Source organism: Staurois parvus, unplaced genomic scaffold (assembly GCF_062004578.1).
Source record: "Staurois parvus isolate SC_StPar_1 unplaced genomic scaffold, SC_StPar_1.0 ptg003372l, whole genome shotgun sequence".
Classification (NCBI taxonomy): Eukaryota; Metazoa; Chordata; class Amphibia; order Anura; family Ranidae; genus Staurois; species Staurois parvus.
The window spans coordinates 37803-109730 of NW_028321168.1; the positions used below are offsets into that span (position 1 = coordinate 37803).

General features: G+C 46.4%; 1 protein-coding gene across 1 annotated transcript; it reads right to left on the bottom strand.

Moving 5' to 3' along the window:
* Positions 1 to 4583: 4583 nt before the first annotated feature.
* On the bottom strand, positions 4584 to 55576 carry LOC149428243 (IQ domain-containing protein H-like). The gene is made up of 7 exons (XM_089667563.1): positions 55268 to 55576; positions 51757 to 52043; positions 39406 to 39567; positions 23902 to 24027; positions 21122 to 21183; positions 13315 to 13423; positions 4584 to 7647 (listed from the first exon to the last, which is right to left on the bottom strand). Exons 2-7 carry the CDS (start codon positions 51955 to 51957, stop codon positions 7579 to 7581), a joined length of 729 nt encoding a protein of 242 aa, XP_089523689.1. The 5' UTR covers positions 51958 to 52043; positions 55268 to 55576; the 3' UTR covers positions 4584 to 7578.
* Between the last annotated feature and the right edge of the window lie 16352 nt (positions 55577 to 71928).

Here is a 71928-nt window from a genome sequence, read left to right on the forward strand (position 1 = left end):
AAATATGGGTGTTATCCCAATTTGGCTGCATGAGTGGAAACACACATTAAGGCTAGGTTCACATCTGTGCAGATCCACATGAAAATCCGTGCAGCCGCACCACCCGCACAGAGGAATGCGGACCCACATTAGATCTAATGGCACGCCGCCCCCACTGGAAAACACAACTGTACTGGGAACCCCGGCTGCGTTTTCAGAAGAAGTGCAGGGACTTCTTCCCTGCGTGTCCCGGGGCAGGGAGTCCATTCAAATGAATGGGCTCTCGTGCCCGCACAAAACGCGGACCGCAGGAACGCGGAGATGTGAACTGGGGGTAAGCCTAACAGCTTTAACCACCTCCCATCAGGCCATTGTATATAAACGGCCGGACGGTGGCAGTGCAGGGTTGGGTGGCCGTTTATAAACGGCCTCCCCACCCCCTGCTTGTGCGTGCTCCCTGGGAGCGCGCAGCACCGCGATCCGGTGCCCGCTGTGTCCTCCGGACACAGTGGAACACCGATCATCGGACGGGACCTCTGTGTGAGGTCCCGATAATGTGATCACTGATTGGCCAATCAGTGATCACATGCAGAGTAGTAAGCAATGATGTCACTTCTGACATCATTGCTTACTACGTGTGAAATCTGTGAATGATCACAGAGGTCACATGGTACAGGGCTATTCATAACAGCCTTGTGCATGTGACAAGCTGTGACCAATCACAGCTCACTCAGTAGTTCTCAATGGCTGCAAGAATGCAGACAGAGAGAAAGCGAAATGATTGCTTTTACATCCTATATGGGTGTAAAAGCAATCAGTGTAAAAAAAAAAGAAAAAAGAAAAAACAAAATCTTCATCACCCCCCACAAGTAGTACAGTGTCACCATGGTGATACTGTACTGCTAGGGTGACAGTATGTAAAAAAAACCAAAAAACAATAATATAAAAAAAATATATTAAAAAAATGCTTAAAAATTATAATGTTTGGCAATAAACTAATTTGGGTTATTTTTTTTTTTTTACTAAAAAGATAACGGAATACATTTTGGCCGAGATTTATGATGAAATATTATTTATTTGCAAAATTTTGTAAGAAAAACACTTTTTTTTTAAATTTTGGGACATTTTCATTTACATAGCAAAAAAATAAAAATCCCAGCGCTGAATAAATACCACCAAAATAAAGCTTTATCTGTCTCAAAAACATGCTAAAAAATTCATATGGGTACAGAGTCGCATGGCCGCGCAATTGTCATTCAAAGTGTGATAGTGCTGAAAGCTGAAAATTGGCCTGGACAGGAAGGGGGGGAAAGTGTCTGGACAGGAAGGGGGGTGAAAGTGTCCGGACTGGAAGGGGGTGAAAGTGTGCGGACTGGAAGGGGGTGAAAGTGTCCAGACTGGAAGGGGGGGAAAGTGTCCGGACTGGAAGGGGGTGAAAGTGTCCGGACTGGAAGGGGGGGAAAGTGTCCGGACTGGAAGGGGGGGAAAGTGTCCGGACTGGAAGGGGGTGAAAGTGTCCGGACTGGAAGAGGGTGAAAGTGTCCGGACTGGAAGGGGGTGAAAGTGTCCGGACTGGAAGAGGGTGAAAGTGTCCGGACTGGAAGGGGGGGAAAGTGTCCGGACTGGAATGGGGGGAAAGTGTCCGGACTGGAAGGGGGTGAAAGTGTCCAGATTGGAAGGGGGGGAAAGTGTCCGGACTGGAAAGGGGGGGGGGAAAGTGTCCGGACTGGAAGGGGGGGGGGAAAGTGTCCGGACTGGAAGGGGGGGAAAGTGTCCGGACTCGAAGGGGGGGGGGAAAGTGTCCGGACTGGAAGGTGGGGAAAGTGTCCGGACTGGAAGGGGGGGGAAAGTGTCCGGACTGGAAGGGGGTGAAAGTGTCCGGACTGGAAGGGGGGGAAAGTGTCCGGACTGGAAGGGGGGGAAAGTGTCCGGACTGGAAGGGGGTGAAAGTGTCCGGACTGGAAGGGGGGAAAGTGTCCGGACTGGAAGGGGGGGAAAGTGTCCGGACTGGAAGGGGAGGAAAGTGTCCGGACTGGAAGGGGGTGAAAGTGTCCGGACTGGAAGGGGGGGAAAGTGTCCGGACTGGAAGGGGGGGAAGTGTCCGGACTGGAAGGGGGGGAAAGTGTCCGGACTGGAAGTGGTTAAATACTGCTAAAGTATTCAGTAATGTTTGATTAAAGTTTTAAGTAGAAGGAATTTTCCCTGCAGGAGCAAATTGGATCGCGCTTTCCTGGTTTTTTTTTTTTGCCTTCCTCTGGATCAACTGTGGGTGTAGGATTATAACTTTTTTTTTTCCTATGGTTGAAATGAATGGACTTTTGTCTTTTTTCAGCCGGACTAACTATGTAACTATGTAAACGGTCAGGCATGGTGCTTCGAGCACCCGAGTGACCTTGTCCTTGCCCAGGACCGTACGGCACAGTTTCATGTGTAGTTACTAGTAAGCTGACATTGCTGTACTTTATACAACTTGATTACCAAGTCCTCGTTTCGCCTAAAAATACATCTCCCTTTAGCTGGGATTATCTTGAGAATTCCTTCTGTAAGCAATACAAGGCAAATAATCTAGTAGAGCTTTTACAGGTAATCCCCCGCTTGCCTCGGATTACGGAAGGGATAATTACATGTTAATTGTAGATGGGCTCTGGATGGTGGTTAGAATGATGTGTGTACAATTCCCTGTCTGTTCTTCAAGTACGTGAAGTCAAGTCTTGTCTGGTTGCTTTCTTAAATATTTAAACGTCTCAATGACAATATATACAAGGTTGTCTCCAGACGTTCTCGGTTCCAGTGTATGAGGAAGCCTTTCCCAACCTTTTTAACGTGGAGGAACCCTTGAAATAACTTTGAGGTTTCCAGTGACACCTGCTAATAATTACTATATTTACAGCTCATGGTACATTAGCACAACTTGTGAGTTAGGATATCTATCTATCTATCTATCTATCTATCTACAGTCAGGTCCATAAATTTTGGGACATCGACACAATTCTAACATTTTTGGCTCTATACACCACAATGGATTTGAAATGAAACGAACAAGATGTGCTTTAACTGCAGACTGTCAGCTTTAATTTGAGGGTATTTACATCCAAATCAGGTGAACGGTGTAGGAATTACAACAGTTTGCATATGTGCCTCCCACTTGTTAAGGGACCAAAAGTAATGGGACAATTGGCTTCTCAGCTGTTCCATGGCCAGGTGTGTGTTATTCCCTCATTATCCCAATTACAATGAGCAGATAAAAGGTCCAGAGTTCATTTCAAGTGTGCTATTTGCATTTGGAATCTGTTGCTGTCAACTCTCAAGATGAGATCCAAAGAGCTGTCACTATCAGTGAAGCCATCATTAGGCTGAAAAAACAAAACAAACCCATCAGAGAGATAACAAAAACATTAGGCGTGGCCAAAACAACTGGAACATTCTTAAAAAGAAGGAACGCACCGGTGAGCTCAGCAACACCGAAAGACCCGGAAGACCACGGAAAACAACTGTGGTGGATGACCGAAGAAATGTTAGAATTGTGTTGATGTCCCAATATTTATGGACCTGACTGTATCTATCTATTATCTATCTATCTATCTATCTATCTATCTATCTTTCTATCTATCCATCCATCTATCTATTATCTATCTATCTATCTATCTATCCATCCAGTCGTATCCGACCCTTGGCGATTGCATGGACCATCACTTGTAAGCGACTTTTTCCATGAATTCTCTTAGCAATTATTTTTGCAGGATAGGTTGCCAGGTCTTTCCCCAACCCCCACCATGCAGGAGATCCCATATGGAGTTAAGATATAAGAATGAATAAATTAACCCCTTCCCGTCTGGCCCATGTACATAAACGGGAGCAGTGCCGGAGTGGGTGGGCGTTTTTAAACGTTCTCCCACATTTACTGCCTGTGCGCACTCCCTGGGAGTGCACGGCACCCCGATCCGGACGGGAACGCTGCCGATGCGGGGGGACATTTCTAAACGTCTCTTCGCATCCATCGCCTGTGCTTGCTCCCTGGGAGTGCACAGCACTGCAATCCGATGCCCGCAGTATCTGGGGGACACAGCAGAACACCAATAGCTGTACGAGATCTCTGTGCGAGGTCCCGCTTCATGTGATCACTCAGTGGCCAATCAGTGATCACAAGAATAGTAGTAAGCAAGATATCACTTCCTGACATCATCGCTTACTACGTGTGAAATCTGTGAATGATCACCGAGGTCACATGGTACGGGGCTATTCACAACAGCCTTGTACCATGTGACAAGCTGTGACCAATCACAGCTCTCATAGTATTTCTCAATGGCTGCAGAGAGAAGGAGAAATTATTGCTTTTACAGTCTTTATGGGTGTAAAAGCAATCAGTGTAAAAAAAAAAGTAATAATCTTCATCACCCCCCACAAGTAGTAGTGTCACTATGGTGACACTGTACTGCTAGGGTGACAGTATGTTAAAAAAAAAACATAAATAATAATATAAAAAAAAATAAAATTAAAATGTAAAAAAAAAAATGTAGAAAAATTATAATTTTTGGTATAAACTAATTTGGGTTATTATTTTTTTTTTTTTACTAAACAGATAACTAAATAAATGTGCGCCAAGATTTATGAAGAATGATTATTTATTTGCAAATTTTTATAATAAAAATATGTTTTTCCAAATGTTTTGACTTTTTCATTTATATGGCAAAAAAAAAATCCCAGCGGTGAATAAATACCACCATAATAAAGTCTTATCTGTCTCAAAAAAATGCTAAACAATCCATATGGGTACAGTGTTGCATGACCGCGCAATTGTCATTCAAAGTGTGATAGCGCTGTAAGCTGAAAATTGGCCTGGACAGGAAGGGGGTGAAAGTGTCCGGACTGGAAGGGGGGGAAAGTGTCCGGACTGGAAGGGGGGGGAAAGTGTCCGGACTGGAAGGGGGGGAAAGTGTCCGGACTGGAAGGGGGTGAAAGTGTCCGGACTGGAAGTGGTTAATTAAAAAATGGGGCACACTTGTTATTTTGGACACCCAGGGCTGCTCTATTCAACAAAATGATTTTAAATAATGAAAATAAATATTTATAGTAATGGTCAAGAAAGAAACACAATCATTGAACATGTTCCCTCACATTGGTTGGAGAAATGTCCTGTTATATTGATAGTCAGTAAAGTGCCACCACACATTGGTTGTCAGTGAAAGTCTATCTTGCATTGGTGGTGAGTGAAAGCCTATCCTAGATTGGAGGTCAGTAAAAGCCGACCCTACAGTGGTGGTCAGTGAAAGCTTACCAGACATTGGGGATCAGTGGAAAAGCTGACTTAGATTGGTGGTTAATAGAAGAAGGAACATTATTTCTGTTCATTGGAGAAGGGCCCCATTACACTGGTGATCTAGTGGGAAGAAAGTCTCTTACATTGGCACGCATAAGAAAGAATACCTTACAGATAGCTAAAAAGACCATTGGTCTCTGTAGTTCACGGAACTGCTAGCAAATTCTGGGAGGAACCCTAGCTGAGATGTGTCTTCTTATATTGGTGGTCAGTAGAAGCCTACCCTACATTGTTGGTCAGAGAAAGCCCACCCTACATTGTTGGTCAGAGAAAGCCCACCCTACATTGTTGGTCAGTGAACCTACACTACATTGATGGTCATTGAAAGTCTACCCTACAATGAGGGTCAGTGAAATTGTACCCTACATTGGGGGTCAGTGAAATTGTACCCTACATTGGGGGTCAGTGAAATTGTACCCTACATTGGGGATCAGTGAAAGCCTACCCTACATTGGGGGTCAGTGAAAGCCTACCCTACATTGGGGATCAGTGAAAGCCTACCCTACATTGAGGGTCAGTGAAATTGTACCCTACATTGGGGGTCAGTGAACGTCAACTCTACATTAGTAGTCAGTGAAAACCTATCCAACACTGGGCGTCAGTCAATGCCTACCCTAAACTGGCCATCAGTGAAAGCCCATCCTACTTTGGGGGTCAGTGAATGTCTACCCTACATTGGTGATGAGTGAAAGCCCACCCTACATTGGAGGGCAGGGAATGTCTACCCTACATTGGTGGACAGTGAAATCCTACCCTACATTGTGATTCAGTGGAAGAAGGTCTCATATATTGCTGGTCAATGGAGAAGGGCCCATTACACTGGTGATCAGTGGGAAGAATGTCTTTTATATTTGAAGTCATAATGAAGATCCCCCTGACAGAAAGCTAAAAAGATCATTGGGCTCTTCAGTTATTGACTTGAGAGGCAGAAATCATCCATTGTTCAGGGAATCGCTATCATATTTTGGAGGAACCGTAGTTGAGAACTCCCTCTTTACATTGGTGCTCAGTAAAAGCCCGCCTTACATTAGGGGTCAGTGAAAGCCCACCCTACATTAGGGGTCAGTGAAAGCCCATCCTACATTGGGGGTCAGTGAAAGCCCATCCTACATTGGGGGTCAGTGAAAGCCTACCCTACATTGGCATTCAGTGAAAGCCCACCCTATATTGGGGGTCAGTGAATGTCTATCCTACGTTGGTGCTCAGTGAAAGCCCACCCTGCATTGTTGGTCAGTGAATCTTGACATTGGGCATCAGTGAACGCCTACCCTACATTGGCAGTCAGTGAAAGCCCACCCTACATTGGGGTCAGTGAATGTGTACCCAACATTGGTGCTCAGTGAAAGCCCACCCTGCATTGTTGGTCAGTGAACCTACCCTACAATGGTGGTCAGTGGAAGCCTACCCTACAGTGAGGGTCAGTGAAGCCTACCCTACATTGGTGGTCAGTGAAAACCTACCCTACACTGGGTGTCAGTGAACACCTACCCTACATTGGGGGTCAAAGAAAATCTACCTTACATTGGGGGTCAGTAAAAGCCAACCCTACATTGGGGCAAGTAAAAGCCTATCCTACATTGGGGGCCAGTGAAAACCTACCCCACATTGGGGGTCAGTGAATGTCTACCCTACATTGGGGATCAGTTATAACCTACCCTACATTGGGAGTCAGTAAATGTCCACCCTACATTGGGGATCAGTTATAACCTACCCTACATTGGGGATCAGTTATAACCTACCCTACATTGGGGGTCAGTAAATGTCCACCCTACATTGGGGATCAGTTATAACCTACCCTACATTGGGGGTCAGTAAATGTCAACCCTACACTGGGGGTCAGTTATAAACTACTCTACATTGGGGGGTCAGTGGGGAAGCTGCCTTAGATTGGTGGTCATTAGAAGTAGGACCCTTATACATTGCTGGTCATTGGAGAAGGGCCCCATTACACTGTTGATCAGTGGGAACATTGTCCCTTACATTGGCACCCATTAGGAACAATTGCCCCCTTAACAGATAGTAACAGATATGGCGTCTGTAGTTATTGACTTGAGATGCAGAAATTGACCATTCCTCAAAGAACCCCCCAGCAACATCTGGAGGCACCCTAGGGTCGCAGAACACCCTGGTTGGGAATAAAGGATGACATTCACATCAGATGTATAGTCCCAGCTATTGGAGGAACGATATGGAGAAGGTCTTGCCATGTAGTAGATACGGAAACAGAAGGCATGCCGTCCATTGTTCTTTATCTCCGCTGTAACACCAGGTATGCTGGGATTTTATTGTTCAAACACCAGCTTGTTTTCTTCTGCAACACCCAGAATCGTCTCTATTTCTTGCACGCAGTCCTGCACAGAAGAAAATCAATAACCAGTAAACTCTAAAATGAGCTGCTCTCTGGATTTATAAAGACAAGACACTCATTCAAAATATAACCAGCAGACAGTACTGGGGAGGAGGGGCAGTTTATTTACAGTGATTCCCGTACCAATTCTCACTTCTTCTCAATAGGAAATCTCAGGTTGACCACGAAATGTAAAGCTTGTACCAGGGGCGGACTGACCATTCGAGCACTCGGGCACTGCCCTAGGGCCCGGGGTCAGTAGGGGGCCCCATGAAATGCCCCTGGTAGCTTTTTCATAGGCTTTTTTGAGTGTGGGTAAGGACACAGGGGCCCCATGATCCCCTATTGCCCAGGGGGCCCCATGAATTGTCAGTCCGCCCCTGGTTTGTACGCATTATGGAACTGTTGCAAAGTCTTTACAAATCTCCTTTTTAAAATGCAAAAAAAGAGAAAGTATCTTTGTGTACCGTGTAGCAACCAATCAACGGCTGTATAAAATACAATGTGTAGCAATATTTGAACTCGGTGTATTTATTCCCCCTGAGGTCATCACAGAGGACAAGGGGGCGCTCTTTACGTCTGGAGGAAAAGAAATGTAATCTCCAAACATGGAAAGGTTTCTTCACAGTAAGAGCTGTGAGAATGTGGAATAGACTCCCTCCAGAGTTGGTTGTGGCCAGCTCAGTGGATTCCTGTAGGAAAGTCCTGGATTCTTTCTTGGATACACAGAATATAACTGGATATAACATTTATAGGTGACGTTGATCCAGGGAATATCCGATTGCCTCTCGGGGGATCAGGAAGGAATTCTCTCCCCTGCAGGAGCAAATTGGATCGTGCTTTGCTGGGTTTTTTTTGCCTTCCTCTGGATCAGCTGTGGGTGTAGGATTATAACTTTTTATTTTTTTTTTCTATAGTTGAACTAGATGGACTTTTGTATTTTTTTCAGCCAGACTAACTATGTAATTTAGCAGTCACTGGCCCATCATCCAATCAAACTACAACTGTGGGGTTGATTTACTAAAGCCAAATAGGCTGTTCGCTTTGCAAAAGAATTTTCCCTTCACTTAGTACTGTATTTGGTATCAAAATGCCCGCTAACATCTAATGTTTGTGTAGTATTATGTTCAGCAGACTGTGTTCTTCTATTGTTGTGACTTAGATGACGTTCAGAGCACATTTTATGCCCAATTCATGCAAAACTCCACGTAATCCCAAGGGGTTCACATACTTTTTCTTGCAACTGTAGGTTTTCCACCAGGCTCCTTCAGTATTTCAGTTAGAAACACAGGAAGAGACCGCGTGGTCCATCAAGTCTGCACGTTTTGGGTTTCTTTTTTGCCAGGATGTTGGCCAAGAGGTACCAGTCGAAATTTGAACAGTGTATGGCCAACTTTATACTGTGGCAGACCTGAGCTCCCAAAATTTGGTCGTATTAGGAAGATTCCAACTTTCTATGCTACCATAGATTCCCCTAGAATCATTGACCGCACTTCCTAACCCTAACGTCTGCCTTGCAGCACTATGGTCATCGGTTCACATCCCAACCATGATGCTATCTGCATTGAGTTTGCATGTTTGTTCTGTGCATGTGTGGACTTCCTCTGGCTACTCTGGTTTTCTCCCACACTCCAAAGACATGCAGGTAGGTTTCATGGCTCCGTTCTAAATTGGCCCTAGTATGCGCATGTGACTGATGTGAATGTACAGTATGTAAAGTGCTGTGTGAATTGTCTGTGCTGTATAAATAGCTGGAAGATTTAACTAGCTCCCCTAAAGGGACCACCAGTATATTCATCAAAACATGGTTCTGTTGGTTGAATCTCTACTCATTAGTAACCCCCAGCTCTGCTGATTCCCCACTTAGTAGTAACCCCCAGCTCTGCTGATTCCCCACTTAGTAGTAACGCCCAGCTCTGCTGATCCCCCACTCAGTAGTAACCCCCAGCTCTGCTGATTCCCCACTTAGTAGTAACCCCCAGCTCTGCTGATCCCCCACTCAGTAGTAACCCCCAGCTCTGCTAATCCCCCACTCAGTAGTAACCCCCAGCTCTGCTAATCCCCCACTCAGTAGAAACCCCCAGCTCTGCTAATCCCCCACTCAGTAGAAACCCCCAGCTCTGCTAATCCCCCACTCAGTAGTAACCCCCAGCTCTGCTGATCCCCCACTCAGTAGAAACCCCCAGCTCTGCTAATCCCCCACTCAGTAGTAACCCCCAGCTCTGCTAATCCCCCACTCAGTAGAAACCCCCAGCTCTGCTAATCCCCCACTCAGTAGAAACCCCCAGCTCTGCTAATCCCCCACTCAGTAGTAACCCCCAGCTCTGCTGATCCCCCACTCAGTAGAAACCCCCAGCTCTGCTAATCCCCCACTCAGTAGCAACCCCCAGCTCTGCTAATCCCCCACTCAGTTGTAACTCCCAGCTCTGCTAATCCCCCACTCAGTAGAAACCCCCAGCTCTGCTGATCCCCCACTCAGTAGTAACTCCCAGCTCTGCTGATCCCCCACTCAGTAGTAAGCCTCAGCTCTGCTGATCCCCCACTCAGTAGTAAGCATCAGCTCTGCTGATCCCCCACTCAGTAGTAACCCCAGCTCTGCTGATCCCGAACTCAGTAGTAACCCCCAGCTCTGCTGATCCCCCACTTAGTAGTAACTCCCAGCTCTGCTGATCCCCCACTCAGTAGTAACTCCCAGCTCTGCTGATCCCCCACTCAGTAATAACTCCCAGCTCTGCTGATCCCCCACTCAGTAGTAAACCCCAGCTCTGCTGATCCCCCACTTAGTAGTAATCCCCAGCTCTGCTGATCCCCCACTCAGTAGTAACCCCCAGCTTTGCTGATCCCCCACTCAGTAGTAAGCCCCAGCTCTGCTGATCGCCCACTCAGTAGTAACCCCCAGCTCTACTGATCCCCCACTCAGTAGTAAACCACTGCTCTGCTGATCCCCCACTCAATAGTAAACCCCAGCTCTGCTGATTCCCCCACTCAGTAGTAACCTCCAGCTCTGCTGATCCCCCACTCAGTAGTAACCTCCAGCTCTGCTGATCCCCCACTCAGTAGTAACGCCCAGCTCTGCTGATCCCCCACTCAGTAGTAACTCACAGCTCTGCTGATCCCCCACTCAGTAGTAACTCCCAGCTCTGCTGATCCCCCACTCAGTAGTAAACCACTGCTCTGCTGATCCCCCACTCAATAGTAAACCCCAGCTCTGCTGATTCCCCCACTCAGTAGTAACCTCCAGCTCTGCTGATCCCCCACTCAGTAGTAACCTCCAGCTCTGCTGATCCCCCACTCAGTAGTAACTCCCAGCTCTGCTGATCCCCCACTCAGTAGTAACCCCCAGCTCTGCTGATCCCCCACTCAGTAGTAACTCCCAGCTCTGCTGATCCCCCACTCAGTAGTAACGCCCAGCTCTGCTGATCCCCCATTCAGTAGTAACCCACAGCTCTGCTGATCCCCCACTCAGTAGTAACCCACAGCTCTGCTGATCCCCCACTCAGTAGTAACCCCCAGCTCTGCTGATCCCCCACTCAGTAGTAACTCCCAGCTCTGCTGATCCCTCACTTAGTAGTAACGCCAAGCTCTGCTGATCCCCCACTCAGTAGTAACCCCCAGCTCTGCTGATCCCCCACTCAGTAGTAACTGCCAGCTCTGCTGATCCCCCACTCAGTAATAACCCCCAGCTCTGCTGATCCCCCACTCAGTAGTAACCCCCAGCTCTGCTGATCCCCCATTCAATAGTAACCCACAGCTCTGCTGATCCCCCACTCAGTAGTAACCCACAGCTCTGCTGATCCCCCACTCAGTAGTAACCCTCAGCTCTGCTGATCCCCCACTCAGTAGTAAGTCCCAGCTCTGCTGATCCCCCACTCAATAGTAACCCCCAGCTCTGCTGATCCCCCACTCAATAGTAACCCCCAGCTCTGCTGATCCCCCACTCAATAGTAACCCCCAGCTCTGCTGATCCCTCACTCAATAGTAACCCCCAGCTCTGCTGATCCCCTCCTCAGTAGTAACGCCCAGCTCTGCTAATCCTCTGGTTTGCTGATCCTCCTCTCTCTCTGGTTCCCGCTCACCTCCCTCTATATTGCTCCCACACTACATACCAGGTGTGACATTGTTAGTTTCTCCTGCTCTGGTCCCCCAGCTCTGCTGATCCTCTGCCACTCAGTCCTCTCTCTCCAGTCCCCCTCAGCTTCCATTATAGCGTTTTCATGTTGCACACAATGTGTGGCATCAACTAGTTGTTCTGGACCCCGCTCATCTTCCTACCACTCCTTGCTGCACACCAGATGTGACGTCTACACCAGACACTCCCAGAACATATACGTATGAACCAGAAGTGACTGCTGATGACATTTTCTGGCTAGTAAGTCCCAGCTCGGCTGATTCCCCACTCTGTAGTAACCTCCAACTCTGCTGATCCCCCGCTCAGTAGTAACCCCCAGCTCTGCTGATCCCCCACTCAGTAGTAACCACCAGCTCTGCTGATCCCCCACTCAGTAGTAACCACCAGCTCTGCTGATCCCCCACTCAGTAGTAACCCCCAGCTCTGCTGATCCCCCACTCAGTAGTAACCCCCAGCTCTGCTGATACCCACTCAGTAGTAACTCCCAGCTCTGCTGATTCCACACTCTGTAGTATCCTCCAGCTCTGCTGATCCCCCACTCAGTAATAACCCCCAGCTCTGCTGATCCACCACTCAGTAGTAACTCCCAGCTCTGCTGATCCCCCACTCAGTAGTAACCGCCAGCTCTACTGATCACCCACTCAGTAGTAACCCCCAGCTCTGCTGATCACCCACTCAGTAGTAAAAACACTCTAATGCTGAAAAATGCGGCAAACACGGTAAAATGCCACAAGTCAGTGTTTTTGGACTTTTTCTGATAAAAAAAAATATTTTTTTGGTCAAAAAAACCTAAATAATGCTAAAAAACGCAAACGCGAAAAAGCGCCGCTAAACACTAATGCAAAAACGCTAAAAAAAGCTGAAAAACACATTTTTAACATGACTTTACACAGCTAACGTTACCAGCGTTATCAAAACACCCCATGTGCATGGAGACTAAATGTGCAGGGCGCACACAGGGCGCGCACTCTCGGCACGTTTGCTTACACTTGGTTCGCAAATATGTGGCCTCCTGGCAGCTGGGCCTTGACGCCGGGAGGCCGCATATTTGCGTAGCCAATATAAACCAACATGTGCCGAGAACGCACCCTGTGCGCCCCCTGCACATTTACACATTTTGCGCACCGTCGGCGCGCCAGGGAATTAAACGCAAATCAGCTCTGACAGCACAAGGGTTCAGGCTATTTTTTAATTCTGTTTTTCCCCATTTGTTCCTGGATAATGAGAGTACATTTGGAGCATTTTGTCGTGTTTCCAGTGCAGATTGTTTTGTGCATACCATGTAATGTTCTATGTACATGTCATCCATTAGCAGCTCCCTATTGATGCAGGTGACCTCCCTGTATAAATCATCTGATTGTTCCATGGAATCCTCCCAGTGATAGGAACTTCGTGCCGATCATTAACTGCCCGTTTCTCTTGTAGGACAGTAATTACCAGAACCGGAGAGATGCTTCCATAATGAATGGAGCTCTCCTGTCCACTTCCCTTACCACTGACTTGTGAAACAGAGCTGAAATCGTTAGTTAATTAACAGCTCACCTTGAAATTAGTTTCTCCCTGCATTTTGGGCGCTGATATTTCTTGATGGATGATGAACAGATTGCGAGCAAAGGTCATCAGTGCTCCCTGGAGGTCCTCGCCGATGCTCCTTGTAATGAGATTCAGAGAGAAGCAGGTCAGGGTTGGAACACGCGCTCATCTACCTCTCGTTCTCAAACATGTTTATGTCTGCCGTGCCATTAATAGACCCGCGTTGGAATATCCGTCCCAATCAAGTTATGATATGTTATTTAATCTCCTTTATGTTATCTACATTTGGATCATTAAGCTCCATAGTAAGCACAGTTCCTAGTGTTCATTTATATGTTACTGACCACTGAATCAACCTGCATAGTAGGATAGTAGATTCATTTTTACATTGTAACATTGTTTCAGCTTGGACAAACGTAACTATGTGTATACTGTACCATACCTGTGGGATCTCTGTAGAAGCTGGAAATCACTGGAGGAAAAGAGATCTAATCTCCAAACACGGCAAGGTTTCTTCACAGTAAGAGCTGTGAGAATGTGGAATAGACTCCCTCAAGAGTTGGTTGTGGCCGGCTCAGTGGATTGCTGTAGGAAAGTCCTGGATTCTTTCTTGGATACACAGAATATAACTGGATATAACATTTATAGGGAAAGTTGATCCAGGGAATATCCGATTGCCTCTCAGGGGATCAGGAAGGAATTTTTTCCCCTGCAGGAGCAAATTGGATTGTGCTTTGCTGTATAATTGCCTTTGAGACACTTACCTGCTACAAGCTTGTGCATATCACAGAAAACACATGGTCTGCACTTGTTCCAGGTAAGTGACCCAAGTAGAGATCTGAGCAACAACCCTGTAGTATCAAGTCAGCTCCCATAATGACAGCTCCCAGACTTCTGTCCTGATGGGTAAGGTTCCCTTGATAGAGAAACGTTTGTGGCCCTCTCAACTACATATGGAGGAAAAACAACCCACCCCACAACAGCCAAACCCCCATCCTACGGCTGTTGTGGATCTTGGTGGATTGAAGGGTTGCTCCAAGACTGTCATCCTGATCCTTCCTTTCCCAATTATCGGTAACTTTCATGTGGATATGGGGTGTCCCGGCACTCTACTGGTCGCAAGTTTGTTCCAGGTCAGTGTCTACATACCTCCTGAGAATGGTAGCTTTCAGAATCCTTCTGGCTTCCTACTCATCACCCAATATTTAGCATTGACGGGGGATCAGGAAGGAATTTTTCCCCCTGCAGGATGCAAATTGGATCGCGCTTTGCTGGGTTTTTTTGCCTTCCTCTGGATCAACTGTGGGTGTAGGATTATAACTTTTTTTATGGTTGAACTGGATTGACTTTTGTCTTTTTTCAGCCAGACTAACTATGTAACTATGATACACGTTACATATCACCACATGCATCAGAGTGAGATCAATCATTCTAGGCCTCTTATTCACGGTTAGTTCTAAATGGATGACCTGAAGGGGCTTTTAAAATGTTGCCAATGGAAAATATAAGGTACCAAAGTTTGTTGTAGACACAGCTATTACAAAGGGTGTATTTACCACAAGGCAAACAAGGCATTTGCCTAGGGCGGCACTTTTCAGGGTGGGGGCAGCACTGCCCCTTGGAAGAAGGGATTGAAGAAGGGACACACGCGGCATGGGGACCTGGTGGGTTCCGAGACATGCTGTGGGTTTCATGACGGTGTATGCACAGCCCGACTCTCGTTCCTGGGGATGTCCGGAGCTTCGAAGGTGAGTGTCTTTCTCTCTCAAGCCATGGGGGATGGTGGCTGGTGTATGGGGGGCAGTGGTACTGGAAGGCTCGGGTGGAGGGCACGGGTGTTCTTGGTCAATGTCGAGCTGTTTCTGTGGAGGGGGGGGGGGGCAATATTTGTGTTGCCTAGGGCAGCACAAACCCTAAATAAACCACTGGCTACTACACTGATTTCCAAAAGTTCCCAAGACTTGTGTCGAACGGCTGCCCTGCTGAATTGTGAACACAGGAGGTCGGCCGCTGTGCTTGGGTGCCATTCAGAGGATACATTTTCTCAATGAATGCAAAGTATTCTTTGATTGGATGAGGTAAGGAATGTGACATCACCTCCCTGCCTCTCCACCTCATCCGATCAGAAAACAGTTTGCAATCAATGAGAAAATGCAAAGCATCATCTGAATGGCACCCATGCCCAGCGGCCGAACTCCTGTGTTCACAATACAGCAGGGCAGCCGCTCAGCACGGGACCTGGAAGCTATTGGAGATCACTGGAGTAGCAGTGTAGTAGCGGTGTGTACTTGATTTCCAGCTTCGAAAGGGATTCTACAGACAGTGGTGTATTTACTCATTGTGCTGCCCTAGGCAACACTAAAATTGGGCACCCCCCCCCCCCCCCAAGAGCCGCACGGTCACTTTTTGCAGCCTTCAGTGGTTCCTAGGTTCCTCTGAGGAGCCCATTACCTTGGTAAACTGTTCAGGATGGCGAGTGGGAGGAGCTTGGGGAACATCAGTATATGTAACAATTATACCACAAGTCAAGTATCAACGTTGGAGTGATATCAATAATTCTAGAGCCATCATTTATGGTTATCTCTAAACTGATAGCCTGTAAAGAATTTTAAAACGTCACTTATGGACTATTTTGGGTGCTGAAGTTTCTTACCCTCTCATGGGCAAACACAATTTTAAAACTTGACATGTTTGGTATCTATTTACTTGATGTAACCTCATCTTTTTTTTATTTACCAAAGAAAAAAAAATCTGTTATTATATTGTGTTTGCTTGCACTAATTTTAGAGTATTTTTCCTAAAAATATAAATTGGATAAATAGCTGCACAAATATTACGCAGAGTAAAAAATTGCAAATGACACCATTTTATTCTCCAAGGCGTCTTCTTTTAGAAAATATACACTAACCGGCCTCTTTATTAGGTCTACCTGTTCAATTGCTTGCTAACACAAATGGCTAATCAGCCAATCACATGGCAGCAACTCAATGCATTTAGGCATTTAGACGTGGTGAAGATGACTTGCTGAAGTTCGAACCGAGCATTAGAATGGGGAGGAAAGGGGATTTAAGTGACTTTGAATGTGGCATGGTTGTTGGTTCCAGATGGGCTGGTCTGAGTATTTCAAAAACTGCTGATCTACTGGGATTTTCACACACAAGCATCTCAAGTTTACAGAGAATGGTCCAAAAAAGAGAAAATATCCAGTGAGCGGCAGTTGTGTGGAGGCAAATGCCTTGTTGATGTCAGAGGTCAGAGGAGAATGGGCAGACTGATTCCAGATGATAGAAAGGCAACAGTAACACAAATGACCACTCGTTACAACCAAGGTATGCAGAATACCATCACTGAATGCACAACACGTCCAACCTTGAAGCAGATGGGCACAGCAGCAGAAGACCACACTGGGTGCCACTCCTGTCAGCTAAGAGCAGGACACAGAGGCTACAATTCACACAGGCTCACCAAAATTGGACAATAGAAGATTGGAAAAATGTTGCCTGGTCTGATAAGTCTGGATTTCAGATGCGACATTCAGATGGTAGGGTCAGAATTTGCCATAAGCAAGATGAATGCATGGATCCATCCTGCCTTGTATCCACGGTTCAGGCTGGTGGTGGTGGTGGTGTCATGGTGTGGTGGATCCATCCTGCCTTGTATCCACGGTTCAGGCTGGTGGTGGTGGTGGTGTCATGGTGTGGTGGATCCATCCTGCCTTGTATCCACGGTTCAGGCTGGTGGTGTGATGGTTTGGTGGATCCATCCTGGCTTGTATCCACGGTTCAGGCTGGTGGTGGTGGTGGTGTCATGGTGTGGTGGATCCATCCTGCCTTGTATCCACGGTTCAGGCTGGTGGTGGTGGTGGTGTCATGGTGTGGTGGATCCATCCTGCCTTGTATCAATGGTTCAGGCTGGTGGTGGTGGTGTGATGGTTTGGTGGATCCATCCTGGCTTGTATCCACGGTTTAGGCTGGTGGTGGTGGTGTAATAGTTTGGGGGAGATTTTCTTGGCACACTTTGGGCCCCTTAGTACTAGTTAAGCATCGTTTAAATGCCACGGCCTACCTGAGTATTGTTGCTGACTGTGTCCACCCCTCTCTGACTCCAGTGGCTTCCACAGTCACCAGATCTCCATCCAATAGAGCACCTTTGGGATGTGGTGAAATGGGAGATTGGCATCATGGATGAGCAGCCGACAAATCTGCAGCAACTGCGTGATGCTATCATGTCAATATGGACCAAAATCTATGAAGAACGTTTCCAACACCTTGGTGGATCTATGCCATACAGAATGAAGACAAAAGGGGGTCCAACCTGGGCCTAGCAAGGTGGACCTCATAAAGTGGCCGATGAGTGTATAACTGTGTTGAGGTTTTAACTATATTTTCTAGCAAAAAAAATGCAGATTTAACAGGTTTGCGAAAATTGTGCTGGAGAGCTTGTTCTTTTGAAAAACAAACAGACTTACTGGCTGGCTCACCACATGAAAACAGAGGAAAGAAAGCCTGAAAAAGAAAACTAATGCAGCCATCAGATCTAAGAATTGGTAAGCTGCAATATAATACATGTTTGCTTTTGGGTTTAATACCGCTTTAACTGTCTCCCAAAACAGTTACCCTCAAGGCACGCCATGAATGATAACCTGACAGGGTAACTGTGATGGGAGTCACCTTCGGGTGGGAGGCCCATGGAACACAGCTCACTTTGGAGAGGTGGGGAGACCCCTGTCTCAGCTCCGAATATCCCTCTTATGTGTAAGTCACCCTGTGCCTGTTAGGGATACAGGGTGATCTGTCCAAATATTGGGGTGGGGGGTTGTGGATTGTTTAATTCCATGTGGTTGCATCCCATTGTTCTATTGTGTGTCTTGCTTGGGAGCAAACTATTATGGAATGTATGTGTTTGTGTTTTGGCTTGGTGGGGGGGTGTCTCCAGCAGTCCTCCCTCCTGATTTGACTGTGTGTTGGTGTGTCTCTTGTTACTAAATGTAGATTGCCCTGCCCTGTGCCATTATTCAGGGAGGGGGGGTTGTTCCCTTGAAGGTATATATCTTGTATCTGTGTTAACATAAAGTAGTCTATTTCCTGCTTTACTTCAAGACTGGTGTCGTCTAGTCTTGTATGGTCAGCGGTGGTGTCTGTGGTCGGTGTTCGGACGGGGAAGCGGTAGTCTAACGGAAATACTCAGCGCGTAACCAGGAATGACAACTGCCACTGTTACTAGTGTGCCTATGTTAGCTCTCAACCAGACACCAAATGCATGGTATCATAGCTGATCACATGCGCTGCACCCTGGCACCTGCAGATCAAACAGAGGCCAAGATGGCGGCTTCCTTGGCTGTAAAGGAAAGGAAGGTTTAGTTCCACTTTAAATGTCACAACTCCATGTGTAGCATACATATGCATAGATAGTGGGGGACCATGTGTGAGGTCGGGCATCTGCCAACGTTAATAAAGCTGAAAAAGGGAGAAAACATAAATCTTTCCAATGGAAGCTCCGCAATTTTAATAATTGAAGACTGTGGCACAAGCCCCACCATAACCAGCTCTCCTCCAGGTCCATTATCATGTGTAGAATATTAATAGTATACACATAGAATATTTACAGGGACGGTGTAGCCTGTCTCATCCTTTCACAATCAATCCAAAATGGATGCAATGGGACCTCCAAGTACTCACTGCAGCGTCAGAGCGCCAGAACAAAGCGTACAATTTTATGTAGAGTACTGCCTTCTGAATATTGGATTCACCGAGCAGTAGCTCTTTGCTTTCTACTGCGCCATCCGGCATGGACTGTGACCCCTAGGCAGTGCCAGCCCAAGATCATCTGGAGGTCTTTGAAGACCCCCCCACCCAGAGTGTGACACCAGCCCAGATCAGGAGACAACGAGCCAGGCGCCTGTGCTGGATGACACCCGAGACCGGGATCACCCTGAAGAGCTGCCGCTGCATTTCTGGGATCTTGGATTAAAGGACAGTTGGGGATCAAGGAAATCTCTGGATTATTGTGAACTAGTTGTAGAAGTCCCCACTTGCAGAACCAGTTCAAAAAGGGGACGCCAGATGGTGACACGCTTGAGACATGTTTAAGAATTTTGGAGTACCTACCCCGAGTTGCGATTGGAAGGTGTATGACCCTGTCCTTATCTTGGCAATCGATGACCGCTACCTGATACTACAGGATAAATCTTACATGCGTATTTTTGACGCACTTCTGGTGAGTGCGCATTTTTTTCCCCAGATTCACCGTGTGGTACACTGGAATTTTAACCCACGCACCCATTAGGATGTATCGGATCCCCACGTTGGGCCTTTATTTTGGGACTTTTCATTTCACTCAATCTCACCTCAGTGTGATCTGATATTTGCACTTGATTTTATAATATGATATTTATGTTATTTTAGCGCTGCACCTTATTTATATATATATATGTATTTTACTGGAAGGTTCTTTCTTGGTTACCTTTTCTGGTGTTCTAGCTGCTTTCCTTTATAGATCCCCGGATAGCGCTCGCATATTATCTCTTTATTACTTAGTAGCTCTTTGCCGACAGACGCAATGGGGCTGATTTACCGAAGGCAAATAGGCTGCTCTCCTTGCAAGGGAATTTGCCTTTAGCTTACTGAATGAGGTGAAGCTCTGCTGACTTCCATCATCCAATCATCTGCAAACAAAAATACGTTTTTTTTTCCTACTTCCTTGCACCTGATTGTGTAGACGTTGAAGGGAATTTTCACCACTTTATGGAAACTTCCCTTGCAAACTGAACAGTCTATTTGCCTTTGTTAACTCAACCCTAGTATGGTCCGGACAATGAGTCCTCATGCACACGGGATGTTTTTACAGCGCCTGTTTTTAGTTTTTTAATGTTTTTTTCTACAGCCAGTAACCCTCCCCCCAGCATGTTATTCTATGTGTCCATACACACATAGACTGGAATCAACGTTTTTTGGCTGGGACATTTTTTGGCTGGAAAAAGACTGAGGACTAGCGGGTTTCTAGAGGAGTTTGTTAGCTGTAAAAACGCTCTAATACTGAAAAAACACGGTAAAATGCCGCAAACCGCCGTTTTTGGACTTTTTTGACCCCCCTCCCAATTTTTTTCTCTATAATAAAAAAGCTAAAAACGCAAATGCGGAAAAACGCCGCTAAACACTAATGCAAAAACGCTAAAAAAAAGCTGAAAAAAATTTTTAATGTGACTTTACACAGCTAATGTTACCAACGTTATCAAAACGTCCCGTGTGCATGGAGCCTGAATGGATGGATGGGATGGAAGGGAGGGATGGATAAGATGGGATTAATGGATGGATGGGATGGGAAGGAGGAATCGGAGGGATGGATGGGAGGGATAGATGGATGGAATGGGATTGGGGGGAGGAGGGAGGGAGGGATGGGTGGGATAGATAAGATGGAATGGATGGGATTAATGGATGGATGGGAAAGGATGGATGGGATGGCATTAGAGGGAGGGATGCATGGGATGGAAGGAAGGATGGATGGATGAGAGGGGAGAGAGGGAGGGATGGATGGGATGGATAAGATGGAATGGATGGGGTGGGATCAATGGATGGATGGGGAAGAATGGATGGGAGGGAAGGAATGGGATGGGTGGGATGGGAGGGGTGGATGGGGGGGGTGGATGGGGGGGGGGGATGGAGGGGGGGATGGAGGGAGGGTGGGAGGGATAATATGGAATGGATGGAATGGATGGATGAAAGGATAAATAAATGGATGGGATGGATAGGCCGGGCCCTCCACTGACCAATGAGGTGATGGTACAGGAGTGGTCCACAGACAGTGCCGGTATACTCACAGCATTCCTATTCGATGCCTTTTCAGGTTTTCCAGCAGCACGAACACCGTACCTTGCTTCTCCTGACAAAGCACAGAGAAATGGGATGCAATCTAAGTGAATGAATCAGTCAATATTTATTAACTTCCTAACACAACATTCTGCCATTTTCCATAAGGGACGATGTCAAAGGTGAAGCGTTGATTTCCTGCCTGTTCTATTCGCCCATCGGCCACCCTTACCCAACATTCAGTGTGCGCAAAGATTGGGCTCAATACACCGACTAGGAGACAATGTACGTACTGGATGAATCAGATGTGGGCAGGGAGGGAGATTGGCACAGTGGGGGGGGGGGGGGGCAATTACTGGAACCAATCCCCTGTATGGGTCTCTCTGCGTCAGCTGACAGCTGGTTGCTTCTCCTCTCCCTCCTGCTGGCTTTCAGCTGCTGCAGAGAGAGCCATACAGGGGATCGGTTCCAGTAATTCCCCCCGCCACACCCATCACCCTCCATGTGCACCATTTTCCCCTTGCTGCCCAGGCCCCCCTGTGTGCCCCTCCGATGGTGCTTCCCTCCTCTCCTTTCCACCAGAAGCTGCAAGCACACAATAAGATCCTTCAGGATAGAGAGCGGGGGAAGGGTCTGGTAAATATGTCCTTTCCCGAATGGACACAATGAGTGATCGGTAATGATCACTTACTGTGTTCATTCATAACTGAGACATAGTAAACGTTTTAGGAGGGGGCCTTGGATGTATGGGGCCCCATGGTTTCTAGCAGCAGCCCTGCCCCCACCACCAAAATTCTATCCGGTCAGGGCTGTACATGTTCCACTGTCAGTACATGTACCACTGATTTGCTGCAGCAATTTTAGGTCAACCTGCAGAGTTTAACAGGTGGCACCAGTTTTGGGGGGGGGGGGTGTCAAAGTGGTTGTAAAGGTTGCAGGTTTTTTCTATTTGACCTTAATCCACTCTCTGCATTAAGGTAACAAACCTTCTATTGTCAGCCCCTCCCCCCCTTATACTTACCTGAGAAGGGAGCAGGGGCGGGGCTTGGCCATACTTTTAGAGTCAAAGGACGGGATGGAGCCTACACATGTGCCACCATAGAAAGTGGCTTCCTATGGCGGCACACGGACAAGAGGTGGAACCAGGCGCATCAGCAGGGGACCCGAGAAGAGGAGGATGGGGGCTGCTCTGTGCAAAACCATTACACAGAGCAGGTAAGTATGACATGTTTGATCATTTAAAAAGAAAAAAAATGTAACTTTACAATCACTTCAAGTTTAAAGCAAACTTGAGAAAGGGTGAGGATGCCTGAAACTTTGTTCCTGCACTTGCCTTTGGAATAAATGTATATCCAGCATATCACAAAGTTCACCACTTTCCTTGTATATATGTGTATATGGCCTGTATGTGGCCTTCATCTGGAACTTGGTGGGACTAAGTTCCACCACCTCTGGCTCAGGCCTTCTGCTCTCTGCTCACCACTATCACTTGTAAACACAGAAGTCCGGTTTCTGAAGTCTGGTTTCTGTGTTTACAAGTGACAGCTAGTCTTCCAGTGGCTCCCAGAGATCTGATCTCCTGAGCAGATCCCACTGAGTGCAGGACAGGGATAAGGGAGGTGCAGGTGCCTGGGGTGCAGTGTGGATGCTGACACCCCCACTGGATGATCTTCCTGCAAGTGAGAGAGGCGGAGCCACCTACAGTGTGGAGGGAGGTACTAGAGCCATCTGGGTGCTTCAGCTTAATACGGCAACAAAAGTAAGACACGTGGAAGATGGTGGAGCTTTTAAGGGGGCGGGTAGAAGATGGGGCAGTGGAGGAGGGAGGTTGCATGCAGAGGTCAGAGCTGAAGCGGGGTGAAAGGGAGATGTTGATGGGGGATGCAGAGGTAAGCAGCTGTGGAAGAAGGCTGAACTCTGCACTCTGTACACAGCCCACTCCTGAACTCTGCACTCTGTACACAGCCCACTCCTGAACTCTGCACTCTGTACACAGCCCACTCCTGAACTCTGCACTCTGTACACAGCGCACTCCTGAACTCTGCACTCTGTACACAGCCCACTCCTGAACTCTGCACTCTGTACACAGCCCACTCCTGAACTCTGCACTCTGTACACAGCCCACTCCTGAACTCTGCACTCTGTACACAGCCCACTCCTGAACTCTGCACTCTGTACACAGCCCACTCCTGAACTCTGCACTCTGTACACAGCCCACTCCTGAACTCTGCACTCTGTACACAGCCCACTCCTGGACTCTGCACTCTGTACACAGCCCACTCCTGGACTCTGCACTCTGTACACAGCCCACTCCTGGACTCTGCACTCTGTACACAGCGCACTCCTGAACTCTACACTCTGTACACAGCCTACTTCTGAACTCTGCGTTCTGTACACAGCCCACTCCTGAACTCTGCGTTCTGTACACAGCCCACTCCTGAACTCTGCGTTCTGTACACAGCCCACTCCTGAACTCTGCACTCTGTACACAGCCCACTCCTGAACTCTGCACTCTGTACACAGCCCACTCCTGAACTCTGCACTCTGTACACAGCCCACTCCTGAACTCTGCACTCTGTACACAGCGCACTCCTGAACTCTGCACTCTGTACACAGCCCACTCCTGAACTCTGCACTCTGTACACAGCGCACTCCTGAACTCTGCACTCTGTATTATTTGTTTTTTTAATCAAATCAATTCATCCAAACACCTCATGAGCTCGGGAATATGTAATATGTTTTTAGAGACACTGTGAGCACACCTATAACTATTGAAGTTTCACAGCCTTACCTTGACATCATATCCAATGCCATGGGCTTTGCACATCTGAAAGAACACATTGTAATACACAAGCGAGAGGTTTGTGTGAACCAGGCGTGTGCTGAGGACAGCGACTCTGCTGCAAAGCAGGGGCGTCTGAAAACAAAAACATCAGGGAAAGGACATTTAAGGTGACATTAATGCATTATGCAGAAGAGTTTTTAATTGAAAAAAAAAAAACATGAAGAACTAAGTAGCAATTTCAGATCCAAAGAGAATACAAAGGAACTCTGGTTCGGCCTCATCTGGAGTATGCCGACCAGTTCTGGTCACCAGTCCTCAGGAAGGAAGTGCTGGAACTGGAGAGAGACCAGAGAAGAGAAAAAACAGCTAACAAGGGGACTGGAGGACTTCACGTGGAATAACTAAAAGCATTAAACGTATTCTCCGTGGAGAAGAGACGCCTAAGAGGAGATATGAAAGCGATATACAAATATCTCAATGGTGATTCCAGCATAGGGAGAAAACGATTTAGACTCAGATTGCTTAACTTCTTCCCTATCGCACTATAGCCGAAAGATGGCTGCAGCGAGGTTGTCTAGTTATGGGAGGAAGAAAGGGGATTTAAGTGACTTTGAACATGACATGGTTGTTGGTGCCAGACGGCTGGCCTGAGCATTTCAGAAACTGCTGATCTACTGGGATTTTCACACACAACCATCTCTAGGGTTTACAGAGAATGGTCCGAAAAAGAGAAAATATCCAGTGAGCGGCAGTTGTGTGGAGGAAAATGCCTTGTTGATATCTTAGCACTAGCAAGGGGGACCTAATAAAGTGGCCAGTGAGTATGTATAAAGAGAGAGAGAGAAATTTTTATAATTAAAATATTATTATGTATTTTATTTTTTAAACTTGTATACTTTTTTTTAAATCTTATTACTAATTTAAATTATTTTGGCTTTTCTTTTTCTTTATATATATATGTACTGTATCTCTATTTCTGAGCTGAGGGGAATGTTTGGGTATAAAAATTAAAAAATGCTTGCAAATGCTTACGCTAAAAAATGTTGCAAAATACACATAAACACGTGATAAATACACGGCAAAACGCACATTAACACTGTTTTTTTCCTCATAGCAGGTCCTGGCATTTTTATTGTGCACAAGCCCTTACTGTAAATGCTTAAAAAGTGTTAGCTGGAATTTGGCTTCCATTTGTCAAGTCCATCTAAATCTGCTAGTCATCTAACACTCCCCGGCTGTCCAAGGGTGTCCCTGTACACTCCCCCGCTGTCCAAGGGTACCTCTGTACACTCCCCTGCTGTCCAAGGGTGTCCCTGTACACTCCCCCGCTGTCCAAGGGTGTCCCTGTACACTCCCCCGCTGTCCAAGGGTACCTCTGTACACTCCCCTGCTGTCCAAGGATGTCCCTGTACAATCCCCTGCTGTCTAAGGGTGTCCCTGTACACTCCCCTGCTGTCCAAAGGTGTCTCTGTACACTACCCTGCTATCCAAGGGTGTCTCTGTACACTCCCCTGCTGTCCAAGGGTGTCTCTGTACACTCCCCTGCTGTCCAAGGGTGTCTCTGTACACTCCCCTGCTATCCAAGGGTGTCTCTGTACACTCCCCTGCTGTCCAACGTTGTCTCTGTACACTCCCCTGCTGTCCAAGGTTGTCTCTGTACACTCCCCTGCTGTCCAAGGTTGTCTCTGTACACTCCCCTGCTGTCCAAGGGTATCTCTGTACACTCCCCTGCTGTCCAAAGGTGTCTCTGTACACTCCCCTGCTGTCCAAGGGTGTCTCTCTACACTCTTCTGCTGTCCAAGGGTGTCCCTGTACACTCCCCTGCTGTCCAAGGGTGTCTCTGTACACTCCCCTGCTGTCCAAGGGTGTCTCTGTACACTCCCCTGCTCTCCAAGGGTGTCTCTCTACACTCCGCTGCTGTCCAAGGTTGTCTCTCTACACTCCCCTGCTGTCCAAGGGTGTCCCTGTACACTCCCCCGCTGTTCAAGGGTGTCCCTGTACACTCCCCTGCTGTCCAAGGGTGTCCCTGTACACTCCCCTGCTGTCCAAGGGTGTCTCTGTACACTCCCTGCTGTCCAAGGGTGTCTCTGTACACTCCCCTGCTGTCCAAGGGTGTCTCTGTACACTCCCTGCTGTCTAAGGGTGTCTCTGTACACTCCCCTGCTGTCCAAGGGTGTCCCTGTACACTCCCCCGCTGTCCAAGGGTGTCTCTGTACACTCCCCTGCTGTCCAAGGGTGTCTCTGTTGCTCCCCCAACCAGAATGGAGACACTCTAAGCCCGAACGTGTATCACTGGCAGGATCACCAGGTGAAACAAAAAGGAAATAATCCTAAAAAAAAAAGAAAACTAATGCAACCACATCTAAGATTTGGTAAGCTGCGATATATCACATTTTTGTATTTGGTTTCAATACTTTATACATAATGCAGATTACGAATTCTTTGTTGGAGGGATGATGGTCCCTAATATCTCATATTCGGGTATTTCCTAACAATACTCACTGCTCATTTTCTCACCACTCTGGAGAAAGTGTTGTTTATTCCGGTGTAATAACGCACAGCAGAGACCCAGTTATGGCCTCAGCGATCATATAGGAGACATACCACTGGTGTTTACTGAACACAGGCGCGGGTACATAAGTGGTCCCTGTCCGTGTATCACAAAGGACATTGAATGATTTGCTACATAAAAATGGTGCAGCGTGTTCTCATCCAGCCTCCCCCAGGAACACAATGTGCACACCGCTCTTTATGGCTTTCTCTGATCAATACCTTTTATAGGCTGTAATCCAAAACCTTTGTGAGGAACCAAAGAGCAGCGTATCGATGGCTTGGTTTTACAGCTGACCTGCTCTATTGGGCTCCCAATGTTTACACGTCCTCCCCCTTGCCTGACAATTAATGGAAAAAAAACAGTTTTGCTTCCCTGCCACGTAAAAAGTGGATATTTCTGACTCGCTGCATCGTTCCCCATACACTACAAGTGACTAATTTATTAAACAGAAAAAAAATCAACTTCATCTGGAGTGGCCCGCTCAGCTATGTTATAGATCAAGGACATTAAAAGGAAAATTCGGCCAAAACAGATCCTACGATATTTTTTTTTGCAGAGCAGGTCGGCGTTCGATCCTGGCGTCAATTGACCAAATGATTTAACATATAAGCACTAAAGGACAGATGACGCAACATTCGTGTTCTACTCCCTCTAGTGGACTAATGAGGGATTCCTTTTAGTGGATAACCCAAGAGCCTAACTCCGCATTTAAAGGACAAGTTCACCTTTGGGAACATGGTGGAACATGCAATATGTAAACATGTAAAAACGGGTGGAACATGTAATATGTAAACATGTAAAAAGGGGTGGAACATGTAATATTCAAACATGTAAAAACAGGTGGAACATGTAATATGTAAACATGTAAAAAGGGGTGGAACATGTAATATTCAAACATGTAAAAACGGGTGGAACATGTAATATGTAAACATGTAAAAAGGGGTGGAACATGTAATATTCAAACATGTAAAAACAGGTGGAACATGTAATATGTTCCCATAGCCGCAACCCCGATCATGCAACACTGTACACTAATGAAAATTTTTTTTTTCACACAAATAGAGTTTTCCTTTGGAGGTATTTGATCACCACTGTTTTTTTTTTTTTTTTTATATAAATGAAAAAAGGCCAAACATTTTTTTTAAAAAACCCAATATTTTCTACTATCTGTTATAAAACATCCAATAGAAAAAAAATCAAAGCATCAAATTTCTTCATAAATTTGGGATAAAATGTATTCTGCTATATGTCTAAGTTATGTACAGAGCCTAAAAATTATGGTGTATATATACTGGAATTTATGCAGTTATGACGCTATACTTACAGTCTACTTACAGAGACTTAGGCTCCACCCACACTGGGGGGGGGCGTTTTAATAACACTGGTAACGTTAGCTGTGTAAAGTCAAGTTAAAAACCAGTTTTTCAGCATTTTTGCATTAGAGTTTAGTGTTATTTTGACAAGTTTTTTAGTTTTTTAACTAAAAAAAGTCCACAAACACCGGCTTGCCGCGATTTACCACATTTTTCAGTGTTAGAGCATTTTTACAGATAACAAACTCCTCTAGAAGCCCACTAGTCCTGGGGTTTTTTTTCCCAGCCAAACGCCCCTGCCAAGAAACGTTGATTACAGTCTATGTGTGTATGGACACATAGGATAATATGCTGGGGGGGTTTACTGGCTGTAGAAAAAAACGTCAAAAGCCAAAAACAGTCGCTGTAAAAACGTCCCGTGTGCATGAGGACTTTTAGTGGGACTGTGATAGTGTGGTAGGAAATCTGGCACTAACAGACACTAGCTGGGGGGACACTAACTAACTGACACTGAAGTCGCTAGCGACACTAATACAGTGATCCGTGATAATAATGTACACTGTGCTAATGACACTGACTAAGAAAGGGGAATCAAGGGGTTAACTGTGTGCCTAACAACTGTAATGTGTGCATTGTGGGCTGCTTTTACTCACAGACCTGACTGCTGTTTTGTTTTTTCTCCCAGCTGAGAGAATAAACAGCCAGATTACCAATGCAAGGAGCATTCCTTCTACTGACCACTAATGTAAGGGGCACTGCCATCAGGATGATTGGGGTAGTCGTTTCTTAACCTCTACCACACTCTCATCACCCAAAACAGTTCTCTTCAAGCTTTTTGACTCCCCCTCATCCATAGATGATAAAGAAATGGATAAATCAGACTCCATCTCATCACCTGAAAAAACTGAATAGGTGTTGCCAAGAGGGACCCCTCCTGGGTCTGATTCTGAAGAAGAGAGGACAGCTCTTCTCATCCGCCTCTTCTTTTTCTTCCTCTTGACCTCTCCCACCCCTCATCATCTTAATCCCCTTCAGCAGGAGGTGAGACATGGAACATGGACACCCCTCCCTGAGCCCCATCGGCTCCACCCCCCTCCAGCACCCCCACACTCTCCTGACCACGTTTGTGCTGTCGTGGGACAGTTACTGGAGGTGGAGTAGGCAGAGAGGAAAGATCTGCAAAACCCACCCTCCAAGCAGCTTCCGCTAGTCTGGAGGATCTACGTACAGTAGGATTAGGAACAGAAGGGACAGACTCAGGGGTGACATTACCAGGGGAAACAGAATCCGACACAACACACGGAAGTGGCCTTTCTCTCCACATTTATTACAAACCTTAGGCTGACCCTGATAGAAAAAGGTTAGCCTATCCCTCCCCAGAAAAGCTGAGCAGGGCAGGTGCTGAATCACATTGCCCAGCACCCTCAATTGCAGCGACACCATCCAGGCCCGTCCAAATCCCATGCTCATCCAGGACCTTCCGCAGTGGGGTGATGACCTCGCCATATCGGCGTAGCCACACTAGCAAATCAGCCTCTGGTATGGATTCGTTATGGAGCAGGATTGTCACCGATTTTATTAAAGGCTGCCTTGAAACCACCTTTGCCACCAAACCTCTCCACTGCTGAAGGCCCCTGCACTTCCTATATCTCTCCCAAAAAAGATCCAGACTTTCAGGTTTTACAAACGATAAATCATATTTATAACTGCCAACTGGGCAGATCAAGGCAAAACATCACAGGCTTTAAACCCCATCTCCAGAATCAACTCAGCCATCCTCCCCCTTACTGGTGGGGTTCCCTCCCCCTCCCACTTCAACTGCACAACATTCCGCCTCCTGAACCCACCAGCCATCCCACCACCAAACCTTCCGAAATTGTGACCATTAGGATTTCCAACATTCCCTCCACCCTCCTTGGTGCGACTCCCCAAAACAGAGGCATAGCTCCCCACATTCCTCCCAGCAGCAGAAACATTTGTGTGCCTGGAGCGCTGGTGCAACTCTAGCAGATACTGATTGTACAGTGATATGAGATTGCTGAGCAGGGGCAGAAATGTCATTTTTACTCTTGTTAGCAACATTAGCCCCTTCACCACTACCCACCATCAACACATCCATTGCTTTAACAGTCTCAACAGTCATATTACTTGCAGACACATTCATAGATTTCACAGCAATGTCCGCACTCACTGCTGCAGTGATAGAAACTTCATCTCCAGCTGTCATCTCCTCCTCCAGATCAGAGCCTTCAGCCCAGGAACATACGGGCTGTTCAGACACAGCAACAGGTAAAATATCACAGACATCCATGTTTGCTGTTTGCTCTCCACATGGTGCACTGTGCTGCTCCCCTCCCCCACCAGCATCAATCAGCTCTAAAACACATGGGAGTTCAAGTGCAGCAGACTCCTTACAGCCAGGGGCCATCTTGCTTGCAGCATTCCCAGAGGCACTACTGGTCTCAGCACAGGCAGGAGCAGCAAAATACGTGTCCGAGGTGTTTGGTGCAGATCCATCCATATTCCTATGATGGTTTGAAAACACCCCTGTCAGGGGTTTTCTTTGTCTGCAGAGGGTTTCTCTATAGCAGAAAGACCAACAGACAGCTCCTTGCAGGGATCCTTCTCTTTTTGCTTCTCAGCTGGGACACCAACCACCACAGGGGGTAGGGCAGACATTCTGGAAGCATCCATCTTTGTGTATTGGGACTTCTCCACCAATACTGGCTTTGCTGGTCTATACCTCCTCTGTCCATCCTCAGGGACTTTTGAAGAGTCATCAGAAAAAGCAAACTTGTCTGCTCTCAGGGGTGACTCCATCTGCTGGATGAACTTCAGGATTCCATGCTCACTCTCAACCCCCTGGCTAGTTGCCGCTGACAACTCTGCAGCCTGACATGGGCGGAGAGATGTAGAGGTAGATGGAGCCGGGCAAACCTTTACCTGAGGCTGCTGATCCACAGAACTCGCTGATGTCCGGCTGGCAAATCTCCTCTCATTGTCAAACTTTTCTGCAAAGGCTTCACTTCTTGCTTTCAGCTTTTCCAATAATAAAGATTGTTTCTTTACTTTTTCTTCCATCTGCTGTAGCTTTGGCTTCATGGCCAATCTGTTCTTACTCCAGGTCTGGCAGTATTTGGCTCTGAAGGATTTGTGTTCAACTTTCAAAACATTAAGTTTTTCCTCAGCTCTTCCAATCACCAAGAATCAGTCAATAATCATCTGTCTGTACATATCCACATCCTCACCAGGGCCTGGACCACAGTCAGGTCCTCCACTTTCTCCTCCTTCTCACTAGGCCCGGTGTCATCAGGGAGATCCTTCCCAGGGCCTCCCCCTTGATCAGGCATGGTTCCTGGGCCAAGCTAGCAGGCAAGGCCCAGGCTTGAAAAACTGGTTCTCAGGAGGAGCTCCTTCAGTGTGTCCTCTTCCTTCTCCCACTGCCCACCAACGTAAGGGGCATTTCTCCTACTGATCACCAGTGTAATGGGCATTCTTCCTACTGACCACCAATGTAAGGAGCATTCTTCCCACTGACCACCAATCTAAGGACCATTTTTCCCATTGACCACCATTCTAAGGAGCATTCTTCCTACTGAGACCCAATATAAGGAGCATTCTTCCCACTGATCATCAATGTAAGGAGCATTATTCCCACTGACCACCAATCTAAGGAACATTCTTCCCACTGATCACCAATGTAAGGGACATTCTTCCCACTGACCACCAATGTAAGGGACATTCTTCCCACTGATCACCAATGTAGGGAGCATTATTCCCACTGACCACCAATCTAAGGAACATTCTTCCCACTGATCACCAATGTAAGGAGCATTATTCCCACTGACCACCAATCTAAGGAACCTTCTTCCCACTAATAACCAATGTAAGGGACATTCTTCCCACTGATCACCAATGTAAGGGCCATTCTTCCCACCGACCACCAATGTAAGGGGCATTCTTCTCACTGACCACCAATGTAAGGGGCATTCTTCCCACTGATCACCAATGTAAGTAGCATTTATTCCACAAAACACCAATGTAATGGGCATTCTTCACTTGAGCACCAATGGGTGACATGAAAATAAAAAAGAAATAAAAGAGCTTAGTCACATGACCTGTCAAAGTCAAACAACTGGCTTGCCTCCAATCTTGGAGCTCTTATGCAAATAGACCTTTTTGGAGGCACCACATGCTACACACCATGTCCTGTTTTTTTTTTTTTTTCAAATGGTTTGTAAAATGGAGGCCACAGTGTTCATATCCTATTGAAGTATAACACAGAGCAGGCAAAGTGCTGTTCATCGGATAGCCGGAAGCTGAAAAACCTCGTTCTCGGTTTTTGGTGATGGGAGTAGTGAGTGCTTGTAAAGCATGTTACCCCACAAATGATTCTGCACCCTCAATCTGATGGCATATAAGCAGTCACAGCGTGAATCTTGGCACCAGAAGACGCTGATGCAATAAATCTCTGATTGCAAGCTAATCACGTTTATAATATTTGCAGAATTAATATCACCCATAGCTGGAGTCATTAGCGTGCAGAGGGGGGGGGGGGGTAGAACCATAAGAATCGTACTTCGGAAGCTGTTGATTTGCGGTGGGGGAGTAGGAACTAGAGGAGCATTTGATAGAATAATCCATGTCTCTGTTTAACAAGCGTGAAGCAGGATGGGGCCGCATTGATGGAGCGCCATTGTTTAAGGGTTGGCATCAGACTGAAAGAATTGCTCTTGCTGGGTCTTCGCAGTCCGTACACTGGCATAATGAAGAGTCTTGTAAATTATTAATGCTGTGCTTATTTAGCCTCATCTATCTCGCAGATAATGAGTGATTGGTTTTATACATAATTACAGGAGCGGCAGCACTGAGAAAATGTATTCTTTTATTGAAGGGGGTGCATAAACCGAGAAAAGCGGGTGTTTATCTACAGAGGCCCTGAAAGGTAACAGCATAGCGAGTCACACTACAGTGCATCTTACTGAAGGGGAAGACGGGAGTTTAAATGGAAGATCAGCGGGAGCACGGGAGGCCAATATGAGTGTGAAAGAAAGTAATAAATGCAAGAAATAATAGCTATAATCACGTGGACGATGCTGGGACATATCGAAAGTTGCTGACATGCAATGATTTTATTAATACTGAAAGATAGATTACACAGATAGGATCATCATGCACTGATTTATAAATGAATTGGAACAGCTACAGCTATACTTGAGATACAGTGTATGTGATGAATCAGGGAAGAAACAATACCATGTCACCAAGGGTATAGCCACGATAATTGACTAAGCTGACCCTTTAAGAAACTTGAATGAATAGTGTCATTCTCTAAATGGCAGCCATGCCTAGCAAGCAATCCTCTACTATGGTTACTATGCAGAAGGGCAGCCACTCTGCACAACGCCTGGAAGACCGATGTCATGGTCAGGGGTCAGGCTCAGAGACCAGTAGTTATAGCAGTAGAGAGACTCCCACCGACCATTTGGAAAAGTATACAAGCAGGTCACCTTGGTGGATGACGTTGTTTTACCCTACCCTAGCAAGCAATTCTCTACTATGGTTACTATGCAGAAGGGCAGCCACTCTGCACAACGCCTGGAAGACCAATGTCATGGTCAGGGGTCAGGCTCAGAGACCAGTAGTTATAGCAGTAGAGAGACTCCCACTGACCATTTGGAAACGTATACAAGCAGGTCACCTTGGTGGATGACGTGGTTTTACCCTACCCTAGCAAGCAATCCTCTACTATGGTTACTATGCAGAAGGGCAGCCACTCTGCACAACGCCTGGAAGACCGATGTCATGGTCAGGGGTCAGGCTCAGAGACCAGTAGTTAAAGCACTAGAGAGACTCCCACCGACCATTTGGAAAAGTATACAAGCAGGTCACCTTGGTGGATGACGTGGTTTTACCCTACCCTAGCAAGCAATCCTCTACTATGGTTACTATGCAGAAGGGCAGCCACTCTGCACAATGCCTGGAAGACCAATGTCATGGTCAGGGGTCAGGCTCAGAGACCAGTAGTTATAGCAGTAGAGAGACTCCCACTGACCACTTGGAAAAGTATACAAGCAGGTCACCTTGGTGGATGACGTGGTTTTACCCTACCCTAGCAAGCAATTCTCTACTATGGTTACTATGCAGAAGGGCAGCCACTCTGCACAATGCCTGGAAAACCGATGTCATGGTCAGGGGTCAGGCTCAGAGACCAGTAGTTATAGCAGTAGAGAGACTCCCACCGACCATTTGGAAAAGTACACAAGCAGGTCACCTTGGTGGATGACGTGGTTTTACCCTACCCTAGCAAGCAATCCAGATGCAGCAGGTCGAAGATTCAAATCCCGGTCCTGACACCCTGTTTTGTGCTCTCCTACCAAAGTGGCACCAGCGCGCCCATTGACAATTTCAGTGACCCTTAAAAAGTCAGTAAACAACCCAAAGATTGGTTGCAAGTTGGGATCAAGGGGAAGCATAGTCAATGAAAAAGCCAAAGGTCGGTAATGAATGCTTGCAGGCTGGGATCGAAGAGAAGCATAGTCAAGGAACAAGCCAAGGTCGGTAACAAGTAGTAGTGGAGATAAGGACAGCTGCAAGTACAGAAAGGAGCAAGATGTCGGCTGGAGAGAGCACAATAATCTGGCAAAGAGGAAGTGCACAGACATTGTTTAGATCAGGAAGTTCACCGAAGGGGGAAGGAGTTCAAGGTTCACCAGAAACAAGAGACAAGACAAGATTGTTCTAAGAGATCAGGCAGGGTGTTGTCCAGCATCTCAGGTGGCTCAGCAGGAAAAGCTACTGCCAGATGCAGCAGGTCGCAGATTCAAATCCCGGTCCTGACACCCTGTTTTGTGTTCTCCTACCAAAGCGGTGCCAGTGAGCCCATTGACAATTTCGGTGACCCTTAAAAAGTCAGTAAACAACCCAAAGATTGGTTGCAAGTTGGGATCAAGGGGAAGCGTAGTCAATGAAAAAGCCAAAGGTCGGTAATGAATGCTTGCAGGTTGGGATCGAACAGAAGCATAGTCAAGGAACAAGTCAAGGTCGGTAACAAGAAGTAGTGGAGATGAGGACAGCTGCAAGTACAGAAAGGAGCAAGATGTCAGCTGGAGAGAGCAAAATAATCTGGTAAACAGGAAGTGCAGAGAAATGGCTTAAATCATGAAATTCATGGCACAAGCAAAGAGTTCAAGGTTCACAAGAAACAAGAGACAAGGAAGATAGGGAGCTGTCCAGCATCTCACATGGCACAGTAAGAAGAGTTACAGCCAGACACCACAGAGGTCACAGATCCAGATCCTGCTACTGACAAAGAGTTTTCAGCTCCCAAAAATAAAAAAATATGTTTTACAGGGTCTACCTCTAGGTAAACTGTGGGTATAGGGTTCTGCAGATGAAGTTTTTATCAAAAGTAATGCAAAAGTGGGCATAGCATTTCTGTATTATACATAGGTCGTTCAAATTTCACATGCTTTTAGAGTAACTCTTTCTCTATAGTATCTCTTCTTCTTTTTCAATGCAGGTAAATAATGGATTTCAAGCAGAAGGAACACGTCTTCATTGAGTTCTTGATGAAGGAGGGGTGCAGGCTGTCCGACATCCACAGAAGTCTACAGAATGTTTACACCATTGACAACAGTCACCAATGAGAAGACATTGCTTTTGTCAATGGTGTCATCTCTGTAAACATTCTGTAGCCTTCTGTGGATGTCGGACAACTTGGACACCTCCTGCATCAAGAACTCAATGATGACATATTGCTTCTCTTTGGAATCCATTATTTACCTGCAATAAAAAGAAGAAGAGTTACTATAGAAGAAGAGTTACTCACAGTGTGGGCAAGCAGTGAATGTGGACAGTGTGGGCAAGCAGTGAATGTGGACAGTATGGGCAAGCAGTGAATGCGGGCAGTGTGGACAGGCAATGAATGTGGACAGTGTGGACAAGCAGTGAATGCGGACAGTGTGGACAAGCAGTGAATGTGGACAGTATGGGCAAGCAGTGAATGTGGGCAGTGTGGACAGGCAATGAATGTGGACAGTGTGGACAAGCAGTGAATGCGGACAGTGTGGACAAGCAGTGAATGTGGACAGTATGGGCAAGCAGTGAATGTGGGCAGTGTGGACAGGCAATGAATGTGGATAGTGTGGACAAGCAGTGAATGCAGACAGTGTGGACAAGCAGTGAATGCGGACAGTGTGGACAAGCAGTGAATGCGGACAGTGTGGACAAGCAGTGAATGTGGACAGCGTGGACAAGCAGTGAATGTGGGCAGTGTGTACAAGCAGTGAGTGTGGACAGTGTGGACAATCAATAAATGTGGACAGTGTGGACAAGCAGTGAATGTGAAAAGTGTGGACAAGCAGTGAATGTGGGCAGTGTGGACAAGCAGTGAATGTGGACAGTGTGGACAAACAGTGAGTGTGGACAAGCAGTGAATGTGGGCAGTGTGGACAAACAGTGAGTGTGGACAAGCAGTGAATGTGGGCAGTGTGGACAAACAGTGAGTGTGGACAAGCAGTGAATGTGGGCAGTGTGGACAGTGTGGACAAGCAGTGAATGTGAAAAGTGTGGACAAGCAGTGAATATGGACAGTGTGGACAAGCAGTGAATGTGGGCAGTGTGGACAAGCAGTGAATGTGGGCAGTGTGGACAAGCAGTGAATGTGGAAAGTGTGGACAAGCAGTGAATATGGGCAGTGTGGACAAGCAGTGAATGTGGGCAGTGTGGACAAGCAGTGAGTGTGGACAGTGTGGACAAGCAGCGTGTGGACAAGCAGTGAATGTGGACAGCGTGGACAAGCAGTGAATGTGGGCAGTGTGTACAAGCAGTGAGTGTGGACAGTGTGGACAATCAATGAATGTGGACAGTGTGGACAAGCAGTGAATGTGAAAAGTGTGGACAAGCAGTGAATGCGGGCAGTGTGGACAAGCAGTGAATGTGGACAGTGTGGACAAACAGTGAGTGTGGACAAGCAGTGAATGTGGGCAGTGTGGACAAACAGTGAGTGTGGACAAGCAGTGAATGTGGGCAGTGTGGACAAACAGTGAGTGTGGACAAGCAGTGAATGTGGGCAGTGTGGACAAACAGTGTGTGGACAGTGTGGACAAGCAGTGAATGTGAAAAGTGTGGACAAGCAGTGAATATGGACAGTGTGGACAAGCAGTGAATGTGGGCAGTGTGGACAAGCAGTGAATGTGGAAAGTGTGGACAAGCAGTGAATATGGGCAGTGTGGACAAGCAGTGAATGTGGGCAGTGTGGACAAGCAGCAATATGGACAGTGTAGACAAGCAGTGAATATGGGCAGTGTGGACAAGCAGTGAATGTGGGCAGTGTGGACAAGCAGTGAATGTGGGCAGTGTGTACAAGCAGTGAGTGTGGACAGTGTGGACAATCAATGAATGTGGACAGTGTGGACAAGCAGTGAATGTGAAAAGTGTAGACAAGCAGTGAATGCGGGCAGTGTGGACAAGCAGTGAATGTGGACAGTGTGGACAAACAGTGAGTGTGGACAGTGTGGACAAGCAGCGTGTGGACAAGCAGTGAATGTGGGCAGTGTGTACAAGCAGTGAGTGTGGACAGTGTGGACAATCAATGAATGTGGACAGTGTGGACAAGCAGTGAATGTGAAAAGTGTGGACAAGCAGTGAATGCGGGCAGTGTGGACAAGCAGTGAATGTGGACAGTGTGGACAAACAGTGAGTGTGGACAAGCAGTGAATGTGGGCAGTGTGGACAAACAGTGAGTGTGGACAAGCAGTGAATGTGGGCAGTGTGGACAAACAGTGAGTGTGGACAAGCAGTGAATGTGGGCAGTGTGGACAAACAGTGTGTGGACAGTGTGGACAAGCAGTGAATGTGAAAAGTGTGGACAAGCAGTGAATATGGACAGTGTGGACAAGCAGTGAATGTGGGCAGTGTGGACAAGCAGTGAATGTGGGCAGTGTGGACAAGCAGTGAATGTGGAAAGTGTGGACAAGCAGTGAATATGGGCAGTGTGGACAAGCAGCAATATGGACAGTGTAGACAAGCAGTGAATATGGGCAGTGTGGACAAGCAGTGAATGTGGGCAGTGTGGACAAGCAGTGAATGTGGGCAGTGTGGACAAGCAGCAATATGGACAGTGTAGACAAGCAGTGAATATGGGCAGTGTGGACAAGCAGTGAATGTGGGCAGTGTGGACAAGCAGTGAATGTGGGCAGTGTGTACAAGCAGTGAGTGTGGACAGTGTGGACAATCAATGAATGTGGACAGTGTGGACAAGCAGTGAATGTGAAAAGTGTAGACAAGCAGTGAATGCGGGCAGTGTGGACAAGCAGTGAATGTGGACAGTGTGGACAAACAGTGAGTGTGGACAAGCAGTGAATGTGGGCAGTGTGGACAAACAGTGAGTGTGGACAAGCAGTGAATGTGGGCAGTGTGGACAAACAGTGAGTGTGGACAAGCAGTGAATGTGGGCAGTGTGGACAAACAGTGTGTGGACAGTGTGGACAAGCAGTGAATGTGAAAAGTGTGGACAAGCAGTGAATATGGACAGTGTGGACAAGCAGTGAATGTGGGCAGTGTGGACAAGCAGTGAATGTGGGCAGTGTGGACAAGCAGTGAATGTGGAAAGTGTGGACAAGCAGTGAATATGGGCAGTGTGGACAAGCAGTGAATGTGGGCAGTGTGGACAAGCAGCAATATGGACAGTGTAGACAAGCAGTGAATATGGGCAGTGTGGACAAGCAGTGAATATGGGCAGTGTGGACAAGCAGTGAATGTGGGCAGTGTGGACAAGCAGCAATATGGACAGTGTAGACAAGCAGTGAATGTGGGCAGTGTGGACAAGCAGTGAATGTGGGCAGTGTGGACAAGCAGTGAATGTGGAAAGTGTGGACAAGCAGTGAATATGGTCAGTGTGGACAAGCAGTGAATGTGGGCAGTGTGGACAAGCAGCAATATGGACAGTGTAGACAAGCAGTGAATATGGGCAGTGTGGACAAGCAGTGAATGTGGGCAGTGTGGACAAGCAGTGAATGTGGGCAGTGTGGACAGGCAGTGAATATGGACAGTGTGGACAGGCAGTGAATATGGGCAGTGTGGACAAGCAGTGAATGTGGGTAGTGTGGACAGGCAGTAAATATGGACAGTGGACAAGCAGTGTGTGGACAATGTGGAATGAATGTGGACAGTGTAGACAAGCAGTGAATGTGGACAGTGTGGACAAGCAGTGAATGTGGACAGTGTGGACAAGCAGTGAATGTGGACAGTGTGGACAAGCAGTGAATGTGGACAGTGTGGACAAGCAGTGAATGTGGACAGTGTGGACAAGCAGTGAATGTGGACAGTGTGGACAAGCAGTGAATGTGGACAGTGTGGACAAGCAGTGAATGTGGACAGTGTGGACAAGCAGTGAATGTGGACAGTGTGGACAAGCAGTGAATATGGACAGTGTGGACAAGCAGTGAATGTGGACAGTGTGGACAAGCAGTGAATGTGGACAGTGTGGACAAGCAGTGAATATGGACAGTGTGGACAAGCAGTGAATGTGGACAGTGTGGACAAGCAGTGAATGTGGACAGTGTGGACAAGCAGTGTGTGGATAGTGTGGACAAGCAGTGAATGTGTGCCAGCAGTGTGTGGCTGGTATGTACTTTTCACCTCTACTGTTGGACCCCGGTGTCTGGAGCGCTCTGTTTTCTTAGCAGCCGGTACAAGTAGTTGGCTGTTGGTACAATCCAGCGTTCCATTGGTCAGGTACAGCAGGAGTTGAGTCATGGCAAGCTGGTCGCTGTAGCAAAGGTCCAAGTCAGTGGCCCAAATCTAAATAAATCAAGAAGAACGAATTACATCTGTGCTACCAAAATAAAATCCCAGAAGCCCCCTTGTATATGATTAGTGGTAGAGCACAGATTTATATACAGTTTAATGATTCGCTATCTGCTGATATAAACAGTCCATCCACTGATGAGTCTGAAGACAAGAAAGGTCCTCTTTTATTTTGGGTATAAACACTTGATAATGGAAATATGAATTGTATTCTGCATTATGGTATAAGTAAGTTATTGATTGGTTAGTTTATAAGCAATACGCTGATTTCGCACAATTACCTATTTTTTTTTTTGTTATTTAATAGATTGAAGGCCGGCAATGCCCCCCCGAGATGTCCGGAGGTAAATGTTGATTCACAGTCAGTCTGAAATGACATTGACAAGGTCACACGAAGCAGAAACACTTGTTACGATGCCGAGGTCAGCTTCTCAGCATGTTTAGGTGTCTGTGCCATTCAACACACTGACATCTGTCCTGATCAGTAGCGGATGTGGGGTCAGGTTCGGGGGTCCTCCCTCTCCGTGTAACCTGCCAGCAGATCGTCCCCCTCAGCGCACTGCGCGGAGTCACTGGTGTAAGCGGCGGATGTTAAATGGCATCATTATAACATTATTAAGGGGTCAGCCAGTGCCTGCCTCTTGCTAAACTCCTGCTAATTTCTGAATCATATTCACAAGCAAATGCCCTCTAAATGAATCACTGCCGAGACACTCTTTAATAACCAACTGGCAGGAATCTGATGAGCTATTAAAGATACAATCCGTCATCATAAGGATCTGCTTCAGGGGGCGAGGGAAGTGCTCCATCGGCAGCTGACTTTTTATTGAAGAGGCTGTAGAGGGGCAACATTGGTTTCTTCTAACGTCCATGTACTTATCCTGTAGACCTAATCTGGCGCTGTGTGTGATCAGTCTAAGTCACGCTTTCTCAACCATTTTACCACAGAGAAACCCCGGAAAAAAATTAAACTCTTGGGGAACCCATGCTAAAACCAATTCATTGGGGGTGAGTGGGAAAAATGGCCCTTACGTGGGAGGCAAGTGGGGAGAATTTCCCCTCCTTTCAGTGGTGTTCAGAATGCCACCCTTACAGAGATTATTATTGTTATTATACAGTATTTATATAGCTGATATAAGAAGCGCCATAGAAAATGGAAAAAAAATCAAATAATAAGCAGCACCTCTAACCAAAAAAGGTAAAATGATGTACAAATAAAAAGTGCGCTAATTATTCACAAAACATGCAAGGATAAATAATAAAAATAAATGAATTCATAAATATAAACATAAGTCCAGCCACCATAACAGTGATAGTCCAATATCAACTTAATGTCAGTCTTGAAAACAAACACCCGTGTGCAAATCTGACACCAGATGAAATGAATCCACTCACCAGAGCTATATGCTGATTATATTATAAACCAGAATGATAGCATTCTGCTCTGGGAGCGATGGTCTGCAGGATATCCCAGTAGAGGAACAGCAACCAATAGTGATCCAATCAGCACATATGGAACAGCTAAGCAGCAAATGATCTTCCAATAACATAGGCAAAGCTCGAGGAATAAGAAGAGATATGATGGTGCAGTACGTTTAAAACCAGTAAAATTTTATTAATAAAGTATTGCACTCACAAAGAAGGTGTCTAGCCGACACCAGCAATGACAGCCTCTAAAATGCCACATCCACAAGGGAAAAACCAAGGGACGAACCTCCTGCACTGCGATCAGCACAGCCGACAGCTGGGAGGAACGTTCCAACGTCACCTCCACTAGGCCAGGACCAACGCGTTTCGTCACTTGACGTCTTTAAGGGGCGAAACGCGTTGGTCCTGGCCTAGTGGACATAACGTTGGAACGTTCCTCCCAGCTGTCGGCTGTGTTGATCGCAGTGCAGGAGGTTCGTCCCTTGGTTTTTCCCTTGTGGATGTGGCATTTTAGAGGCTGTCATTGCTGGTGTCGGCTAGACACCTTCTTTGTGAGTGCAATACTTTATTAATAAAATTTTACTGGTTTTAAACGTACTGCACCATCATATCTCTTCTTATTCCTCGAGTTTTGCCTATGTTATTGGAAGATCATTTGCTGCTTAGCTGTTCCATATGTGCTGATTGGATCACTATTGGTTGCTGTTCCTCTACTGCAGTGGTTCTCAACCTTCCTAATGCCGTGACCCTTTTATACAGTTCCTCATGTTGTGGTGACCCCCAACCATAAAATTATTTACCCAGTAATTATAATTCATGAGTGTCGTTTTACCTCCAATACTGCTGCTTTCAACACAGTAGCTGCTTTCTACACAGTAGCTGCTTTCAACACAGCAGCTGCTTTCTACACAGTAGCTGCTCTTTACACATCGGAAATATGTGTTTTCCCGATGGTCTCAGGCGACCCCTGTGAAAGGGTCATTCGACCCCCAAAGGGGTCGCGACCCACAGGTTGAGAACCACTGCTCTACTGGGATATCCTGCAGACCATCGCTCCCAGAGCAGAATGCTATCATGCTGGTTTATAATATAATCAGCATATAGCTCTGGTGAGTGGATTCATTTCATCGGGTGTCAGATTTGCACATGGTTGTTTGTTTTCAAGATTGACATTAAGTTGATATTGGACTATCACTGTTATGGTGGCTGGACTTATGTTTATATTTATGAATTCATTTATTTTTATTATTTATCCTTGCATGTTTTGTGAATAATTAGCGCACTTTTTATTTGTACAGTATTTATATAGTGCCAATAGTTTGCTCAGCGCTGTACATTATGATGGGAGACAGTACACAAGACAATACAGTAACAATACAATACACGAGGGGTTCGAGGGCCCTGCTCCTTGGAGCTTACAATCTAGAAGGGAGGGGATGGTGGTACAGGAGGAAATAGCTGTGGGGGATGGAGTGGTGGGAAGAGCGGAGGAGATAAGCAATTAGGTGAGGGCGGGGTAGGCTTCTGTGAAGAGATGGGTTTTCAGGGTGCGCTTAAAGGTGAGGAGGGTAGGTGACAGTCTGATGGATTGGGGTAGTGAGTTCCAGAGGATGGGGGAAGCCCTGGAGAGGTCCTGGAGACGGGCATGGGAGGAGGAGACCAGGGAACTGGCGAGTAGGAGGTCTTGAGAGGAGCGGAGAGTACATTTTGGGTGGTAGATGGATACCAGGTCGGTGATGTAGTTTGGGGCAGTGTTATGAACAGCTTTGTACGTCAATGTTAATATTTAGAATTTTATGCGTTGGGCAATCGGAAGCCAGTGGAGGGATTGGCAGAGGGGGGAGGCGGATACGGAGCGGTTGGTAAGGTGGATGAGTCTGGCTGCAGAATTCAGGATAGACTGAAGTGTGGATAGCCTGTGTTGGGGTAGGCCGGCGAGAGGAGAGTTGCTTTGTGGTTTCTGGAGTTAGGAACGAACGTATTTTGGAGATGTTGCGGAGGTGGAGTCTGCATGAATTTGTCAGCGATTGGATCTGGGGCTGGAAAGACAGATTGGAGTTTAGAATGACACCTAGTACTTTGGCTTGCGGGGTGGGGCTGATGGTGGCATTGTTGGTCGTGATGGAGAGGTCGGGGGGGCGCGGGCTGGAGGGAAAACTAGGAGCTCGGTTTTAGCAAGGATTAGTTTAAGGAAGTGGAGTGTCATCCAGTCTGATATGTCGTTCAGAAAGCTAGCGATTCGGGCGGAGACTGAAGGGGTGAGGCGAGGGGTGGAGAAATCGATTTGAGTGTCATCGGCATAGAGATGGTAGTTGAAGCCGTGGGAGTGTATCAGTTGACCAAGGGAGAAGGTGTAGATGGAGAAGAGAAGGGACCCGAGGACGGAGCCTTGGGGGACCCCAACAGAGAGGGGGAGTGAGGGGGAGGTGGCAGCGTTATAGGTAACAATGAAGAAGTGTTGTGATAGATAGGAAGAGAGATCTTTGGTGTAATGCTTCTGACCCTACTTAATGGTATTGGCCACAGAATTATGCAGGTACCATCAAATGGGAGGTCAGTATGTCGCAGCTCAAGAATCCTCTTGCCACTTCTAAAGCAGGGTTTCTCGTCCAAGGTTCCATGGAACCCTAGGGTTCCTCCAGAGGTTGTTAGGGGTTCCTTGAGCAATGGGCAATTTCTGCCTCTAAAATAAGTTCCCACTGACACCATTGATCTTTTTAGATATCTGTAAGGGGGTAATTTTCCCCAGTTTTTATTTATTAAAATTCTTACAATCAATAAACATAAAAAACATAGGAAAATACAGTACTGTGCAAATACAGTAATGTGGTTGTTCCAAAAATCTTTCCATTCTTGCTCAAAATATCGTGCACCACCATCTCAACAGGGAGGACATTCTTCCACAGGGTAATCTGGCACATGAAGTAACGAACAATGATGCTAACTAGAAAACGTGTATCAAAATCCCATCGAGTCAGGAAGGCCCCATATACTCACTCTGAATAAGTCGTGTGATAAAGGAAGGGAATGACTAGAACCCTCCCCACCATTTTATACACCTCTGTGTTAAAGGGACACAGGAGCAAAAAGTGGTCCTTAGACTCCACTTTATCAACACACTCCGCTCTAAGACAATCCCGATCATCCACAGGATGATGCTTCAGGTTCCCTCTCACATACAAGATGATAAAATATTGAAAAGAAGTGCCAATAAATCAAACACAAAGCTGCAGTCCGCCCCTTGAAGATGTGTGACGAAACGCGTAGGGCGTGGCCTAATGGATGAGACATCAGGACATTCCTCGGAGCTGTCGGCTGTGAGATCGCGGTGTGTCCGTCCCTGTCTTCCTTTGTGGATTTTTCAGATGCTGTTCATGCTGGTGTCGGTTGAGACACCATTTTTGTGAGTTTATACTGGCTATGTTATTAAAGTATTAATGGTTTTAAATGTGCTGCACCATTATATTTCTTCTGATTCCTCGAGCATTACCACTATTTATGGAGAAAATGATGACCACTTGCTATAAGGCTTTTCCATTTGTGCTGATTGGCTGATTGCAGTTTATTGCTCCCATACTCCGGATATCCCTGCAGATCATCGCTCACAGAGCTGCCGATTTATAATTTGATCAGCATATAGCTCTGGTGAGTGTATTCATTTCATTCGGTGGTGGATTCATGCACAGTTTTGTTTTTACACAAGATCATTGTATTTATTTATTATCACTCTGAATGGTGGTTGGACTTTATTATTATGGACATTATTTTGTGTTTATTTATTTGTGATTTTATTTAGCGCACTCCTTTATTACTTTAATATTTCCCTCTCACATACAGCCTTCCATAGAAAGCGAGTTAGGATTGATCCCTAAACTTCAAAGGGATTCTCTCCAAACCATTGATCTATTTAGCTATCTGTAAGGGGTAATTCTTCCCAATGCCCACAAGTGCAAGCAGCATTCTTCCCCTTGACCATCACACTAATATATCAAGAGTTGTAGATATAGTAATTTTTAGCAGGGGTTCCCTGACCTGGGAAAGTTATTTCAAGGGTTCCTCAGTATTGAAAAGGGTTGAGAAAAGTTGATCTAGAGCAGTGTTTCTCAACTCCAGTCCTCGTGGACCCCCAACAGGTCATGTTTTCAGGATTTCCATTATTTTGCACAGTTGATTTGATCAGTTTCACTGCCTCAGTAATTACCACAGCTGTTTCATCTGAGGGAAATCCTGAAAACATGACCTGTTGGGGGTCCATGAGGACTGGAGTTGAGAAACACTGATCTAGAGGAAGCCTGGCTGAGAATAGCTGGTCTATGTACTTGTATTCAGCCTGACCCTGTAATGTGTTTGGCATAAGTGCGGTGCCCATACTTTGGATTGTCCTTTCAACTTTTATTGGAATAAAGTTGTATCTGGACCTTTTAGCGGTGGTGAGGTCGCTTCAATTTCCATTTCCACCTAACAAGTACATATATATTATTCAGTGTATGTCAGGATATCTTCTTATTAGGTTGACCATATATGACATGGTTTTGATTAGTCATACAATTAATTTAAGCAATGCTAACAAGGGGTCAATGAGAACTGTAATATCATAAAACATCTCCAAATATCAGCAACTGATTAAAGTGTCACTCTGTCCTCAGCACTGGCTTGTACTGGAGACCTCAGTGGTATTGTGTGATCTGTGGTGGGACGTGTCTACAGAATAGATAGAAGCCTCAGCTGCCCCACGAATCCAATATATGAAATTGGGATTAGAGAAATTAAATAAATGGACTTTGTTTAAGATGAAAGTGTGCTTTAACTGCCAGGTCTTTGCATAGTTATATTGATCCCGAATGCATACCTGTGAGATCCCTGTGGAAGGTGAAAATCACTGTACAAGGCATGGCTACTACAGTGTTCTCCAATATCTTCAAGGATCCATGCCAGGAGGTCGCCTACTCAGCAAGGGCGCTATTCAGAAAACGCTTTGTATTCACTGAGAAGATATAAAGTGTTCCTGACTGGCACCCAAGTCAAATGACAACTAGTGGAGATCACTGTAGTAGGGGTGTAGTAGCCATACCTGAAATTCTTCTTTAAAAGAGTATTAACTGCCAGAGTACGTTTACTTACATTCAGGTACAGGGGTCAGCTATTCAGAAATGAGATATTACTTATACATGGGTCATACGGACAGACTAGGGTAATGGCTTATACATGGGTCATATGGACAGAGTAGGGTGATGGCTTATACATAGGTCATATGGACAGAGTAGGGTGATGACTTTTACATATGACATATGGACAGAGTAGGGTGATGACTTTTACATATGACATATGGACAGAGTAGGGTGATGACTTTTACATATGACATATGGACAGAGTAGGGTGATGACTTTTACATATGACATGTGGACAGAGTAGGGTGATTAGTTAAACATAGGTAATATGGACAAAGTAGGGTGACTGCCTATACATGGGTCATATGGACAGAGTAGGGTGATGGCTTCTACAAAGCACATATGGACAGAGTAGGGTGATGGCTTATACATAGCACATATCGACAGAGTAGGGTGATGGCTTTTACATATGACATATGGACAGAGTAGGGTGATGGCTTATACATATGTCATATGAACAGGGTAGGGCGATGGCTTATACATAGATAATATGGACAAAGTAGGGCGATTGCCTATACATGGGTCATATGGACAGAGTAGGGTGATGGCTTTTACATATCACATATGGACAGAGTAGGGTGATGGCTTTTACATATCACATATGGACAGAGTAGGGTGATGGCTTTTACATGGGTCATACGGACAGAGTAGGGCGATGGCTTATACATGGGTCATACGGACAGAGTAGGGCGACTGGTTATACATTGGGTCATACGGACAGAGTAGGGCGACTGGCTATACATTGGGTCATACGGACAGAGTAGGGCGACTCAAACTCAAACGCTTTGACTCCTGCTGTTTTTCTCCTGGGTAAATGCACCTCTCCTACCTCCACTCCTAACTCAAACTCGCTTTCACTCCTGTTATATTCAGAACAAATGGTGTACTTATATTTGTGTGTATGTTGAGCAGTCCTCACCTTCAGTTGCACCCAGTTTACGACTGTAGCCTGGTTCCTATGAGACATCCCCCAACATTCATGTGAGCCTTATCAGCTTCTAATTGGGGTGGAGTTGAATGCTCATTTGAGCATCTCCCTATAAATTCAGATCAGCTCATGGGGGAGATCTCTGATGGGGGGCACAGTCTCTGATGGGGGTGCTGCTTCTGACGGAGTGCGGCTTCGAAAGAGTGCGAAGCAGTTAAACACAGCAGTTGAACTAAAGCAGGAGAAAGACACAACAACAGCAAGAAACTCTACTGCATGCTGGACAGACTGCAAGCAAACACCCTGGGAAACATCTCTTACATGCCTGAGTCCCACTCTATGTACCTTTATATAATACACTCCTCTTCATACGACTATCCTCTGTTCCCAAGATCTCACTTCTTTACCCCTCTGCTCCACCCCAAAACTTGCACATCTCCCCCTCATTGCTTTCATCTCCCTACTACTGCCCTCATCACCCCCAAAATGCCTCTTCTACTCCTCATTTTCCTCTCCTCCATTCCCAAAATCCATTCACTATATCCCTCTGCTCCTCCTAAACATTTGTATATTGTGTCCTCACTGCTTCCTTCGCCCCTCTATGGCACCCACCACCTCCTCCTATTATTCCACTCTCCCACTGACCCGAACACCTCCACTAGGAGTTTCTCACGCTCCTGCACATCCCGCTCCCATGCCACCTTTCTCACCCTTCTCCTCCTCCTAGCCGCGGGAGACATCTCCCCAAATCCTGGCCCTCCACCACCTCCCTCACCCGCACAACACCCTCCCGCCTCCATGTCCTACCGCAACCTAGTATCTGTCCCCCTGCTCCCTAAAATCTCCCCCCCGTTTTCATGTGCACTCCTGAACGCCCGATCGGTGTGCAACAAGCTTACCGCCATCCACGACCTCTTTGTTTCCCGCTCCCTCAACCTCCTGGCGATCACGGAAACCTGGATCCAGCCCACTGACTCTACCTCCCCTGCTGCACTCTCCTATGGAGGTCTCACCTGGACCCACTCACCCAGACCTAACGGTCGTAAAGGTGGTGGGGTTGGTCTGCTCCTGTCACCGCAGAGCACCTTCCGAGTCCTCCCAAACCCCCCCCTCCCTATCCTTCTCCTCCTTCGAGGCCCACTGCGTCCGACTATTCTCCCCAACCCCCCTGAAGATTGCTGTGATATACCGGCCTCCTGGATCCATACCCCGCTTCCTGGAAGACTTCTCCTCCTGGCTACCCTTCTTCCTCTCCTCTGAGCTACCCACCATCATTCTTGGGGATTTCAACATCCCTGTCAACCTTGACAACCCGGACACAGCCCGTCTCCTCCACTTAACCTCCTCCTTTGCACTTGCACAGTGCATACAATCCACCACCCACTCCGACGGTAATATCCTTGATCTTGTCTTCTCCAACCGCTGCGCTCCCCACAACCTCACTAACACCCCCTTCCCTCTCTCTGACCACAACCTGATCACCTTCTCTATCTCCTCGTCCTCCAACACCTACCCCTCCAAATGTCACACTACTACCAGCCGTAACCTCCGCAACCTGAACCCTGCCTCCCTCCACTCTGCAGCTGATCAACTCCACGACCGCATCCTCCCCCTGTCCTGCCCCGACTTGGCTATGATTGCCTACAACAACGCGCTGTCAGCAGCCCTTGACTCACTAGCGCCTTTAACCACACGCAACATCAGACTCCGACCGCTCCAGCCCTGGCAGACTGATCACACCAAAACCCTCAAACGACGCAGTCGTGCCCTGGAGCGACTATGGCGCAAAACAAAATCCCAACAAGCTTTCACCTGCTACAAATCTGCCTTCCGCACCTACACCTCCTCCCTCCACGCAGCCAAACAAGCCTACTTCCTGACCCTCATCAAGGCCCTCTCCTCCAATCCTCGCCGACTCTTCTCCACCTTCAACTCTCTACTCTCTCCACCCTCACCTCCACCCAGCACCTCACTCACCGCCCTTGATATTGCCAATCACTTCAAAAACAAGATTGACACAATTCGCAAGGACATTGCCGCAACTCACACGCCCTCTCAACCCGTCCCCTCTCACACAGCTACCCCATCATCCCCCCTCCCCCTCGACATTACCCGCAGGGACTTCGTCGCTGCTCAAACTCCCTCCAACCCCCTTCCCCCTCACTTAGCTACCCCCTCTTCACCCCTCTCCCACGGCCTCACCACTGCTCTGACCTCCTCTCCCACCCCACCCTACATTCCTCATACTGAAGCTCCCCCAACACTCCGCACCTTTGACCTTACTACCATCGAGGAAGTCTCCAAGATCCTCTCTGATGCCCGCCTCACCACCTGCCCCCTCGACCCTATCCCCTCACAATTCCTACGACCTCCCTCCCCCTCCATCCTACGCTCCCTCACCCACATCTTTAATCTCTCCCTCTCCTCCGGCACTTTCCCCTCCCCACTGAAGCATGCACACATCACCCCCATACTTAAAAAGCCCTCCCTGGACCCCAATGACCCGAACAACCTCAGACCCATCTCCCTACTCCCACTTACATCTAAACTCCTCGAGCGCCTCGTCTACACCCGCCTATGCTCTCACCTCAACGACAACAACCTCCTCGATCCCCTACAGTCTGGCTTCCGCCCCCTACACTCCACCGAAACCGCCTTACTCAAACTCTCCAACGACCTTCTAACCGCCAAAGCTAATGGCCACTATTCAGTGCTCCTACTCCTTGACCTCTCTGCGGCCTTCGACACAGTTGACCACCCCCTCCTCCTCAAAATACTACACTCCCTCGGCCTCAGAGATTCTGCTCTCTCCTGGCTCTCATCCTACCTGTCACAACGCTCTTTCAGCGTTACCTATAATGCTACCACCTCCCCCTCACTCCCCCTCTCTGTTGGGGTCCCTCAAGGCTCTGTCCTTGGGCCCCTTCTCTTCTCCATCTACACCTCCTCCCTTGGCCAACTCATACACTCTCACGGCTTCAACTACCACCTCTATGCCGACGACACACAAATCTATCTCTCAACCCCCCACCTCACCCCCTCGGTCTCTGCCCAAATCACACACCTACTGAGCGACATATCAGAATGGATGTCGCTCCACTTCCTTAAACTGAATCTCTCCAAAACCGAGCTCCTTGTCTTCCCCCCAGCCCGAACCCCACCCCCCATTGACTTCTACATCACATCCAACAACGCCAATATCAAACCCGCTCTGCAGGCCAGAGTACTTGGTGTCATTCTGGACTCCAACTTATCCTTCCAGCCCCAAGTCCAATCTTTAACAAACTCGTGCAGACTCCACCTTCGCAACATCGCCAAAATCCGCACGTTCCTAACCCCAGAAACCACTAAACAGCTCATCCACTCCCTCATCATATCACGACTCGACTACTGCAACTCCCTCCTCACTGGCCTGCCTCGCCGCTGGCTATCCCCGCTTCAGTCGATCCTGAATACGGCTGCCAGACTCATTCACCTTTCCAAACGCTCCGTTTCCGCCACCCCCCTCTGCCAATCCCTCCACTGGCTTCCGATTGCGCAACGGATCAAATTTAAAATCCTAACACTGACGTACAAATCTGTCCACCATACTGCCCCGAACTACATCACTGACCTAATATCCAAGTACCACCCAGCACGCACACTCCGCTCCTCACAAGACCTCCTTCTCTCTAGCTCCCTGGTCTCCTCCTCCCATGCCCGCCTCCAGGACTTCTCCAGGGTGTCACCCATCCTCTGGAACTCCCTGCCCCAACCCATCAGATTATCACCTACTCTCCTCTCCTTTAGGCGCACCCTGAAAACCCATCTCTTCAGGGAAGCCTACCTCACCCCCTGCTAACTTGCTGACCTCCTCCACTCTTCCTACCACTCCATCCCCCACAGCTATCTCCTCCTGTACCACTATCCCATCCCTTCTAGATTGTAAGCTCGAAAGAGCAGGGCCCTCGATCCCCTCATGTTTTGCATTGTATTGGTATTGTTCTGTCACATGTTCTGTCCCCCTTTGTAATGTACAGCGCTGAGTGAACTATTGGCGCTTTATAAATACTGTATAATAATAATAATAATAATATATGGGTCATACGGACAGAGTAGGGCGACTGGTTATACATTGGGTCATACGGACAGAGTAGGGCGACTGGTTATACATTGGGTCATACGGACAGAGTAGGGCGACTGGTTATACATGGGTCATACGGACAGAGTAGGGCGACTGGTTATATATGGGTCATACGGACAGAGTAGGGCGACTGGTTATACATGGGTCATACGGATAGAGTAGGGCGACTGGTTATACATGGGTCATACGGACAGAGTAGGGTGATGGCTCATACATAGGTCATACGGACAGAGTAGGGTGATGGCTCATACATAGGTCATACGGACAGAGTAGGGTGATGGCTCATACATAGGTCATACGGACAGAGTAGGGCGACTGGTTATACATAGGTCATACGGACAGAGTAGGGCGACTGGTTATACATGGGTCATACGGATAGAGTAGGGCGACTGGTTATACATGGGTCATACGGACAGAGTAGGGTGATGGCTCATACATAGGTCATACGGACAGAGTAGGGTGATGGCTCATACATAGGTCATACGGACAGAGTAGGGTGATGGCTTATCCTTAATAAAATATTGAAGAAATATTACCTCCTGTTCAAGACTTTGAGGGTCTATAAATGTGATGAGTTCCACAGACAGGTATCCGAGCGCCCCACGGAGTTTGCAGGCTTCTCCAATGCGGTTGCAGATCGATGAGAGCATGCTTGGGGGTACCGAGCACTGAGGAACCGAACTCCCTACACATTGCAGGGGACTGCTACCGTGAATCAGATCCCCGCAGGACACCATCTGGATTTCTCCCCCGGGGTTAATCAGCAGGTCTACAGTGAGGCAGGTAATACTCTCAGCTGGAGGGTAGGCTTCAATTACTCCACCTAGAAATCACAACATGCTTGTAAACAGAATTTAATTTTACGAATACCGAAACAATTATATTGTCTTTGGTTACTATTGATTATTACCTCAAAAAAATAGGTTGCGCTTAAATACATACAAAAGTGTAACAAAAAATGTGACAAACAATAAAAACAATATATTTTAAATCAAATTGAGATCCAGCAAAAAAGAAAAAGTCCAAAAGTTATAATCAATAATGTCCAAAATAATTAATCACCAAGTGAATCCACCACCAAAAATGGTTAAATAAAACTCACCAGAGTAATATGCTGGTTGTTAAAAAAAACTTGTTACTCTGGGAGCAATGAATAATATGGTGACAGCAACACTGAACAAAATGAGGGATGAACTCCAACAGATGATGTTCTGCAAAGCTGAAAATCCACTCCAAAGGTGATTTAGTATCCAAACTGAGAGATGATCAGACCGTCACTCGAAAGAAAAAACTGAACAATCATGGTGCAGTATGTTTTAAAAAACATCAAAGTTTAATGAAGAAATGCACTTACAAGGTGTCCAGACTGACACCAGTATAGCCAGCGTGTGTAATGAATACAAGCGACTCAGACCCAGCTAAACATGCACATGCAACGTGCAAGCAGACCAGGAGCGTGCTGAACGTCACAACCAAAGGCACCGCCCTAAGCTTTTCGTCATTGACGTCCTCACGAAAAGTTTATTTTTTTAGATTATTTGTTTGTTTGTTTTTTTACATACTGTCACCCTAGCAGTACAGTGTCACCATGGTGACACTGTACTACTTGTGGGGGGTGAAGATTTATTTTTTTTTTTTTACAGTGATTGCTTTTACACCCATATAGGATGTAAAAGCAATCATTTCGCTTTCTCTCTGTCTGCATTCTTGCAGCCATTGAGAACTACTGAGTGAGCTGTGATTGGTCACAGCTTGTCACATGTACAAGGCTGTTATGAATAGCCCTGTACCATGTGACCTCTGTGATCATTCACAGATTTCACACGTAGTAAGCAATGATGTCACAAGTGACATCTTGCTTACTACTTTGCATGTGATCACTGATTGGCCAATCAGTGATCACATGATCGGGACCTCGTACAGAGGTCCCATCCGACGATCGGTGTTTCACTGTGTCCTGGAGGACACAGCGGGCACCGGATCGCGGTGTGCGCGCTCCCAGGGAGCGCGCACAGCTAGAAATGGCAGGTGCTGTTTATGAATGGCAACCCACCCCTGGAGTGCCACCGTCCTGCCGTTTATAAACAGCAGGCGGACGGCAAGTGGTTAACAACCGCCGTACAAGCGGACCGGGAGCGTGCTGACGTCACATCCAAAGACTCCGCCCACAGCACGCTCCCGGTCCGCTTGTACGGCGCATGTGCAAGCCAGGCTGGGTTTGCTTTTACCTGTTTATGCGATTTACACTGGTGTTGGTCTGGACACCATTTCCTGTAAGTGTATTCTTTTTATTAAAGCAGATATTTCATTATATACTGCAGCGTTTTTCAACCACTGTGCCGCGGCACACTAGTGTGCCGTGAGATATTGTCTGGTGTGCCATGGGAAAAATTGCAATTTCATCCGTAACATGTGGCCTCGGCTCACAAATAGACCAATCATTAGAACAGCAATGGGAAAACTACGGCCCGGCGGACCTTTTAATCCGGCCCGCGGAGCGTGATACTGTCAGGATGATCTGTCCCCCTCGACGTATCTGCGCATGTGCCGGAGATCGCCGATCGGCTGCTAATGCCTGAAACTGGCACATGCGCAGATACGTCGAGGGGGACAGATCCTCATAGGGGACAGATTTTCATGCTACACCGGAACAGCGAGAGGAACGCGCGGAGCAAAGGTAAGTGAACTGACACAGGGGGGGCTTGGGGACTTAATATGGGGGATGAATTACTATGGGGGATGAATTACTATGGGGGATGAATTACTATATGGGGGATGAATTACTATATGGGGGATGAATTACTATGGGGGATGAATTACTATGGGGGATGAATTACTATAGGGGGGATGAATTACTATAGGGGGGATGAATTACTATGGGGGGGATGAATTACTATGGGGGATGAATTACTATATGGGGGATGAATTACTATATGGGGGATTAATTACTATAGGGGGGATGAATTACTATGGGGGATTAATTACTATATGGGGGATGAATTACTAGGGGGGATGAATTACTATGGGGGATGAATTACTATGGGGGATGAATTACTATATGGGGGATTAATTACTATGGGGGATGAATTACTATATGGGGGATTAATTACTATGGGGGATGAATTACTATGGGGGATGAATTACTATATGGGGGATTAATTACTATGGGGGATGAATTACTATGGGGGAGATGAATTACTATATGGGGGATGAATTACTATATGGGGGATTAATTACTATGGGGGATGAATTACTATGGGGGATGAATTACTATATGGGGGATTAATTACTATGGGGGATGAATTACTATGGGGGATGAATTACTATATGGTGGATGAATTACTATGGGGGATGAATTACTATAGGGGGGATGAATTACTATGGGGGATGAATTACTATGGGGGATGAATTACTATATGGGGGATGAATTACTATGGGGGATGAATTACTATGGGGGAGATGAATTACTATATGGGGGATGAATTACTATATGGGGGATGAATTACTATATGGGGGATTAATTACTATGCTTACTATGGGGGAATATTACTATACTTACTATGGATGACACATACACATCATTCATCTACTCTTGGTCCGGCCCCCGGGTCCAATTATAAAATACTTTATTATTTCATAATAAAGTAATTATAAAATAATTTCTTTGTGTTTGATTCCTATTCAAGAGAATTACTTTATATATAGTCAATATAGGCACAGAGGTAAATTTTTTAAACATTTTCTAATGGTGGTGTGCCTCGTGATTTTTTTCATGAAAAAAGTGTGCCTTTGCACAAAAAAGGTTGAAAAACACTGATATACTGCACCATGAGCTTTTATGTTCTTTCTTCTGAGTGGCGGTTTGAACCTCAGTATGGATGTCTATAAGTTGTTTTGAAGTGGATATTCAGCTCTGCAGAGCATTACTCCTTGGAATCCATTTTTGATAGTTTTCATACCCTATATATGTTCTAGGTTAGGTTTGCAGCTTATTCTGTTTTTTATTATTTGTCCGAGGCGCTATTTCTATTTACCATATATACTTACCATTGCTTACTAGAGTCTGTAGAAATTTGCCCCATGTTGGGTAGCGCCTTCTGTTGACTGGGTGTGCGTAATGTTCCAGAACCTGTGGAAGTTCCTCTGTGATCCTCTTTAAGACGATTTCCTGGGACGTAAGAGAGACTGACTGTGAGAAGAGCTAAGAAACAATTTCTATTTTTGCAATACACAGGAAATGGAGGGGGGTTAGAAAACAGGAAAACGTACATTAGGTCTACCAGTGGGAGCAATAGAGCACCACCATTGGTATCAATGGGAAGTATAGTGCCCCATCATTGGTGTCAGTGGGAGGAATGGAACTATATCTGGTCTACCAGGATCCTGCATTCACTATATCCGCTCTCCCCGGACCCCGCATTCACTATATCCGCTCTCCCCGGACCCCGCATTCACTATATCCACTCTCCCCGGACCCTGCATTCACTATATCCACTCTCCCCGGACCCCGCATTCACTATATCCGCTCTCCCCGGACCCTGCATTCACTATATCTGCTCTCCCTGGACCCCGCATTCACTATATCCGCTCTCCCCGGACCCTGCATTCACTATATCCACTCTCCCTGGACCCCGCATTCACTATATCCAGTCTACCCAGACCCCGCATTCACTATATCCGGTCTCCCCGGACCTCGCATTCACTATATCCACTCTCCCCGGACCCTGCATTCACTATATCTGGTCTCTCCGGACCCCGCATTCACTATATCTGGTCTCTCCGGACCCCGCATTCACTAAATCCGCTCTTCCCGAGCCCTACATTCACTATATCCACTCTCCCCGGACCCCGCATTCACTATATCTACTCTCCCTGGACCCTGCATTCACTATATCCGGTCTCTCCAGACCCTGCATTCACTATATCCACTCACCCCGGACCCTGCATTCACTATATCCAATCTCCCCGGACCCCGCATTCACTATATCCGGTCTCTCCAGACCCTGCATTCACTATATACACTCTCCCCGGACCCTGCATTCACTATATCCAATCTCCCCGGACCCCGCATTCACTATATCTGGTCTCTCCGGACCCCGCATTCACTAAATCCGCTCTTCCCAAGCCCTACATTCACTATATCCGCTCTCCCTGGACCCTGCATTCACTATATCCGCTCTCCCCGGACCCCGCATTCACTATATCCGCTCTCCCCGGACTCCGCATTCACTATATCCACTCTCCCCGGACCCCGCATTCACTATATCCACTCTCCCCGGACCCCGCATTCACTATATCCACTCTCCCCGGACCCCGCATTCACTATATCCGCTCTCCCCTGACCCCGCATTCACTATATCCGCTCTCCCCGGACCCCGCATTCACTGTATCCGCTCTCCCCGGACCCTGCATTCACTATATCCGCTCTCCCCTGAACCTGCATTCACTATATCTGGTCTCCCCGGACCCCGCATTCACTATATCCCGTCTCTCCGGACCCTGCATTCACTTTAACCGCTATCCCCAGACCCCGCATTCACTATATCCGCTCTCCCCAGACCCTGCGTTCACTATATCCGCTCTCCCCGGACCCCGCATTCACAATATCTGGTCTCCCCGGACCCCGCATTCACTATATCCGGTCTCCCCGGACCCCGTATTCACTATATCCGGTCTCTCCGGACCCTGCATTCACTATATCTGGTCTCCCCAGACCCCGCATTCACTATATCTGGTCTCCCCGGACCCCGCATTCACTATATCCGCTCTCCCCGGACCCCGCATTCACTATATCCGGTCTCCCCGGACCCCGCATTCACTATATCCGGTCTCCCAAGACCCTGCATTCACTATATCCGCTCTCCCCGGACTCTGCATTCACTATATCTGGTCTCCCACAGTACACAGAACATGGAAATGCAATCATTTTAGTAAATATAAACTGCTAAATACCTTGTCTCATCAGCAGTATAGAGCCTTCTTGTGACTTCTATCAGCGTCCAGCGAGCACTAGTTAAAGCTTGTAGGAGGGGTTTTCATTCTCCTCTGATTGTCCTATGAGGTTACTAAACTCACAACAGTACAATCAGTCTGTAGATGCAGTAAAGCATGCTGGTTATACTCACTCTGGAACCTAAAGTGTTAGTACTCCACATTGTGTAAAAAGGCTGTTTGATCCTGTCTTCTCTGATCCTCCCCTTCTTCTACTGTCCCCAATCCAACTGCCGATAGAACAGAGACGCGGGGGCCAGCTGCGCATGCTTAGTTTGGTGTGTATTGCAAGACAGGTTTTTTTTTCCTTGGGAGAGTGCATGTGATCAGCACAGGGCCAGCCAGCGCTGTCCAGATAGAGGGTCAGAGGCTATGCAGCCTCAGAGGACAGTCAGAGAAAAATGAAAACTCCTCCTACAAACTTTAATCAGTAGTCTGCTGGGCACTGATAGAAGTCACAGGACTGCTATATATTTTCAACATTGAGCATGCTCAGTGTGCTTCTGTGAAATGTTCTTGTACAGGTACAGAATCCTAATGGCTCTGAATAATGTACAGTATGTGCAGTTTAGTATTACCGCCCCTTTCTCTGTAACATGATTCATTTTCATCACACCAACAACCATTTATACAGGAGGTTAGTAAGAGACAGTAATTATGCACTTTCTTACAGCTTTGATTATTAGAGATACTTTACAGTGTGCTAAGAGGCCAATTTCTGAAACTGAATGGTCCCCAAGTGACCTACATGTATGGCCAACCTGGACATGACACCACCATTTACATGTCCATTGATATTGCTCTTCACCTGAAATCTGGGGCCATATTTACTACATGGCACTTAAAATGGAAAACAAACTCTCAATCAACACAAACTATTTGTAATCCTTATGTTGCTAACATTAGTAATGAGATAGGAAAGTATATTATATTTACTTGTTTTATATACTTTTTTTTTTTTTATTTCTTCCAGTTGCTTTTTGGTTTCTGGCCTAGGCCAAGGGGAGGAGGGGTTTTCTCAGCTAAACGTACCCTCCTGTCTACATGCTTGAGCTAAGGGCAGATGGATTCCAGGAAGTAAATGCTACATGAATCATCTGCCCTTACTCAAGATGGCTGCAGCTAGAAATGCTAGGGGTTTTTTATTTTTCAAAGTGATTTCTCAGCGATATAAAGCATGAGACATGGATGAATGGAGGAGTTTGCTTTGAATATTAAAAATGAATAAAGAGTGTTTTGTGATGCTCAGATGAAGATCAGATCCACTTTACCTCATTTATTTATTACAGGTACTTATATAGCACCATCAATTTGCGCAGTGCTTTACATATATATTGTACATTCACATCAGTCCCTAACCCTCAAGGGGTGTACAATCTAAGGTCCCTAACCCTCAAGGGGCGTACAATCTAAGGTCCCTAACCCTCAAGGGGCGTACAATCTAAGGTCCCTAACCCTCAAGGGGCGTACAATCTAAGGTCCCTAACCCTCAAGGAGCGTACAATCTAAGGTCCCTAACTCACATTCATATACTAGGGACAATTTAGACAGGATCCAATTCACCTACCAGAATGTCTTTGGAATGTAGGAGGAAACTGGAGTACCCAGAGGAAACCCACGCAGGCACAGGGAGAACATGCAAATTCCAGGCAGGTGGTGCTGTGGTTAGGATTTGAACCAATGACCCTAGTCCCTAACCCTCAAGGGGTGTACAATCTAAGGTCCCTAACTCACATTCATACATACACATACTAGGGACAATTTAGACAGGAGCCAATTCACCTACCAGCATGTCTTTGGAATGTTGGAGGAAACTGGAGTGCCCAGAGGAAACCCACGCAGGCACAGGGAGAACATGCAAACTCCAGGCAGGAGGTGCCATGGTTGGGATTTGAACCAACGACCCGAGTACTGCCAGGCGGAAGTGCTAACCATTTAGCCACTGTGCTGCCCATGAAGGTTGTTCCTATTCTCAGCCTCCTTCATATCTCCAAATTCCTGCTATGTCATACATTGCAGGAGTCTTCATGGGAGGAGGGGTTTTCCCAGCTAAGCACACTCTCCTGCCTGCATGCCTTAGCTAAGCACAGATGGATTCTAGGAAGTACAGTATATGCTACATGAATCATCTGCCCTTACTCAAGATGGCCATGCCCAGAAATGCTAGGGGGTGATTTCTCAACAAAATAAAGCATAGAGCCATGGATGGATGAGGGAGATTGCTTTGAATATTAAAAATGAATTAACCACTTCAAGTCCAAACACTTTCACCCCCTTCCTGTCCAGGCCAATTTTCAGCTTTCAGCTCTATCACACTTTGAATAACAATTGCGCGGTCATGCAACACTGTACCCATATTAATTTTTAGCATTGTTTTGAGACAGATAAATCTTTATTTTGGTGGTATTTATTCCCCACTGGGACTTTTATTTTTTTTTTTGCTATATAAATGAAAAAGTCCAAAACTTTTGAAAAAAAAGTGTTTTTCTTATAAAATGTTGCAAATAAATAACCTTTCTTCATAAAACGTGGCCAAAATGTATTCATTTATCTTTTTAGTAAAAAAAAAAAATAACCCAAATTTGTTTATAACCAAAAATTATAATTTTTCTAAATATTTTTTTAATTTTTTTTTAATATTATTATTTATTTTTTGTTTTTTGTTTTTTTAACATACTGTCACCCTAGCAGTACAGTGTCACCATAGTGACACTTGTGGGGGGTGATGAAGATTTTTTTTTTTTTACTCTGATTGCTTTTACACCCATAAAGGCTGTAAAAGCAATCATATCTCCTCTCTGGCTGCATTCTTGCAGCCATGGAGAAATAATGTGAGAGCTGTGATTGGTCACAGCTTGTCACGTGGTACAAGGATGGTACAAGCCCTGTACCATGTGATCTCTGTGATCATTCACATATTTCACTAGTAGTAAGCAATGATGTCAGGAAGTGACATCTTGCTTACTACTATTCATGTGATCACTGATTGGCCAATCACTGATCACATTATTTATTATAGGTAATTATATAGCGCCGTCAATGTACGCAGTGCTTTACATATATATTGTACATTCACATCAGTCCCTAACCCTCAAGGGGTGTACAATCTAAGGTCCCTAACTTACATTCATACATACACATACTAGGGCCAATTTTAGACAGGATCCAATTAACCTACCAGCATGTCTTTGAAGTGTGGGAAGAAACCCACGCAGGCACAGGGAGAACATGCAAACTCCAGGCAGGTGGCGCTGTGGCTGGGATTCGAACCCACGACCCCAGTACTGCCAGGCAGAAGTGCTAACCATTTAGCCACTGTGCTGCTCATACACACAGAGGTCTCGTACAACGATCTGTGTTTGCGGTGCAGCACGCTCCCAGGGAGTGCGCACAGGCAATGGATGCGAGAGGACGTTTAGAAACTTCCACCCGCATCGGCAGCGCTCCCAGCGAGCACAGGCTGTAAATGCGGGTGCCGTTTATGAACGGCAACATGCTCCTTTATGTACATGGGCCGGGCGTGAAGGGGTTAAATAGCGTTTTCAGTTTCTGGTGCTCGGATGCAGTTTAGTTCCACTTTAAGTAGTGGATGTGTATGTATTATTTTTTAAATATAACAATTCTCCAATTAATTTTGCAGGACGATTGTTCATAAAAAGGGGTGGAGCCAGTATAAAAAGTGAATAGTTATGCGCAAGATCTTAAGGGAAATATCATTTTCTACAAATATTCCTGCAGAAACCGGCAATCTCGTTCTGCTCAACTGCCGCTTATCTTTCTGTTAATGGCCGTTGTAGAGGACTGTACTTCCCTCCCCGGCGGTCTGGCAGAAGGAGAGTTAAGCGCCGCCTTCGAACACATTGCCTGTCTGTGCTCCTCTCCTTCACTTGTCACAGCTCGGCTGCTGGAATCTGGCCCTTCTCCTCCAATTGATGTTGTAGAATCTCTTTCCTCCATCTGGCCTACGAGGCCTGGAGCTGCGGCGATGATATTTTGTCACTGCTGTTTTCGTGCTGTTTTCCCCCTCGTCGGCTCCCCAGATGGCGAAAATAACATTCAAACTCTTTTTTTTTTTTTTTTTTTTTTGCGTGTGATTTTTTTTTTTTTTTTATTTGCTTCTAACAATGGTCCTTGGCATCATTTCAATGTTCTACTTCGGTAATTAACAGTACTGATATGGCCACAATTACAAGTCCCCCTCTCTTCGGCAGTAACGCTGTGAATTAGTAGGAGCTAATGACTGCAAGTGGAGAGGGGGCTTGAGCGCAGACGGCGAAGCGTTTTGTGTAGGATGGAATAAAAAGGTACAAGCGGCGCGTCCGTGGTCGACAATGATTACCTAGTAATTAGTTTACACAAAGCCTCCTATTTAATGGTGAAACGGTGTAATTAACGAGTGACAGAAAATCAAAGGGTTGTTTTGTAAGCATATCAAAAATTAACACGGAGGGATACGAGCGAATTAAATCAATAGCGAGCAGAACATGAGATTGATACCTGGGGAGCCGGCAAACACATTGCTCTACATGATATTATATTGCCGTTTATTAAATTGCTTCATGTGATATTATTTCACTTTGTTTATTGCGAGATCGTTTTTCATGATATTATTATAAGGCTTGGCATCTCAATAGATCACTGAAGCTAAGCATTCCTTTTGATCTTGCAATATGTTTTCCAAGCTGAGGCAACTTCACAATTCCAACTATCGGAGATCTAAAGTCTCCAGCATGTAGTTGCTGGCTTGCAGGCTTTAGTGGGGGTTGTAGTTCCTTGAATGCTTGGAAATGCAGAATATTATGATTGTGTCCAACATGCTGTAGACCAGTCATCCTCAACTAGGGTTCCTTCTGAATTTTTTTAGGGGCTTCTTGAGCTGGAGATGATTGACCTCCCATTTGATCGTGCCTGCAGAATTTCGGGAGCAACGCCACTTGGCAGAGCCAGTGGCATGAAACCACTGATCTTTTTTGTTGTTTGTAAGGGTGGCAGTTTGGCCAATACCTTACAGGGAACATTCTTCCCAGTAGCCAATAATATACGGGGGATTCTTCCCACTAGCCAACAATCTAAGGAGCATTCTTTCCAGTGACAACCAATGTAAGGCATGATCTTCCGACTCACCAACCATGTAAGGGGCATTCTTCCGATTAATCAACAATATAAGGAGCATTCTTCTCATTGATCGCCAATGTAAGGAGCATTCTTCCCACTGATCACCAATGTAAGGAGCATTCTTCCCACTGACCACCAATGTAAGGAACAGTATACTTACTGACCACCAATGTAAGGAGCATTCCTCCCACTGACTTCCAATTAAGAGACATCCTTCCCACTGACCACCAATGTAGGGGACATTCTTCCCACTGACCACCAAAGTAAGGAGCATTCTTTTCACTGACCATCAATGTAAGGGGCATTATTCCCACTGACCACCAATGTAAGGGGCATTCTTCCCACTGACCACCAATATAAGCGGCATTCTTCCTACTGACCTCCAATGTAAGTGGCATTCTTCCCACTGACCAAGAATATAAGCGGCATTCTTCCCACTGACCACCAATGTAAGGGGCATTCTTCTCACTGATCCCCAATGTAAGGAGCATTCTTCCCACTGACCATCAATGTAAGGAGCATTCTTCCCACTGACCACCAATGTAAGGGGCATTCTTCCCACTGACCTCCAATGTAAGGGGCATTCATCCCACTGACCCCCAATGTAAGGGGCATTCTTCCCACTGACCACCAATGTAAGGGACATTCTTCCCACTGACCCCCAATGTAAGGGACATTCTTCCCACTAATCACCAATGTAAGGGACATTCTTCCCACTGACCCCAACGGGTGAGATGAAAATTTGGATTATTTTTTTTTTTTTTACTAAAAAAGATAGCTGAATATATTTTGGCCAAGATTTATAAAGAAATATTATTTATTTGCAAAATTTTATAAGAAAACCCCTTTTTTTCAAAATGTTTGGCATTTTCATTTATATAGAAAAAGAAATCCCAGTGGTGAATAAATACCACCAAAATGAAATTTTACCTGTCTCAAAAAATCTTCATCACCCCTCAGAAGTAGTACAGTGTCACTATGGTGACACTGTACTGCTAGGGTGACAGTATGTTAAAAAAACATAAATAATATGAAAAAATAATAAAAATGTAAAACATTTCTTTGAAAAATTAAAATTTTTGGTTATAAACTAATTTGGGGTTATTGTTTTTTTTTACTAAACAGATAGCTGAATACATTTTGGCCAAGATTTATGAAGAAAGATTATTTATTTGCAAAATTTTATAAGAAAAACACTTTTTTCTAAATGCTTGCACTTTTTCATTTATATAGCAAAAAAATAAAAATCCCAGTGGTGAATAAATACCACCAAAATAAAGCTTTATCTGTCTCAAAAAAATGCTAAAAAATTCATATGGTACAGTGTTGCAATTGTCATTCAAAGTGTGATAGCGCTGAAAGCTGAAAATTGGCCTGGACAGGAAGGGGGTAAAAATGTCCGGACTGAAAAGGGGGGGGGGAGTGTCCGGATTGGAAAGGGGGGGGGGGAAGTGTCCGGACTGGAAGGGGGTGAAAGCGTCCGGACTGGAAGGGGGTGAAAGCGTCCGGACTGGAAGGGGGTGAAAGCGTCCGGACTGGAAGGGGGTGAAAGCGTCCGGACTGGAAGGGGGTGAAAGCGTCCGGACTGGAAGGGGGGGAAAGTGTCCAGACTGAAAGGGGGGTGAAAGCGTCCGGACTGGAAGGGGGTGAAAGCGTCCGGACTGGTAGGGGGTGAAAGCGTCCGGACAGGAAGGGGGGGAAAGTGTCCGGACTGGAAGGGGGGTGAAAGCGTCCGGACTGGAAGGGGGTGAAAGCGTCCGGACAGGAAGGGGGGGGAAAGCGTCCGGACTGGAAGGGGGGGAAAGTGTCCGGACTGGAAGGGGGGTGAAAGCGTCCGAACTGGAAGGGGGGTGAAAGCGTCCGGACTGGAAGGGGGGGGAAAGTGTCCAGACTGGAAGGGGGTGAAAGCGTCCAGACTGGAAGGGGGGTGAAAGCGTCCGGACTGGAAGGGGGGGAAAGCGTCCGGACAGGAAGGGGGGTGAAAGTGTCCGGACTGGAAGGGGGGGGAAAGCGTCCGGACTGGAAGGGGGGAAAGTGTCCGGACTGGAAGGGGGGGAAAGTGTCCAGACTGGAAGGGGGGAAAGTGTCCGGACAGGAAGGGGGGTGAAAGTGTCCGGACTGGAAGGGGGGGAAAGTGTCCAGACTGGAAGGGGGGAAAGTGTCCGGACAGGAAGGGGGGTGAAAGTGTCCGGACTGGAAGGGGGGGAAAGCGTCCGGACTTGAAGTGGTTAATAAAAACCTGTATGTTTTATACATGAAAATTGGAACACCAGAGAGATCCCACTCAAATATTTACATTCCTGGAGGGGAGGATAAGACCACCATATTCCAGCAGGGAGTTTTCCAGTGTCCTGCGTATTAGGAAAGCATACTCCATGTGTCCCTGATCATTTCCCTGGTGCTCAAATATTTTCCATGAGTTCTATTGTTCTAATACCTCCGCATTAGTATTGAGGACCATTTCATGGAAGGATGAGATGGATACTTGAAAGGGTGACCGGCGCAGAGGTTACAGACGGTGTTTTTTTTGGCACACCTCGCCCTATCACCTTCTTAGGCTGCATGAGAGTGGGGGGTGGGGGGGGGGGTCTGTCTGTGTCTGATCTCATTTTACTATAAACAGGGGATGCCATAAGGAATTCACACTCATCATTTGTCAGCAGAACACTGTGAACAGCGGGAGTCTGATGACTGCCCTAGATATGGGGAATGCAGCCAAAACCCTACAGTGAGAGAGATGACTTAACCCTTCATCACCTGCCCAACAATGAAGATGGGGTACAGAGGACAGGCTGAACGCTAAAGGCAGGCTCAAACAGAATAGCGGTGCATCCTAAAAACAAAATGCCAAAAAAACTGTAAAAAAAAAAATGCCTATATATCAGAATTCCAAATAATAAAAACTAAAAAAATAAATTATATATTAATAAATTAGAAAATAATACTAATTTTAAATAATTTAAAAAAGATATTAAACAAATAAAAAAAATTAAATAATATAACTAAATAAAGATGTCTCAAAATGCTAAAACAACACATATCATCAGAAAAAATGCTGATAGATCAGGTTTCTTTAAAAAAATACAATAAAAATAAATAAATAATATATATATATACAGGTGAAACTCAAAAGATTAGAATATGGTGCAAAAGTTCATTTATTTCAGTGCAGCAGCTTAAAAGGTGAAACTAATATATGGGACTCATTACATGCAAAGCAAGATAGTTCAAGCCGTGATTTGTCATCATTGTGATGATTATGGCTTACAGCTCATGAAAACCCCAAATCCACAATCTCAGAAAATGAGAATATTCCATGCAATCAATAAAACACGGATTGTACATAGAACAATATCGGACCTCTGAAAAGTAGAAGCATGCATATGTACTCAGTACTTGGTTTGGGCCCCTTGTGCAGCAATTACCACCTCAATGCGGCGTGGCATGGAAGCTATCAGCCTGTGGCACTGCTGAGGTGTTATGGAAGACTAGGATGCTTCAATAGCGGCCTTCAGCTCTTCTGCATTGTTCCGTCTCATGTCTTTCATCTTTCTCTTGGCAATGCCCCATAGATTCTCTATGGGGTTCAGGTCAGGGGAGTTTGTTGGCCAAACAAGCACAGTAATCCCACGGTCATTGAACCAGGTTTTGGTGCTTTTGGCAGTGTGGGCGGTGCCAAGTCCTGCTGGAAAATGAAGTCAGCGTCCCCATAAAGCTCGTCTGCGGAAGGAAGCATGAAGTGCTCCAAAATCTCCTGGTAGACGGCTGCGTTGACCAGCACAGTGGACCAACACCAGCAGATGACATGGCTCCCCAAATCAAAACAGACTGTGGAAACTTCACACTGGACTTCAAGCATCTTGCAGTGTGTGCCTCTCCATTCTTCCTCCATACTCGGGGTCCTTGTCCCTCTCCATTCTTCCTCCATACTCGGGGTCCTTGGGCCTCTCCATTCTTCCTCCATACCGGGGTCCTTGTGCCTCTCCATTCTTCCTCCATACTCGGGGTCCTTGTGCCTCTCCATTCTTCCTCCATACTCGGGGTCCTTGTGCCTCTCCATTCTTCCTCCATACTCTGGGTCCTTGGGCCTCTCCATTCTTCCTCCATACTCGGGGTCCTTGGTTTCCAAATGAGATGCAAAAGTTGCTCTCATCAGAAAAGAGGACTTTGGACCACTGAGCAACAGACTAGGTCTGTTTTTCTTTAGCCCAGGTAAGACACTTCTGATGTTGTTTGTTTTGTTGTTCAGGAGCGGCTTGACAAGAGGAATACGACATTTGAAGCCCATGTCCAGGATCCGTCTGTGTGTGGTGGCTCTTGATGCACTGACTCCAGCCTCAGTCCACTCCTTGTGAAAGTCCTCAACACTTTTGAATGGCCTTTTCCTGACAATCCTCTCCAGGCTGCGGTCATCCCTGCTGCTTGTGCACCTTTTTCTTCCACACTTTTCCCTTCCACATAACTTTCTATTAATGTGCTTTGATACAGCACTTTGGGAACATCCAACTTCTTCTGCAATTCCCTTTTGAGGCTTTCCCTCCTTATGGAGGGTGTCAGTGATGGTGTCAGGTCAGCAGTCTTTCCCATGATTGTGATTCCTACTGAACCAGACTGAGAGACCATTTAAAGGCTCAGGAACCCTTTGCAGGTGTTATGGCTGAATGAGCTGATTAGAGTGGGACACTTTGAGCCGAGAATATTCCACCTTTTCACAATATTCTCATTTTCTGAGATTGTGGATTTGGGGTTTTCATGAACTGTAAGCCATAATCATCACAATGATGACAAATCACGGCTTGAACTATCTTGCTTTGCATGTAATGAGTCTCATATATTAGTTTCACCTTTTAAGTTGCTGCAGTGAAATAAATGAACTTTTGCACCATATTCTCATTTTTCGAGTTTCACCTGTATATATATATATATATATATATATATATATATATATTAAATAAAAAAGTAATAATTTTAAATAAATGTAAAAAATAATATAAATACATAGATAATAAATAAAATTATATATAAATAATATAACTAAAAAAAAATGTCTCAAAATGCTAAAACAACACATATAAATCAGAAAAAATGCTGATAGATCAGGTTTCTTTAAAAAAAATAAATAGATAGGAAAGTAGATCATATTTACATGTTTTAAACTTTTGTTTTGCATTTTTTCAGTTGTTTCCTGGTTTCTGATCTAAGCCAAAATGATGTCGTACATCCCAGGAGTCTTCATTGGAGCAAAGTAGGAGGGACTTTCTCCGCTAAGCACACCCTCCATTCTGCAAGCCTGAGCTAAGGGCAGAAAGATTTCAGGAAGTAAATGCTACATGAATCACCTGCCCTTACTCAAGATGGCCTCTGCCAGAAATGTTAGGGGGGTTTGTTTTTCAAAGTGATTTCTCAGCAAACTAAAGCATGGAGACATGGATGGATGGGGGGGGGGGGGGTTGCTTTGAATATTAAAAATTAATAAATTAGTGTTTTTGGTTTGTGCTTCTCAGATGCAGTGCAGCTCTCCTTTAACTCGAAAAAGTCCCTTCTGTTGCTCTCAGCCTCCACCAACTCTCCAAATTCCTTATTGCTGCTGTGATCCAACTTCCTGTTAGAGGGTGGCTACATTCATTCTCCATGGTGGCACTGAATGTAAGAACGTAGCCACCCTCCTTTGCTTGCTCCCGAGGTGGAGTATAGGATTTGTAGTGTACACAGAGCAGTGCTCGTGACTGCAACTAACATGTACTGTTCATTCCAAACAAATGGAAGGGAGAGGGAAAAGGAGAGGCTCAAAAGTTCACAAAGGACAAAACAAGGCAGAGGAACACAGTAAAAAATATATTACAGGGTCACCCAAAAGGGGAAGTTCTGCTTGTTTGCATCCCCTCCCCCCTTCCACTGCCACATTTGGGGGGAAAAGGGGGACCTGGTAACTGCTGAGAAGTAGGAGCGAGTACCTGTTAAAACCAAAGTTCGGCCCATCCTCATTCCCCCCCACAGCCTTCTGGGACACATCACAGGCCCTCAAAGACTGCAGGAACAATCACAAAGCGCATGCGCAGTAGGAAACTGGCTGTTCCCTTACCCAAGATGCACCTGGACCCGAAGCTTCTGGTACACATCACAGGTCCCCAAAGACAGCGGGACCAATCACAAACATGTGCAGTAGGAAACCGGCTGTTCCCTTACCCAAGATGCACCTGGACCCGAAGCTTCTGGGACACATCACAGGTCCCCAAAAACAATCACAAAGCTCAATCACAATGCGCATGCGCAGTAGGAAACCGGCTGTTTCCTTACCCAAGATGCACCTGGACCCAAAGCTTCTGGTACACATCACAGGTCCCCAAAGACAGCGGGACCAATCACAAACATGTGCAGTAGGAAACTGGCTGTTCCCTTACCCAAGATGCACCTGGACCCGAAGCTTCTGGGACACATCACAGGTCCCCAAAGACTGCGGGACCAATCACAAAGCGCATGCGCAGTAGGAAACTGGCTGTTCCCTTACCCAAGATGCACCTGGACCCGAAGCTTCTGGTACACATCACAGGTCCCCAAAGACAGCGGGACCAATCACAAACATGTGCAGTAGGAAACTGGCTGTTCCCTTACCCAAGATGCACCTGGACCCGAAGCTTCTGGGACACATCACAGGTCCCCAAAGACTGCGGGACCAATCACAAACATGTGCAGTAGGAAACCGGCTGTTCCCTTACCCAAGATGCACCTGGACCCGAAGCTTCTGGGACACATCACAGGTCCCCAAAAACAATCACAAAGCTCAATCACAATGCGCATGCGCAGTAGGAAACCGGCTGTTTCCTTACCCAAGATGCACCTGGACCCAAAGCTTTTGGAACACATCACTGGCCCCCAAAGACTGCGGGACCAATCACAAACATGTGCAGTAGGAAACTGGCTGTTCCCTTACCCAAGATGCACCTGGACCCGAAGCTTCTGGGCAGGGGCGGACTGACAACTCATGGGGCCCCCGGGCAATAGGGGATCATGGGGCCCCTGTGTCCTTGCCCAAACTAGAAAAAAGCCTATGAAAAAGGTACCAGGGGCATCTCATGGGGCCCCCCTACTGACCCCGGGCCCTCGGGCAGTACCCGAGTTTCCATATGGTCAGTCCGCCCCTGCTTTTGGGACACATCACAGGCCTTCAAAGACTGTGGGACCAATCACAAAGCGAATGCGCAGTAGGAAACCGGCTGTTCCCTTACCCAAGATGCACCTGAACCCGAAGCTTCTGGTACACATCACAGGTCCCCAAAGACTGTGGGACCAATCACAAAGCGCATGCGCATTAGGAAACCGGCTGTTCCCTTACCAAAGATGCATCTGGACCCGAAGCTTCTGGGACACATCACAGGCCCTCAAAGACTGTGGGACCAATCACAAAGCGCATGCGCATTAGGAAACAGGCTGTTCCCTTACCCAAGATTCATCTGGACCCGAAGCTTCTGGGACACATCACAGGCCCTCAAAGACTGCGGGACCAATCACAAAGCGCATGCGCATTAGGAAACAGGCTGTTCCCTTACCCAAGATTCATCTGGACCCGAAGCTTCTGGGGACACGTCACAGGCCCTCAAAGACTGTGGGACCAATCACAAAGCGCATGCGCATTAGGAAACAGGCTGTTCCCTTACCCAAGATTCATCTGGACCCGAAGCTTCTGGGACACATCACAGGCCCTCAAAGACTGTGGGACCAATCACAAAGCACATGCGCAGTAGGAACCAGCTGTTCCCTTACCCAAGATGCACCTGAACCCGAAGCTTCTGGAACACATCACGGGTCCCCAAAGACTGCTGGACCAATCACAAAGCGCATGCGCAGTAGGAAACCGGCTGGTTCCCTTACCCAAGATGCACCTGGACCCGAAGCTGATTGAAGAATTGGCACAGGTGAGGACACCACTGGATCCTGGGACAGGTAAGTGTCCTTATATTAATAGTCTGCAGCTACACGCATGGGTGTCAAACTGCCAAACTACAAGTCCCATGAGGCATTGGCAAGATTGATAATTACAAGCATGACTTCCAAAGGCAGAGGCATGATGGGACTTATAGTTTGGCAAGCAGCTGTAGGGCCACCAGTTTGACACCCCTGAGCTACAGGATTTGTAGCTGCTGACATTTAATTTTTTTTTTGGGGGGGGGGGGGGGGTGAATGGAACTCGTCTTTATGTAGAGGATGTGTATGGGTGATTTTTGGAGAATAAGGATGTCACTTTAATTAGATATAACTTGGAGTGCTCTTCTATAGAGACATAAACTTTGCATAAACTGATCTTAATACGTTCAGCACCGGCCTTGTAAATGTGCTACAAAAGCAATTAGAATCAACAAAAAAAATCCCATTAATGGATTTCTATAAAGCAAACAAGAGGCCGCACTGACAAACAATCGATACGGTTAACAGTCTATAATTAAGAAGACAATCGCTTTCAGTCTTCAAATTAAAAGTGTCCCGTTAAAGCTGCAAGAGTTGACAGCGTTTCTTTTGTTCAGTGAATCATGACGTTTATACCTCGGGGTGTTTTGCTGCACGTAGATCCGCCCGGGTGTATAATCTCTACTCTGTGCTTGGCTTAAAATGGATCAAAAATTGATAGTATTGCTGCTTACTGGTTCCTTAGATGTGGTGTCTGCATTCATGTTTCTTTTTTTTTCACACTTTTTTTCCCCAGTATTTTAACTTGGTAATCTTTCCATCACCGCAATCCTAACACAAGAGCAAACAGGGCGCTGGATTCAGATTTTCTAAAAGGCCACTGAAATTGTGTGCGAGGGGGTGTCAGGACCAGGATCTGAACCTGCAACCTCTGCTGCGTCCGACAGTAGTTCTTGCTGAGCCACCTGAGATGCTGGACAACCAACGCCCTGCCTGATCTCTTAGTACAATCTCTCCTTGTCTCTTGTTTCAGGTGAAACTTAAACTCCTTGTTCCTCCAATGAATTTACTGATTTAGGCCATGTCTCTGACTTCCCATTTACCAGGTTATTGTGTTCTTTCCAGCCGATATCTTGTTGCTTTGTGTACCTGAAGCTGTCCTACTACTTGTTATCGACCTTTGGCTTTTTCATCGACTACGCCTCTGCTTGATCCCAGCCTGCAACCACTTGATACCAACCTTTGGCTTTTTTATTGACTGCGCCTCTGTTTGATCCCACCCTGCAACCACTTGATACCAACCTTTGGCTTTTTCCTTGACTGCGCCTCTGCTTGATCCCATCCTGCAACCACTTGATACCACCTTTGGCTTTTTCCTTGACTGCGCCTCTGCTTGATCCCATCCTGCAACCACTTGATACCAACCTTGGCTTTTTCCTTGACTGTGCCTCTGCTTGATCCCAACCTGCAACCACTTGATACCAACCTTAGGCTTTTTCCTTGACTATGCCTCTGCTTGATCCCAAACTGCAACCACTTGATACCAAACTTTGGCTTTTTCATCAACTACACCTCTGCTTGATCCCAACCTTTAACCACTTGATACCAACCTTTGGCTTTTTCCTTGACTGCGCCTCTGCTTGATCCCACCCTGCAACCACTTGATACCAACCTTTGGCTTTTTCCTTGACTGCGCCTCT

What these genes read in the sequence shown, in the direction of transcription:
- LOC149428243 (XM_089667563.1), bottom strand. Translation starts at nt 51,957, where the DNA reads ATGGTGTCCTGCGGGGATCTGATTCACGGTAGCAGTCCCCTGCAATGT. An exon ending in ACCGGGGTCCAACAGTAGAG is followed by an intron (nt 24,028 to 39,405) that starts GTGAAAAGTACA and finishes TTTTGTTTTCAG; the next exon opens with ACGCCCCTGCTTTGCAGCAG. An exon ending in AGGCATCGAATAGGAATGCT is followed by an intron (nt 13,424 to 21,121) that starts GTGAGTATACCG and finishes TCTCATTACAAG; the next exon opens with GAGCATCGGCGAGGACCTCC.